Source organism: Lissotriton vulgaris, chromosome 7 (assembly GCF_964263255.1).
Source record: "Lissotriton vulgaris chromosome 7, aLisVul1.2, whole genome shotgun sequence".
Lineage (NCBI taxonomy): Eukaryota > Metazoa > Chordata > Amphibia > Caudata > Salamandridae > Lissotriton > Lissotriton vulgaris.
Window position 1 is genome coordinate 90,541,138 of NC_141695.1, and position 72,089 is coordinate 90,613,226.

The 72,089-nt window shown below is 46.4% G+C and overlaps 1 protein-coding gene across 1 annotated transcript; it reads left to right on the forward strand.

Annotated features, from left to right (window-relative positions):
* The first annotated feature begins 4,369 nt into the window (after positions 1–4,369).
* On the forward strand, positions 4,370–60,230 carry LOC147700871 (uncharacterized). The gene is made up of 4 exons (XM_086929259.1): positions 4,370–4,451; positions 45,741–45,809; positions 47,993–48,046; positions 59,713–60,230. Exons 1-4 carry the CDS (start codon positions 4,370–4,372, stop codon positions 60,228–60,230), a joined length of 723 nt encoding a protein of 240 aa, XP_086785385.1.
* Positions 60,231–72,089: the final 11,859 nt, after the last annotated feature.

Here is a 72,089-nt window from a genome sequence, read left to right on the forward strand (position 1 = left end):
TTTTGACCAGTTATTTTCTAATATGTCTCAGATGGTAGAGGATCCACTTTCTCAAGTATGGTCAGATCACTTTCTTATCAAATACTTTTCATCGGCCCCCATGAAAGCCCCTACCCACCCTGCGGACCCCTTGTACACAACCACATCCTTTCATAAAATATGGACGACTGTGCTCCTTTTTGGGTTGATCAGGTGAAAATGATGTTCTAACAGTAGATAACTAGATCAAGAAGGCTATGGAAAAATATCTATCTAGCTGGAAAGCTTCCTGACAGTGTTAGGTACTCTAAAATCAGGCTCTTCATCTGACCCTTATCTGCCCAATGTGTGTGCGCTATGTGCATCTGTAATTAACCCTCTAGTAAATAAGGTATTACATTCTGCTTCAGAGGCAACTAGAGTTCCGAATTCTTGTAAGTACAGTTTTTGCCTTTACTAAAGAAACCCTCAACACATCTTGAGACTTTTTCAAATTACAGACCAATATCTTTTCTCCCAGCATTTTTCAAGATACTGGAGAATCATGTTAATCTTCAACTCTCCTGGTACTTTTAATCCAACAATTTGCTCAACCCCAGCCAGTTAGGATACCCCACTATAATATGGACACTGCTCTCTTGCAGGTTAGCAAATACATCAAAAGCACATTGGATGGAGTAGGAAAGGCGGTGCTGAAAATTATAGACTTATTAGCGCCTCTGGCGCTGTTCCCCCTTTCAGCCTCATTGAGCGCTTGCAGTCAGTTAGAACAGTGGGTCAGGCCCTGAACTGGGTTTCCTCATTTTTAGAGGGACGCTAGCAGCAGATCTGGATTCCATCCCAATAATCAGAGCCTGGTGAGTTGACAGTGGGAGTGCCCCAGGGTTCCCCTCTGAGACCTACATTATTTAATTAATATCTTGCCCCTCTTTCACACTTAGTGGTAGCCCTGGGGGCCAAGGTTATATCATATGATGCTGACACCAAGCTACTGTTCTCATATGGCAAGGGTGAAGAGCTCCCTGGCAACCTGAGTAAAACCTATCTAAAGGCAGTCTTTCATTGGATGGCAATACATCTACCTAAGTGTAACGCTGAGAACACAGCAATTCTCTTTTTTCAAGACTTTCCTCTAAACAGCTGGCAGGCCTCTTGCCCCGCAAATGCCTCTCATCCTGGCTCTCAGGATGGCAAAGTGAGGAACCTGGGGGTGGAGTTTGATGACCATCTGTCATTTAAGCTACAAATAAAATCTGTGGTGGGTACATAGTTCAGGGTTTTTTGCACACTGAAAACATTCTTACACTCACTGTCTCTCTAAGCAAAAAAACAGCCATTCAGGCTCTCATTACATCAAGACTAGATTATGCTAATTTGCTTTTCCTGGGCCTGCCAGAATACCTCCTAGAGTGATTACAGATGGTGCAGAATGCGGCAGCCTGCCTCCTTTTGAAACTGCCCATGAGATGCATATGCATTGCCATGAGGAAAACGGCCGCCCAGAACTTCAGTCCCCAGCAGTCAGTGGGGTTGCAACGCTTCTTCCTGAGCATGGAGCCGCAATAAAGCTGCCGGCAGGCTTCCGCAAAGTTCGATAACACTGGGAAGAACACCGAGCATTGCCATGAGGGGAACGGCCACTCAAAACTTCAGTCCCAATGCAGCCAGTGGTGCTGCGACGATTCTTCCTGCGCCTGGTATCGCGATAAAGCTGCCGGTGGGCTCCCGGGGTGCAGGACTCACACAGGCGAAGCCCGGCCCGTCTACGCCCGTATGTGGCCGGACGAGGCTGTGCTGGGCCCCCTCTCTTGGCTTTGCCTTATTTTATATTACTCTCAAGCTCCCTGGATGGTTTGTTCCAACGTGGCCGCATCTTGATAAAGCACAGGAAAAATCAAGGTTGGACTTTCCGCTGCCATAGCGATGGTACCCTGGGGACCAAATTGTAAGTGATTACAGTCTCTCTTTTTTTGTGCTGTTTCTGCTTTTATTCATGCCTGTCTGATTCCCCTCAAGTATTGTCTTGGGATATAAAGTTCGGTGGGCTCTCATCTGCATTTAGAGTGAACTAGGGTTCCCCTCTATGCAAATAGCAAAGACAGTTGGCATTGGGGAAGCAGACAACCACCACTCTATGCCATGCTGCCCGCTGCTTGTATCCCCCTCTCTACCGCAGACATTAATTGATAGAATGCTCCAAAGGGCAAAAGGTGTTGTGGCCACTGAGATCGAACTTACTGAACGTAGACTGTCTCTAACCCCGGATCTCCCACAGATCAGCACTATCATGGTCTCTCCTATCACACTAAATGGCCTAGCCCGCTCGTAACAATGTGTGATATCTGCATGTTCCAGGAAACCTGGGCAGTGGAGAATTCAACTTGTAAGGGTTTTGCTTCATTTCATATTCTGGCTGTGACCAAGGGACAAGCCAAACCCTTTGGTGGGCTCTGCTCATGGGTTGTAAGTCATCTAGGATGTAGGATTATCCTAGTGATGCACATTTACCCTGACATACTGTGCCTTGTACTGACATTCAATGCAGAGTTGGTAAACAACACCCTACTTAACATATACTCAAGGCCGATCAAGATTGGCCAAGAGTCACCAACCATCGATCATCTTGACAATGCCTTAGTGGTGGTGGGAGGCAATCTAAACTGCCAATTTCAACCACTGAAAGATCTAACAGGTGTACCCGTATTAGAGGAGGACTAATTGTGGGCCTTCCCTGAGACCAATATGCCCCCAATTAGGGCCTGGACACCACTGGCACTCCACATTATGGCACTTACCCTGAAGTATTACCTGCGATCCTGCAATGGTCACTTTGGATCAAATTCCCTAGGGAACCATACCTTCAACAAAGTGGGACACTCCTCTATTCTGGACTATATTCTTCTACAAACTAGGCTTTGGCCTCGCACTAATGATTTCACTGTTGTCCGCGACATGATAGTGACTACAACGCCGTAATACTTGTACTTAATCTCCCATCCACTGGTAAAAAATCTGCAAATTTATCTGCTGCTGATCATAGACTAACCCTAACAAACAACAGGCAGAAAGTTAGGTGGACCTGGGTAGACAAATAACACAGGAAAATGGCTCTCCTATTTGATGCCATTATTCCCAATATTGAGGCCCTATTAGAGATAGTGAAGCTTGGAAATCTCGCCGCCTCTCTTGATGAGGTTGCAATGATTAATGAATTCACAGTCATTAAGCTGGAGGAGATGTTTTGGACCACGTGCACCAGGGGCCGTGGGAGGAAGCAAAGGCAATCTTGGTTTAACAAGGATTGCTGGGCTGCCAAAAAGGCATTAATAGAGGCTATAAAAACAAAATGCAATCTCACAGTGAAAACATCCAGGTATCACTATAAATCCACTATTGCAGTTGCTAAATACACTTGGGAAAAAAACCAGTGGGACAGCCTAAAACTGGCTCTGGAAACCAAAGACATGAAATCATTCTGGAGCATTGTATCTACTGGTAGTAAAAATGGCCATGCAGCCCTTGGGCCAAATATCGCGACTGAGTGTTGGAGAGAGCATTTCTTAGCCCTCTATGCCCCACAAGATGAACCAGAGAGAAACCAGACCCTAGTATCTCTGACTCCCTCGGTATCGGAAATAGTCATTCATGAGATAGTCGTGTCAGAAGTCTGTAAAGCCTTAAACAAAATAGCACCTGGTAAGGCTGCCGGCCTGGATAAGATCCTGGGGGACCTGTATCGGGCTGAACCTAAGATCTGGTGCCCTTTCTTTTGGGGGATCTTCAACACCATCCTGCAGGGAATGGCCTTTTCTGCAACCTGGTTATGTGCTGAGATCATCCCGGTGTACAAAAAGGGACCTCCATTATCACTGGCAAATTACAGACCGATCAGCTTGATCGATGACTCACAGAAAGTTTTCACCAGGATTCTCCTAGATCATCTGCAATCCTGGCTGGAGGAACATAAGTCTTTGACTCCTCTGTAGGCAGATTTTAGGGAGAAAGCATCAACAATAGACCAGATTTTCAGGCTCCAGCTCCTCTATTGGAAAACCATCTGGAGGGGGGCAGCCTGTACCTGGCTTTTGTTGACCTGGAGAGTGCATTCAACTTGGTACCCAGAGATGCTCTATGGAGGGTTCTAAGTGAGCTGGGACTTCCCCCCTACCTTTTAGACATATTGAGAAGGCTACACAATGGAAACTATGCCCAAATTAGATATGGGACAAATCGGGAACTGACGCAGCCCATCCCTGTAAACAGGGGATTTAGACAGGGATGTGTGCTTGCCCCAACCCTGTTCTGTATTCACATCAAAGGTTTTGTAGATGCGCTGAGAGTCTGTAAAGATATAGACGCTCCTAAAATCGTGCAAAAGCAATTTCCTGCCATGACGTTTGCGGACGATACCCTTCTCTTTTCAAAGTCTCCAATGGGCATCCAAAGAATTTTAGATGGGTTTTATGAGTTTTGTAGGATTAGGGGATTAGAGATCAACATAAAAAAACAAATACATGATCTTCAACCCTAGCAAATCTACATGACCCAACCCGAGTATGAACGGCACGCCTCTGGAGCAGGTCTCTGTATTCGACTATTTGGGTTTAACTTTTACCGAAAACATGAGCTGGGGGGCCCAAATCAATAAATCTAATCTCAAACTGACACAAACTACAGGTGGTTTGGCCAAGTCCTTCAGAAAGTCCTTCCAGAAACCTGTGAGCCTGGTCATGGAGATCTATAAAACCCAGGCCAGGAGCGCCACCCTATACGGGACAGAACTATGGGGGCACTCTAACCATAGGCTTATGGTCACTACTGAGAACAAATTCCTCAGACAATTATTCAGACTACTGATAATTTCTCCTTTGGCTCCACTGCGCATGGACCTTGGGGTAGGAATTATTATTATTATTAACTGAGCTTATAAAGCGCCTGGTTACACTAGTCAGTGTGTCCCCGCGCTAATAGTGGCCTAAAAGATCCCTAACACAGCCAGAAAAGAGCGCTTCAATATTTGGGGAACAGATGTGTCTTGAGTTCCTTGCGGAAAACTCTTTCAGACGGCTCCATCCGGAGTCTGAGAGGAAGAGTGTTCCAACTCTGTGCTGCCAGAAGGCGGAAGGATCTGCCGCCCATCCTGGCCCTGCAAATCTTCGGGATACACATTAGCCCAGTGCCCTCCGACCGGAGGGGCCTAGTTGGTTTATACAATGTGAGCAGATTCCTCAAGAAACTCGGGCACTTACCGTGAGCGATCCGATGGCCTATACACAGGATTTTAAACTGGACACGCTCTTTAATTGGGAGCCAGTGGAGCGTCCCCAATGCCTTTTTGGTGGAAGATCTTTTTGGCAGTGATAACACTAGGCGTGCAGCAGCATTTTGGATACCTTGCAAGCATTGAAGACATCTCACGTTAGCTCCCAGATATAAGGCATTCCCGTAGTCCAGCCTGGAAGTCACCAGGGCATGGACCAGGGCCCTTCTAGCTGACACTGGGAGCAGGTCGAGTGTCTTTCTCAGACAACGGAGAATGCCAAAGCAAGTACCAGCTACACGTCTAGTGTGATACTCAAAAGATAGTTTTGAGTCCATCCAAATACCCAGATTCTTGACCTGTTCTTTAGGTTGAGGTAAGGGGCCCAGGGTCTGGGGCCACCATGCGGATGTCCAAACAGACGGAGTCTTGCCTACAATAAGCACCTCCGTCTTGTCCCCATTTAATCTGAGACAATTGTTTGACATCCAATTAGCCAGGTCTTGCAGGCAGGATGTAAACTGACTGGCTGCCTGCTCAGCTGGCTGAGAAAGAGCTACAACCAGCTGAGTATCATCCGCGTAAGTCACCACAACAACCCCATGTTTCTCCGCAATAGATGCCACTGGGGCAACATAGAGGTTGAATAAAGTGGGACTGAGGCTTGAGCCTTGGGGAACTCCTTGGCTCAGGGCGATAGCTCTGGACCTATGGGGCCCCTGCTCCACACAAAAGCTGCGGCCAAGGAGAAAGGACTTCAGCCAGTGCCACGCTTTGACAGCAACTCCTCCCTCTCTCAGGCGCTGTAGCAGTGTGTGATGGGCCACAGTGTCAAACGCGGCACTGAGATCTAAAAGAATCAGTGCCGCAGTTTGACCCTCATCCGCATGCTTCCTAAGCATCTCCGTGGAATAGAGGAGAGCCGACTCCGTGGAGTGGAGAGCACGGAAGCCAGCCTGGGTGGGGTGATAGAGTTGTTGGGTTTCAATGTGAGCCGTAAGTTGTTGGTTCGCCAATTTTTCTGCTATTTTGGCGATGTAAGGGAGAAGTGAAATAGGCCGTAAATTGCTCATTTGAGCGATGTTAATCTGTGGCTTCTTCTTAAGTGGAAGTACCACAGCCTGTTTCCATGTCGTTGGAACCGTGCCAGAGTCAAATGACAGTGTCAGGAGATGTCTGACATACGGCGCTAGTGTCTCCATATTGCTTCTCAGAATTTTGGCGGGTGCCGGATCTCTAGGAGAGCCTGATTTTATACTTTCAGCCACCTTTTTCAGTTCAACAATATCAGGAGTCAGAAAAGCACACAGCTTATCTGTGGCTGAAAGTCCCTCATCCAGCAGGGTTTGGTCACTGGAACCGGCCCTGGCTGTGTTGGAGAAGGCAGCATATATATCCTGTACCTTTTTATTAAAGTAATCAGCTATCTGATTGCAAGATTGCACCGAGGTAGCTGCTCTTTCTTCCAGACAGGCAGGAGAGGATAATTCCTTATATACTGTGAAGAGTTCTTTGGCGGAGCAATCGGCCTTAGTAATCCTTTCAGTATAATAATCTGCCCGTGTTTTCCTTATCAGAGCATGATACTTTTTAAGGTTCAGCTTATATTCCCTCTCCTGGTCTGGTGCGTAATCCTGTCTCCAGATTCTTTCGAACCGCTTACATACGGTCTTGGCCCTTTTTAAGTCCTCATTAAACCAAGCCGCGGATTTAGTACGCCACATAGGTCCCCTATTAGACCATGGTGCTGTAGCGTCCAAATCAGCATGGATGCGTCGATCAAGTGTTTTGCACGCCCCATCAATTGTTAGGCCCAGACCTTCCGGTGGTCCTCCCTGTTCCAAACCAGTCTTGAAGTCTGCGGGGGAAAACCTAGCCCACCGCCTCTGTAGCTTGCGAGTACCATCCCTTTTCCCTTGGAGAATTCCAGGGGATTGATTAATCTGAAATGGTACCAAAAAGTGATCCGTCCATACCATTGGTTTTGGAGGATCAACTATGAGGGAGTCCCAGTTACAGAAAATAGGGTCTAACGTATGCCCTAGTCGGTGAGTGGGCAGTTCCGATTTAAGAACTAATTGCAGAGTTAGTAAGTCATTACGGACCTCTTGGGCCGAGATGCTCAAAGCATCGTTAAAATGAAGATTAAGGTCACCCAACAACAGAAATTTCTCATAGCGCAAAGCTGGGGATAATATGTTCTGTATCAGACTGGCAGCAAACTGACTGCTACCTCCAGGGGGCCTGTATACTAGGAGGCCTTTTATTATATAGTTTTTAGAGACAGATATAGAAAAGGTTCCAGCCTCGCTATCTGATATTGAAATGGCCTCCAGAGTACATTCAATCCCGTGCTTATGAATAATCGCAATCCCTCCGCCTCTGACACACGGTCTATCTAACCTACAAATGCCATAACCTGGGGGGAGTGCGTCTAGCACCTCGGGGGATGACTCCTCGTCCAGCCAAGTTTCGGTAGTGAACAGGATATCTAGTTTACTATCCTCAAGTAAATCCCGCATTTCCATGCGGTGCTTCCTGAGGGACCTGCAGTTGATCAATGCGCATCCAAGCTTTCTGGCGGATCCATTACAGGCCTTCCAGTGGCTGAATGAGTAGCCACAGTGACTGCACGTATTCCCAAGTCCATCAGGAATCTATTGCTGAGGAAATTGGCTGAAGGCCACTACTTTTTTGACGGCGCCTCTGGGTAACACCGGAACTGGTGGAGTACAAATTGGAGCTACTGGAAATCCCGAGACTCCCCGGCTCAGGAAAGTTGTCTTGGCTCCTATTTATTAGGGAATGTGTTTATGCAATAGGAGTAAAATATCTATGGGACAACCCTGACATTGCATGCTTGAGAATATCACGGAAACTCTCAAGTTCTAGCTTTGGAGCGGTATAACCGCTAAACTTTGCTCCCGATCCACCCACGGTTCCCTTACACTACACTTTTTGGATGTGAAAGACACATGCAAGTTGGAGGCATGCCTTGACGAAATCCGCCTGGTTTAAGGCAGGAAAATGTATGTGCTGTTTTGTCACAGCTGTCTCTCACTGCGTGCTCTGACGTGCAAATGGTTGGGTGGCAATCCAGGTGGGTGCCCATCCTGCAACATGTGTCTGAACTCCATGTGTTCTTTTTCTGCCCGGGTTATCGCATAATTAGAACAAGATGGTTGGTACAGTTATGTAAAAACCTAGGCACAACCCATTGCTAGGAAGCATTTAGAATTTTAAAATATAATACTGATTCCCATATAGTTTATGCGGTCTCACATTTTTTAAATTCCATGTGGTGGGCCAGAAGGAACTTCCTCGATGTGCAAAACCAAGGACTGGATTATGACTGACTCTCCTACCCTCTTCTTATTCCAAACGCAATTTCCTAGATGAATTGTTTTATCTCTTTTTAAATTTTTATCTGTTTTAATTTGCTTGTATAACTGTGATTGCTCTTTTATGGTGAAAAATCGAAACAAAGAAATATTGGTATGGTCTGGTATCTATCCCCACATTTGCAGGCTCTGCACTGTCTTCTGATTAGGAATATTACTGTGTACAAGGTGCTGGTGATGTCAAATGGGGCCTTATAGCAATCTGGGGCTGTGTGCCTCAGAGCCAGGTTCTGGCTTCATTCTCCTACCCGAAATCTGAGATCTGCCAATAAAGTATTGACAGTAATTCCTAAAATGTGGAAGACTAGAACAGGAGGTATATCCTTGACTTTTCTGGGTGTCACTGCATGGACCAAGCTCCAAGTAGAAGTGTGTGCCATCTCCAATCAACCAGCCGTTATAAAAAGGCTGAAAACCTGTTTTTTAACCGGGTTTGAACAATGGTTATGTAACTTCTGACCTTTGGTTACTTCACCGGGACACTCTGTTGAGTAGCTGTGTGCATTATAAGTTTAATTTCATTCATTCTGTCTTAGATGAGGGTGGTTTAAAAGTAGTCCCCAGAGGAAGCAATTGAGGCTAGGATGTGGCCAACCTGAGCATCTAGGACAGGTGCACTTGTCTTCTTAGCGTACTAACCCACAGGGCGCTTTACCTATAATGACTGCAGTGTACCATCAGAAAATCAGAAGACAGTCCATCAAATTTGAGTTTATATCCCCATCCAAAATAAATCTATTGGAAGAACATTTTTGGGATATCTACCACTTATGATTTTATGTATGTTTCACACATATAACTTTGGAACATATACATTGTGCAAGTAGTCTGTTTACAGTCAGTACTGTTTATTTAAGGAAGTCTCATTTACCCTATCAGAAGGATGTATTTTGACTTCTATAAAAAGTGAAATGATTTCCTTGGAACTGTGTAAGTTGCACATTAAAAAAAGTTGACTGAAGCTCTGCCTTTAGGTATTCTAAAGATAAAAGGATATGTAACAATTGCATCACATGCACCCATTGTATTTTTTTGTCAAAAATATTTTTATTAGAATGTGAAAGAGCCTACAAGTGCAGAGGCATTCAGTATAAAGCAAATGGTCCCACGCAGGGGAGCGTACAAACAAAATGAGAGCTTGGTATACATTGAAGATAAAAGCCAAAGGAGACAGACGGAAAGGCAGGGGGGAGAGCTCCACATCAAACACCATTATCTAGTGAAGAGTCACAGATTCTAATAGGGCGGAGCGAGTCCCCCTGACCGTTGACCAAGCCAAGTAGAGCCAGATAGAAGTCCTCATTAACATGTTATCCAAAATACGCTCCCCTAGTGCAGCCGAATAGCAAAGAAGGCAGCTGTAGCTCAACCAGCATGCCCCAACAGGGGGCAAGATATATAACAAATATGAAAAGAACAAGCCCCTAGCCCCCACCCTAACCCCACCCACACCCCTGTGGTGGCGGCAAAAATCCCCAAAAGAAAAGAGGGAGAAACAAACAGCAGACTTTGACAGTAGTACAGTGATCAGAATTGAAAGAGGTGTAAAGCCCTAGCAGTAGAAGGACAAACAGCAGAGGGGAGGCCTCGAGAGAGTAGAGCAACCAGCGGACCCCATCTGAATTCAAAGTTCTTGTAGTCGTCTCTGAAGATGTACGCCATCCGTTCAAGACTCAGTAACCTCCAGAGGCGGGCATGCCATAGGGATATAGCCGGAGCATCCGTCTTTTTCCAGGCCGCAGCCAGAGTGACCTTCGCCGCCCCAATGCACAACCACATAATCGCCTTGTCCGCATGGGTCTGATGTTCTAGAGAAGGGTCACGCAGCCCCAAGAGAACCCCCGCTATAGTAGTAGGGATAGGGTAGCCCAGCATCCTCTTTATGTGTGCTAAAATTTCCTCCCAAAATGGCCGGATGGACGGGCAATACCACCCGATATGCTGAAAGTCGCCCAGGAGCCCACACCCTCTCCATCATCTGTCTGAAGTAGTCGGAAATATACGCTGGAGATTGGAGGGATGCAGGTACCAGTCCATCATAGTTTTAAGGTGCGCCTCTCTAAGATCAAGGGAGAGATTGAAGCGGGTAATATCGGACCAGAGATGGGCTCATTCCTCATCTAAGATTGGGCATTGGGGCACATGCTCATGCTCAGATACCTGGGTCGAGGTGAGGGGGTGGTCGTAAGTAGAAGTGCGTAAAGTAAAGAGATCATTGAGGACGATTTGACCAGGAAAGCTTCGAATTTCTTGAGGGGGCGCGTAGCAGCTTCCCTAACCCGAGGTGTGAGGACCCAGTGCATGAGCTGCGCGTAATGATAATGTTCCGTACCCTCCAGCTAGTACTCCCGCCTACACTCCTTAAAGGTGAGTGGGTCATCGTCTCGAAATAGATGAGTCAACGCTAAGCAGCCTCCTCGCTTCCAAGACTCAAAGGGCCCTTCATGATACTCTGAAGGGAAGAGGGAGGTGTTGTGAATCGGGGTAGATGAAGATGGAAAGGAGGTCCATCTGTCGTCACCCGAAACTGTGTCTCATACCTTAAGAGTGGTGTGTGTAGGTGTGCTCAGGTATGCGTTTGGGGGACTGTTTCTACGAGGGCGCCATATCAGGTCCCATATGGTCCACCCTTTTACACTGCGGTCCATATGATGCCAATGTTTATCAGAGTATTTCTGGGACCATTCGACCAAAACACGCAACTAAGCAGCCTTGTGGTACAGCTGGATGTCCGGCAAACCTACACCCCCCTCAATGCGGGTCCGACGAAGCAGGGTGAAGGAGAAGCGTGCATGGCCTCCCTGCCAGATAAAGCGTAGGATCATGGATTTGAGTTTACGAAAGAAATCAGGGTCCAAACTGATAGGCAGAGCTTGAAATAAATAGAGAAATTTAGGTAAAACGGTCATTTTAATTGCATGGATGCGGCCCAGCCAGGAGAGGAAAATAGGTTTCCACTTCACAAGATCAGCTTGAACCTCTGTGAGAAGGGGAGGAAAGTTGGCCCAATAGAGCCCCCGATGTTGGGTGTCAGGGAGACTCCTAGATAGTGGATTGATTTAGTGGCCCAAGCCAGTAGTGTGATGGCTTAAAGGTGGGCAACCCTCTCTGGCGCGAGAGAAAGATTAAGGATAAAGGACTTCCAAGAGTTGATTTTAAAGCCTGATACTCTCTCGTAATGTTCAAGCATGGAGCGTAAGCTGGGTAGTGAGCTCTCGGGCTCCGTGAGGGATAGAAGCACATTGTCAAGTTCAAGTTGAAGTTCAGAAATTTGTATAGCGCACTAATCACCCAGAGGGTCTCAAGGTGCTTTAGGGAGGGTGGTGATTTATTTATCGAATATCCAGGTTTTTAGTTGCTTTCTGAAAGAGAGGTGGTTCTGAGTGAGGCGGAGGTGGGTGGGGAGAGAATTCCAGGTTTTAGCCGCTAAGTAGGAGAAGAATCTTCCCCCTATGGTGGATCTGTGGATGCGAGGAATTGCGGAAAGGGCTTGATTGGACGATCGTAGTTGGCGGGAGGGGGTGTAGAAGGATAGACGCGTGTTGAGGCATTCGGGTCCCAGGTCGTAGAGGGCTTTGTGTGCGTGGGTGAGGAGACAGGACCTAGTCTAGGACACCCCCGCGCCGCACGGCCACCAGCTGCTGCGTGTGCCTCCTCGCTGCCCCTGCTGCTGCCGTGTGACCACGCCCCCTGCCACCGAGCGGCGTGGTCTCCTGCGTGATAGCGCTGTGCTCCTGTACCCTGTTCTCCTGTTGTATGCCTCCAGACTGCTGAGTGTATTTTTGTTCAATTGTATGTATGTATGTATGTATAAACCATTTTATAGCGCGCTCCGTTTCTTGAGAGTATCCTGGCGCGGGTACAGGAGAGGCAGACAGCAGAACAAAAAGAAGGCATCTTAGCTTACACTCTTGAACAAATGTGTTTTCAGGTGTTTTTGAATTCAGCCACTGAAGGCATAGAGCGCAGAAGGAGAGGGTGGTCTGGATTGTGGTCTTTATTGTGTTCATTTGTACTGTACTCGTTAGTTCGCCGGTCCCCCTGTCTCTCGCTGTCCTCCCTGCCTGCTTCCCACCACCGCCGCTAACCACGCCCCTTTTTCTTCTGTAACCTCCCCGCTCCCGCCTCCCAGCTGCTCCGCCCTCCCTCGCACTTCGCCATATATGGCGACCAGAGCGAACGCGCAGCGGACGCGCCGATTGTGCGCCGAAGGCGCGCTAAAGGTAAGCCCGTCTGCGCCCGTCCGCGACTGGATCGCGCCCAGCGCCAGGACCCCTGGCCCCCACCGACGGATGACGACCCGACTCTCCTACAACGCCACCGAACTCATCGCTCTCAACACCGGCGGGATCCCTGGATGCTACCGAGCCACCCCGAGGCGCACCCACGGACCCTTCAGCTGCCACGCTTGCAAGTTCACCTGCATCCGGACTTGCCCCACACCATCACCCGCCAAGCCGAACACCAGCAGCAACCACCTCAAGTGCATCCTGCTCAACACCCGCTCTGTCCACAGGCACGCCGTCGAACTTTGGAACCTCCTCGACACCACATCTCCTGACGTCGCCTTCCTCACGGAAACCTGGATGAACGACTCCTCAGCGCCCGACATCGCCATAGCCATCCCAGAGGGCTACAAGATCATCCGGAGGGACCGCTCCGCCAACCAGATGGGAGGAGGCATCGCCATCATCCACAGGGACACCATCCACATCGACGACACCCTGAAAACTGCCGAACACCTACACTTCCAGATCCGTACCGACCCGAAGACCACCCTCAGAGGCACCCTGATCTACCGACCCCCGGGACCACGCACACAATTCAGCGAGGACATCGCCGACTTCGTCAGCCCGCACGCCCTCCCCTCCGCTGACTACATCCTCCTGGGGGACCTCAACTTCCACCTGGAGAACAACAACGACCGCAACACCATCACCCTGCTCGACAACCTCGCCAACCTCGGACTCAAGCAGCTGGTGTCCACCCCCACCCACCTCGCCGGACACACACTCGACGCCGTCTTCTCATCCAGCAAAGACATCGCCTTCAGCCACGCCACTAGACTCCACTGGACGGACCACAGCTGCATCCACTTCACCTTCAGAAGAACGACGATCCACCACCACCAGCAACCGGTTGCTCGAAGAAGCTGGAACAAGATCACAGCTGACCAGCTCGCCACTTCCCTGAGTCAGCACCCTCCCACCAGCTCAGCGAACCCCAGCCAGGCCGCCGACAACCTCACGAAGTGGATCAGCAACTGCGCGGACAAACTCGCCCCTCTGAGGACCCCGCCTAGCAGACCCGGCAGCAAGAAGGCCCCATGGTTCACCGACGAACTCAAGAGCTCCAAGAAGAACTGCCGAGCCCTCGAGAAAGCCTGGAGAAGGGAACCAACACCGGACAACATGACCGCCCTCAAGCTTGCCACCCGGAAGCACCACCAACTGATCCGCGCCACTAAGAAAACTGCATTCAAGGACCGGCTGGACAACAACGCACACAACTGCAAGGAACTCTTCAACATCGTCAAAGAGCTCTCCAACCCCAATGCCGGAAACAACGAATCACCCCATCGCAAGACCTCTGCAACTCCCTCGCCTCATACTTCCACAACAAGATCGCGGACATACACAACAGCTTCAGCAGTCAACCGACGCACGCCACAACCGAACCACCGCCCCCCACCACCACCCTCCGTGCCTGGACTCTGACCAGCACCGAAGACACCATCCGCTTGATGAACTCCATCCATTCCAGATCTCCAAACGACCCCTGCCCTCACCACGTCTTCAACAGGGCCGACGCGGTCATCGCACCCCACCTGCGGGACATCATCAACACCTCCTTCGACACCGCCACCTTCCCGGAGAGCTGGAAGCACGCCGAACTCAGCGCTCTACTCAAGAAACCTACAGCGGACCCCACCGAACTCAAGAATTACCTCCCCATCTCGCTCCTCCCGTTCCCAGACAAAGTCATCGAGAAGACCGTCAACAAGCAGCTGGCCGCCTTCCTCGAGACAAATGGATCCCTCGACCCCTCACAGTCAGGCTTCCGAGCCAACCACAGCACCGAGACCGCACTCATCGCTGCTACCGATGACATCCGAGCCCTGATGGAGAACGGAGAAACAGCGGCCCTCATCCTCCTAGACCTCTCCGCGGCAGTCGACACTGTCTGCCACCGCACCCTAGTGCAGCGCCTCAGCAACGTCGGAATCCAGGAGAAGGCACTGGATTGGATCATCTCCTTCCTCAACGGAAGAACACAGAGAGTCCGCCTACCACCGTACAAGTCAGAGGCCACCAAAGTCATCTGCGGCGTCCCTCAAGGATCCTCGCTGAGCCCCACCCTCTTCAACGTCTACATGAGCCCCCTCGCAGCCATCGCACGCCAACACAACCTGAACATCATCTCCTACGCTGACGACACCCAGCTGATCCTCTCCCTGACCAACGACCCCGCCGCCGCCAGAGCCAACCTTCACGAAGGAATGAAAGACGTAGCCGAGTGGATGACGACCAGCCGCCTGAAACTGAACTCAGACAAGACGGAGGTCCTCATCCTGGGCTCCTCACCCTCCGCCTGGGACGACTCCTGGTGGCCCCCCGCCCTGGGCAGCGCACCCAAACCGACAGACCACGCACGCAACCTGGGCTTCATCTTGGACTCCTCCCTCACCATGACCAGACAAGTCAACGCCGTCTCCTCGTCATGCTTCAACATCCTGCGCATGCTACGGAAGATCTTCCGGTGGATCCCCACCGAGACCAGGAAGACGGTCACCCAGGCCCTCGTCACCAGCCGACTGGACTACGGCAACGCCCTCTACGCCGGAACCACCGCCAAGCTCCAGAAGAGACTCCAGCGGATCCAGAACGCATCAGCCAGACTCATCCTCGACATCCCACGACATAGCCACATCTCCGGACATCTGAGAGACCTGCATTGGCTTCCCGTCAACAAAAGAATCACCTTCCGCCTAGTGAAGTAGTGTGGCTCACTGGTTAGAGGCGGCAGACCCGAGAGCAGAGGGCGGCCCGGGACCAGGGTTCGATTCCCGGTGCGGCAGGTTTCTGGACCAGGGTCAGCGGACTCGATAATTCTCTCGCCTCGGTGCCCACTCTGATCAGCGATCACACTCGGCAACTCTGGGCATTAGCTTGCCTCATCTTCACTAACGGCCCCACCAGACCGCCGGGGATGCCTGGTCTCACCCTGGAGATACCCATTAAGGGACCATCTCTCAGGGAAGCCAGGAAGGGTTTCGCAGCGGTCGAAGCGCCTTGGGACCCTACGGGTAAGTAGTGCGCTATATAAATGCCAATACATTTACATTTACATTTACACACCCACGCACACAAAGCCCTACACGATCGAGGCCCCAGCTACCTCAACAACCGCATCAACTTCTACGCTCCCAAACGACATCTCCGATCAGCCAGCCACGCCCTTGCCGCCGTCCCCCGCATCCGAAGCATGACAACGGGAGGAAGGTCCTTCTCCTACCTGACCGCCAAGACCTGGAACTCCCTACCGACCGACCTGCGTCTGAACCAAGACCACCTCTCCTTCAGGAAGAAGCTCAAGACCTGGCTATTCGAGCAGTAGCAGCACTCCCCCCCCCCCCCTAGCCCCTTGAGACCCTCCGGGTAAGTAGTGCGCTATATAAATGCCTATGATTGATTGATTGATTGAACGTTATTTTCTTGTTGACAGGGAGCCAATGGAGGTCTTTCAGGTGGTCGGAATTGTGAGCTTGCCGAGGGATGTCTAAAATGAGTCTGGCAGAGGCGTTTTGGATGCGTTGGAGTTTTTTCTGTAGTTTGGCTGTGGTTCCGGCGTAAAGGGTGTTGCCGTAATTCAATCGGCTTGTGACCAGTGCATGGGTGACTGTCTTTCTTGTTTCGGTGGGGATCCAGCGGAAGATTTTTTTGAGCATTCGTAGGATGTTGAAGCAGGATGATGAGAGGGCGTTGACTTGTCTAGTCAAGAGTGAGATTTTGTTGGGGTCACCGTAAACGGGATGCCCTGAATGCTGGAATTATTACGAATTTCCATAGCTAGAGGCTCGATGCGGAGGGCAAAGAGTAGGGGTTAAAGGGGGCACCCCTGTTGAGTACCCCAAGAGTGCGGTAAGAAATCTGAGCGCACTCCATTGACCACCACTCTGGATTTAGGAGCGCGATAATTCGCCCTTATCATGTCAAGAAATTTGTGGGAAAAACCAAAGGCAGCAAGCGTGTGCAAAAGGAACGAGCAGTCGACCCGGTCAAAGGCCTTCTCCGCGTCGAGGCCCACAAGGATCGCCAGGATATGACACCTATTGGCTTTTTCTATAAGGTGTATGATTCTGCGGGTGTTGTTGTGTATTTGCCGCCCTTTAATAAAGCCTGACTGGTCTGGATGGATGAGGAGTGACATAAGATCATTCAGCCTTTTAGCAATGATGGAGGAAAAGAGTTTAGCATCTAAATTGAGCAGCGCAATTGGCCTGTAGGAAGCGCAATGTTGAGGGTCCTTCTCTGGTTTAGGGATAACCAAGATCACTGCCTCAGACATGGTGCCAGATGTCCTTCCCTCAGCCATCCTATTGAAGAGAGAGACTAGGTGGGGAGAAAGCTCGGGCGAATGTTTTATAAAAAAGAGTGGTGTAGCCGTCAGGACCTGGGGCTTTATTGGGTTTTAAAGAGTCAATTGCTAGAGTAACGTCCGCAGAGGTAATGGGGCGGTAAGTTGATCGTTCTCTGCCTCAGAGACCTGTGGTAGTGGCAGTGCGTGGAGGAATGCCCGCTGTGCGCCGTCGTGAAGTGTGTCTCCCGTGTAGAGGTTCCTATAGAAAGACCCGAATGTAGCCGTCTTCTCTTCATCTTTGTGGGTGATCCTACCCGCTGGGTCTTGAAAACCCACTATGTATTCTCTCTCCCGTTTATCCCGCAACTGGCGAGCAAAGTGTTTGCCTATCTTATTGCCTTGGGAGAAGAAAAGATGTTGTAGTTTAAGAAGGGTGTATAAGGCTCTGTTAGAGTAAATGGCCTGGAGTTTACCCCTGATGGCAGTGAGCTGACATTGTGTTTGTCTCGTGGGAGTCGTTTTATGGGAGAGCTCGAGAGTAGCCAACTCAGCCTCAAGAGCATCGCGCTCTCGGCGCGTTGTTTGTTCAGGGCTGCATTAAGGGCTATGCATTCCCCTCGAAGAACAGCCTTCAGGACATCCCAGTTAGTAGTAAACTTAGAGGTATCCTCTGAGGGATTAGATTCGTAGTAGTTTGCAATAGCAGTACGAAGCTGAGTGCAGGATTCTTTATCGTGCACATAAGAAAAGGTGGGAAGTACCATTTAGGGGTCGCCGGAGCTGGCCCGCGCCACTGTAGCCATATGGAGTATAGGCTATGATCAGAGACCGAAATGGGAAAAATGTTAGCATCCTGAAGGATGCCCTGTAGTGCCTGGCTGATAAAGATGTAGTCCAAGCCGGAGTACGTTCTATGGACATCGGTGAAGAACCTGTAGTTGCGGGTCTGCGGATAGAGCGTGCACCAGGTGTCTAAGAGGCCGAGATCCCAAATGTGTTGTTGTGTCTCATCTGTAAAGGTCCCCGCACCAGATCTCTGTGAATGTGTACTATCTAAGTCCTTCTGCCAAATAAGATTAAAGTAACCCTGGGCGAAGAACTACGCTCCGTTCGCGGAGTTTGCGGAGTTTTGGCAACTCCGCGTTCCGCGGAGTACGCGTAGCTGTCGATTACTCCGCTATCCGGTGCGTAGCGTAGTTGTCGCGCGCTGAATAACATTATCACGTGCGCGGCAATGGCTTACCTTGGTTCTGCGTTCGCTTTTTCCCGGTCGCGTCTGCCACCATGTTTGTAAACCCTCCCGTGCGACTGTGCGAACGCGATAACGTCATTGGATGGGCCATAAAGCCATAAGGACGCGCAAGGATGTTTATTGGTAAGATCGAGTTGCCGAACACGCAGAGCCTGCAATCTTGCACAGAATAACTCGCGAGCATGTTAAAAGTTAAACCATAATAATAAATTACCATTTTGGTTAGCAAAAAAGTGAGAAACCCCTCAAAGTTGTACCTTTGGCTGTATTTTTTGGGGGGAAGGAGTCCTCTTTCTGTTTCTACTCTATTTTTGAATATTAAGGAGGAAGGGCTCTGGAGTTTACAACTTCCTGTTCCTGTCCACCAGGCTCCTCCCAGTGCTTTGCCCATGAGGTGGTCACTTTCATTTGGATTTTGAGCTGGCAGGATCACTTTCTGTGTGTGTTGGCTGCATTACTGCTTTTCTTTGGATTTTACTGAGGACTTTTGGATTTTGAATTCTCTTTTTCAAGTAAGTTTCAGTAATGTATGAGTGAGTATGATGTTGTAGACTTGTGTTTGTTTGATTTTAAATTTTTTAACTACAGTATTCATTCCTTGATTTAAATTATTGATGGGTGCCTGTACTTTTATGAGGTCCCAACTTGTATTTCTTTTTAAATTTCATCCAGGCTACATAGAGAGGTACCCATGGGTAAAATCATAATTCTGTGTTTAAATTTTTATTCAAGTTTGTAAACAAACATCTTGGCTGGCATTGGATTATGGTCATCATTATGCAATAGCAATGTCTGCTGTGGAATTTCTGTTTGTGTAATTTAAATGTTTTTTATTTTTTTTAAGCCAATAGCTGACCCTAGTACTCCATGTAGTTAGTGTGTAGGCATGTTTGAGTTCATTGTAATAACTTTCTGTGGTTGGCCTGGCCATGTGTTGTTGGCGGACATTTTATGTTTCCCAGCCACTTTGCTCTTGCCATAGGCCTCCAAACTTGTGGCCTACTCTGCCAGTAGGCCAGAGGTACTAGTCATAGGGTCATGAAAGTTAATCAACTGTTTTTCTGGTGTACCTCTAATTAGAAAATCATGGATGGACTGGTTTGATTTAGAAAATCTTATGTTTATGTGTGGGGTATGTCAGGTTTTGGGTGTCTGTCAATTTCTGCCATTAGGTAACCCTAGGAATACAGCTCGGGTAGTTTTGGTAACGTCGCACTGTGTGAGAACGCGACCTTACCTTTTTTGTCTTTTTCGCGCGCTCAATGTACTGGCTCGGGAACTCGATAACGACGTTTCATTCGATTCGGGTTGCCGAACACGCCGATTTTGCAATCTCGCGAACAATATGTCCCGAGTTGCATAAAAGTTCCTCGAAAATGTTTAATGTGTTCCCTGTGCTACAAAAAGTCCTCATTTATGTGTTATTTGGTTGTAGTTTTGTCTTCCTGGAGCATGGACCACTTCCAGTTCCTTTCTGTCCTCTATGTAATGATTTCTTGTTTATGGTTGGGGTGACCAATTTGGGCGGTGCTGTGTCCATTTTGTGAAGCTAAGCATTGTCCCTTTGGCATAGGCATTTATTGTCTGTCTTCTCTTTCTTTTCATGTAGTGGTGAGGGCCATTTTGTGTGTACTTACTTCCTTTGTGATGATTCTGCTATGTTGTTGTTGGTGGACAGGCCATGTGGTGGCGGCCATTTTGTGTATGCTTCCTTTGTGACTGATTTTGCCATGTTGTTGGTGGCCATGCCATGTGGTGGAGGCCATTTTGGGTGCATCCTTTTTCCATGTTGTTTTTGGGTGTCCCTGTCCTCCTGGCCCTATGGAGGCGGCCATTTTCTGTGTCCTTCCCTGGTTCTCTTCTTTTGCCATAGCCATCCAAGGCTTTTGTAGGTACTACTACTCACAGCCATAGGTGCATTCAAGTTAATCAACTATTTTTGGGGTGTACCTTTAATTACACCATGTATGGCTTTGGATTGCTTCACATTTTTTTAATGGTGGTACTTTCAGCTTTTGGTTGCTTGTGTGTAACTAATATGGCACTCCCTGCCAGTAGGTAACCCTAGGAATACTGCTCGCGTACTTTTGGTAACGTCGCACTGTGTGAGAACGCGACCTTACCTTTTTTGTCTTTTTCGCGCGCTCAATGTACTGGCTCGGGAACGCGATAACGACGTTTCATTCGATTCGCGTTGCCGAACACGCCGATTTTGCAATCTCGCGAACAATGTCCCGAGTTGCATAAAAGTTCCTCGAAAATGTTTAATGTGTTCCCTGTGCGACAAAAAGTCCTCATTTATGTGTTATTTGGTTGTAGTTTTGTCTTCCTGGAGCATGGACCACTTCCAGTTCCTTTCTGTCCTCTATGTAATGATTTCTTGTTTATGGTTGGGGTGACCAATTTGGGCGGTGGTGTGTCCATTTTGTGAAGCTAAGCATTGTCCCTTTGGCATAGGCATTTATTGTCTGTCTTCTCTTTCTTTTCATGTAGTGGTGAGGGCCATTTTGTGTGTACTTACTTCCTTTGTGATGATTCTGCTATGTTGTTGTTGGTGGACAGGCCATGTGGTGGCGGCCATTTTGTGTATGCTTCCTTTGTGACTGATTTTGCCATGTTGTTGGTGGCCATGCCATGTGGTGGAGGCCATTTTGGGTGCATCCTTTTTCCATGTTGTTTTTGGGTGTCCCTGTCCTCCTGGCCCTATGGAGGCGGCTATTTTCTGTGTCCTTCCCTGGTTCTCTTCTTTTGCCATAGCCATCCAAGGCTTTTGTAGGTACTACTACTCACAGCCATAGGTGCATTCAAGTTAATCAACTATTTTTGGGGTGTACCTTTAATTACACCATGTATGGCTTTGGATTGCTTCACATTTTTTTAATGGTGGTACTTTCAGCTTTTGGTTGCTTGTGTGTAACTAATATGGCACTCCCTGCCAGTAGGTAACCCTAGGAATACTGCTCGCGTACTTTTGGTAACGTCGCACTGTGTGAGAACGCGACCTTACCTTTTTTGTCTTTTTCGCGCGCTCAATGTACTGGCTCAGGAACGCGATAACGACGTTTCATTCGATTCGCGTTGCCGAACACGCCGATTTTGCAATCTCGCGAACAATATGTCCCGAGTTGCATAAAAGTTCCTCGAAAATGTTTAATGTGTTCCCTGTCCGACAAAAAGTCTTCATTCATGTGTTATTTGGTTGTAGTTTTGTCTTCCTGGAGCATGGACCACTTCCAGTTCCTTTCTGTCCTCTATGTAATGATTTCTTGTTTATGGTTGGGGTGACCAATTTGGGCGGTGGTGTGTCCATTTTGTGAAGCTAAGCATTGTCCCTTTGGCAAAGGCATTTATTGTCTGTCTTCTCTTTCTTTTCATGTAGTGGTGAGGGCCATTTTGTGTGTACTTACTTCCTTTGTGATGATTCTGCTATGTTGTTGTTGGTGGACAGGCCATGTGGTGGCGGCCATTTTGTGTATGCTTCCTTTGTGACTGATTTTGCCATGTTGTTGGTGGCCATGCCATGTGGTGGAGGCCATTTTGGGTGCATCCTTTTTCCATGTTGTTTTTGGGTGTCCCTGTCCTCCTGGCCCTATGGAGGCGGCCATTTTCTGTGTCCTTCCCTTGTTCTCTTCTTTTGCCATAGCCATCCAAGGCTTTTGTAGGTACTACTACTCACAGCCATAGGTGCATTCAAGTTAATCAACTATTTTTGGGGTGTACCTTTAATTACACCGTGTATGGCTTTGGATTGCTTCACATTTTTTTAATGGTGGTACTTTCAGCTTTTGGTTGCTTGTGTGTAACTAATATGGCACTCCCTGCCAGTAAGTAACCCTAGGAATACTGCTCGCGTACTTTTGGTAACGTCGCACTGTGTGAGAACGCGACCTTACCTTTTTTGTCTTGTTCGCGCGCTCAATGTACTGGCACGGGAACGCGATAACGACGTTTCATTCGATTCGCGTTGCCGAACACGCCGATTTTGCAATCTCGCGAACAATATGTCCCGAGTTGCATAAAAGTTCCTCGAAAATGTTTAATGTGTTCCCTGTGCTACAAAAAGTCCTCATTTATGTGTTATTTGGTTGTAGTTTTGTCTTCCTGGACAGGCCATGTGGTGGCGGCCATTTTGTAGGTACTTCCTTTGTGCATTTATCATTGGCCTCCCTGCTTTTGGTCTGATCTGATTGTAGGCCAGAGTCCCAGAGGTGGTAGTTAGTTAGCGGGGCTGCTTTATGTAGCTGTTTCTATTTGGTCTCTTTAATTACCATCATTAGGGCATGTGTGTATGCCATTGCATTTCCAAGTTTGTTGTCTGGGCAGGGGGGTAGGTAACTTTTTTGTGTGTGTAATAATTTTATGGCTTGTATGTCTTTTTGCACTGACGTTTTCCAAACTCTTAGCCATGGGGTATTTTGATTTTCCTCCTTTTTCTGTCCATATTGGTATGGGATAGGCCTGCTTGACTTTATTATTGGTTCTTTCTGGACTTCATGTGGCTGGGAGCTGTGGTGCTGGTAGTATTAGTCTTCTTTTTTGTGTTTTATACATTGGCCTGTGTGTCTTTCAATTGTTCATCTGTTGGCTTACTGCTTGTTTGACTGACGTGTTCTGTCTTCTTTGCTTGTAGGTGCACAGAAAAAGACTGAGGAGGTGCTGGTTGTTTTCATCCATCACCCGTTCAACTGCCAGACGGACGTCCTTCAGTTGTACGCCACGTGTGGTGTGTGACTCATCTGACCACACATCTCTGCAATTTGTGCTACTGAGTGCTGCTGTGTGCTGACATCAGAAGAAGATGGGCCCTAAGAGAGCAGGTACCAGGTCCTCCACCACCAAGAAAGTTGCTGAGAAGAAGGTACAGAAGAAGGAAGTTTCACTTAAGGCTGGTATGGACCACCAAACCTTTTTTGGGCCCCCAAAACGTACGCCTGCAGCAGCGGTGTCCGTGGTGCAAGCTGGGGCCAGCACATCCGCATTAGCGGGGGCAAGCCACCAACCCAGGGCCAAGCACATGAGGGTCGAAGAGGTAGCCAGCCTAGTGTTACAAAGCAGTGATACTGAGCCTGAACTTAACTTATCGCTGTCTCAAAGTAGCACACAATCCACGCAAGATGAAAGTGCTCAACAACCGCCGCCAGCAGTAGATGTTTAACAACCACAACCACTTCCCGCAATAGTTGTTGAAAAACCACAACCACCGCCCGCAATAGTTGTTCAACAACAACAACCAAATCCCACAATAGTAGTTGTTGAAGAACCACAGCACGCTATAGTACTTCCTCAAGAACAACAACCACCGTCTCTGCACGCAATAGTAGAAGTTGTTCCTCCCGATGTTGGGGCAGTTCAGGAAGTAGAGCCTCATTCCGAGCAAGAAGAAGAGGAAGCCACTTCTGGAGGTGATCTACTGTCTTTAAATTTACGAAAGGAAAGGAGGGTTAGTGGCAGTGCATCGAGTTCTTCGCATAGCATCCCTTCAGATGAACTTGATAAGGAATGGCATCCACCACGAGTAACTGAGCATTCAAAGGAGAGACATCCTAAGACCAGGCTGGGAAAAAGGAAGGATCCGTCAAGGCTAGAACTTCTGGAGTTCGATGTAGGTGAGCAGGATACTGATGGTGATAAAGACGGGTCTGACACTGACAATGTCCTCATCACAAGCGTTATTCCTGGTGCAGAGGATGTAGAGACCAGCATTTTCACCCTATCCAGAAGGGCTGCGATTAGTGATGAGCAGGTAGCACGTGTAACTCCTACACACTCAGCACCCAAAGTAACACCAGCTCCCATTTTTGCATCAGCGAAGGCCCGGCAGCGTGTGACATCCAGTGCAAGCGCCACCTCAACAGAAGGAGGTAGTGGCAGTACTAGTACTGAACTGTCACATAGGGAATTCAACAAAAAGCCTCCAGTTCATCCGGCATTGGAAGTGGGTCCTCCTCTTCCTATGGCAGGAGACAAAAGTTTAGCTCCCAGTCTGGGATTTTTTTACGGTTAACCCACATCAGGAGAACATTGCTATATGCACCATTTGTCATACCAATGTTAGTCGTGGTAAGATGGGTACAAACTATGGTACTGGAGGCCCAATGACCCATAGGAAAAAAACACACACAATTCAATGGGAGGACCACCTTGCAAGCTTAAAAAATGTAAGCACTAGTGTTGGTGGGGAGGATACAGTACTACAAGGTCCACTCATGGAAGAAGAGGGAGACGATGACCTTCTATCTGGGAGTGGTACACAAATGAGCCCTGTCGCCAGCACTGGAGTGGTGCAGTCCAAATCCTCAGCATCAGCAACTTCTCAGTGGCACCAGAGTCAGCCGGAGACACCAAGGAGTGAAAAGTCTGCGTTGAAAGGTGGTCCGTCTAGCAGAACAGAAAGAATTACCAAGCAGCTTACCATTACTGGCATGTTTAGGCAGGAGGGAAAGTACGAGCGGAACCACCCAATAGCACGTTTGTACAATGCGAAACTTGCAAAAATGTTGGCACTCGACCTTCTCCCATTTTCATTTGTTGAGGCAGTGTGATTTCGGCAATTAGTGGCAACACTCGCCCCAAAATGGGACGTTCCCAGTCGCTACTATTTTGCAAGAGTTGCTATTCCAGCACTACACCACGACGTGCTGGGATTGATTGGGAAAGCCTTACAACAGAGTGTTGTCCATTCTATCCACCTGACAACAGACATGTGGAGCAGTCGCGAAGCCACAGCAGATTACATGTGCATCACCGCACACTGGATCTCTTTTGCAGGTGTGAAAGACAAGTTAACTTCAGGCCTTCTTGACGTTGCTGGGATTTTCAATGATACTCGCAAACATGCAACTGTAGCCATGTTTGGTATGGAGAAAAATCATACTGCTGACAACATTTTGTCTGACTTTAACAGCAAGGTCTTTGAATGGCTGAAACCAAGAGGCCTTAAGATTGGTTTTGTTGCCACCGACAATGGCAGTAATGTAGTGAAGGCAATGAGAGTTGGACAGTATTTCAGGGTACCCTGTTTGGCACACTGCATTAACTTATTCGTGCAAGACTTTCTGAAAAATGAAGACCAAGTCAGCAACATACTGACCATCTGCAGAAGAATATGCATGCATTTTAACCATTCTTTTAAAGCGCGGAAGCTGCTACGCGTCATTCAGCGGGAGCATAATTTGCCAGTCAAAGCACTGATCCAGGAGGTCCCAACACGTTGGAACTCTACTTATTTCATGCTTGAGCGTCTCTTTGAGCAGTACATACCACTGAATGCTTATGTAATGTCAAGAAGATTAGTGGATCCTACTGTTAATCTTAAAACCCTGACCGTTGAGATGTGGCAGTGGGACATCATTAAATGCTTGACAGAGATGCTACAACCTTTTGAGGTCTTCACACGTGCAGTTAGCAGGGAGGACTGTACTATGGGCCAAGCCATCCCATTGTTGTACATGCTCGAGCAACAGCTGAAGGAGGTCTGTGAAAGATACGAAGGTGACGAAGAAAAAGTTGATGCATATACCTTGGCCAAGGCCTTAGCCAACCGCTTATCTGGAAATGCAAGGCTTCAAATGATTGTGTCAGAACCAAATTACATAACTGCAACAATCTTGGATCCATGGTACAAATTGTTTGTCAGCAGTAGCGCAGTCATTCCTTTTTCAGATGGGGATGTTGCCAATTACAAAAGTTCCATAGCTGTGGAAGCTAATGATTTTGAAACTGAACGGCTGTTACTTAAAGGCCTGCCAGTGCCAGCCCAGAGTCAAAGTACTCCAGGCCATCCTCCTGAGGCAAGTTCATCAGAGCATGAGAGCAGTGCGTCCGCTTCCCAGCAGGCACCAACAGTACCAAAAGCAGCACCTACACGATCTGATTCAGCAGACACAACCAAAAGCATAACTGCTTTTTTTCTACAGAAGGGGATGGGTAAGTCCGTTGCTGTTGCAAAGGGGAAAGAGGAGCAGCAAAGCCGAGCACCAATGAACACTGAGCGGATGGTTCAGGCCTATCTGGATGACACAACAGAGGTGTTCATGGAGCAAAGCCCATTGGTCTATTGGTATGAAAGAAGGAGACAGTGGCCAGTGCTGAGCAGGCTGGCGATAAAGTATTTGGCTTGTCCTGTAGCCAGTGTCGCCTCTGAGCGGGTTTTCAGTGCTGCTGGTGCCATTGTGACATCGAAAAGGACCAGTCTCTCCCCCAAAAGCGTCGAGAGGCTGACAATGATAAAAATGAATCAACACTTCATACCACCAGACTATACTGTACGTGAATCAGAGCAGGATGAAGAAAGCGAGCCCGAAGAAAGCATCACTGCTGGGTTACATGACCTACTGCTGTCCGGACCCACAGAGTTTGAGGACGAGCACCTCTTCCCTGACCAATAGGCTTTTAAATTGTTACTTTTTCCCTTCTTTTATTTGTGTTATTTATTTTCTTATTAAAAATGACTTTCTGGTGCAAAACTGCTAATCTTAAAATAAAAAGCTCAACCAAATCCATCCCCACTACTCCTTCTTTTAATGTACCTACTGGAGTTGCACACCTGTGCATTTATTTTCGCTGTATCTTTTTTATTTACCTCCTGGAGTTGCACACCTGTGCATTTATGTTCCATGTTGACTGCACTCCTCAGAGTCTTGCTCCATCTTCTTGACTCCCACTCAAGTCAATACAATTCCATCTTGGCAGCCATACATTTGATGTTGTAGATGGAGTATAGTACAATAACAATAATGTAGCCTCTAACAGTCCCTCCATAACAAGTGAACCGTACATGACTACAGCCATCCTCTATTTCATTTGAAATCTGCAACTCATAATAACTGCCTTGCTGAGTCTTACTCTTAAGTCTTAAGGCTACCACCTCTGTCTGCAGGCATTCAGAGACGACTCTTCTGTTTTAAAAGAAACTTGAGCAGACATCCACAACTGAAGTCAACTTGTTGTGACTCGCATTACAAAGGCTCGGCAGCATCTGTGATCAATCATCTGACAGTGAAAGAGAAGAGCAAAACAGGTATATTAAAAAATGAATGATGCCATGCATTGCATTGGATGTATTTTTTTGCTGACTCTGAGCAAATGTGCATGGAGGTGAAGTATACTAGTAACTTCAGTTCAGACTCACGTGATAGCCAATTTTTCCATGTTATTATTTACTAATAATAGAAATTATTTACGCACTTGTGTTCCTACTACTACAGATGCAGTCAGGACTTAATTTATCATAGTCACTCACTACAGACTGAGTTGCTGATAATGATGGTGACCACCATATCTTTGCTGTCAGGCAGTTGGATCTGAGCTGATTGATGCACGATGTTTCTTGGAGTGGAATACAAGGTAATAAATAAATACAAATAAGAGGCACAGCACAGTAGACCCAGGCTACTACATGTTTGTGCACTGTGCTGTGGTAGAGTACAATAGTGGTATGATTGATGACTGAGAATGACGCATTGATTTTGTTGATTAATTTTTTAAATGCTAGGTTGCTTTTTCAATTTCATTCACCTTTCTGTGTCTCTGTGAAATTTTTAGGGAAATGCAGTTTGTATAACGGGCAAACCTGTGTCGTCGTGGGCCTGTTGTTGTGTGCTGGCTCCTGTCTTTTTTTGTACTTCTAGATTAATAATGATATGCAACTAGTAGACTTAAACAAATGGAATCCAAGCCGCCTCAGTCTGAAAGTCCTCTCATACGACTACTCCTCTTGTATTACTTTTTTTTATCTTCACTGTATTACAATTTGTTTAGGTCATTCACATTCTTTTGTATTTGCCTTTTCTTTTTCAGGCTGGACGTCTTTCACCCACTGCTTTATAGTATGAGCATCAACTCTCACCCTTACCACAAATCCTCATCATCAAGCAATTGGATTGCGGGAAACCAAGAATGATATTCAGCGTGTCCTTTTCTTACGTTCATTGCTTACATTCATTGGCTAGCGGATCAACTTCATAAATCAACGTCTTCATTGTTTTGCTTTTGTTGTCTCCAATCTCCATGCGTACTGTTTTTCTTTCTCAAACCTTTCCCAAAACCCCCGTACCCATCCATTCAACAAACCCTAACCCTCTTCCCCCGGGCTGCATGGTTACATTGAGGTGTGATGTTTCTTACATTAAATATACACCAACAATTTGATCACGCGCTTGCTGGGGCAGATGTGGTGAAAGCAACAACAGTGAAATGTCAACAAGGCATGGCCAGGATCTTCTGCGGCTTCCCAACTCAAGCTCTGTGTATAACGCCAAATAATTTTACCATTAACATCAAACAACGAATGCATCTAATGAATTGGCGTAATTTTTTTGGGTTTAAAGTTTAAAGCATTATGATGATTTAGAAAAGTTTGACGTTGCCGTGAGTACTACAAGTACAGTTGAACTTCTTATCTTCTCTTGCACTTAGTTTCCAGTCCCCAAAACCATTGTTTTGTTTCAGTTTAGCAGTTGCAATATTGGGTCACCCATGCAATGTACTGTACTTACTTATACTACCCCCACATTGTCTGTCACGCAAATGACTGCCTCTTTCTTTTTGTCTCTAAATGCGACTGGCAGGATCTGTCTACTACTACTATCACAGAAGTTCTGATTCTGAACCACAGATTCTTCGCCATTGTCTTGGAAATCAAATGCAGCCCTTGCAGTGCCACACTTCATCATAAATCATCATCATCTCATCATCAGCAATCACAGGTAAGATAAGTTTGCAGTGAGGTATAACGCAAGACAGACTGGTCGTTCTTCTAATACTACAAATATAACTCGGTGAGGGTTTACTGCATCTATCTGTTTGCATGTTAAAGATGTGGGCAATATATTTTTTTATTAAAAAGCACTGTCCGCCGACCTGCATGGCCAAATTAAACCTTGCGAGGTTGCACAACGTACATTATTCGGTGAAACACTCCCCCCTCAAACCCCCCAAGAAACGCAAATGAACTTCAAATGTTTTCTTTTCAACATAACTTTGTGGCTCGTTTATTTTTAACATAATATAATATATAACTAAAGATCATACAAAAATAAAATATATATAAATCTTACACCACAGCTGTCCCTACCCGCCGCCCCTAACCCCAACCAAATTCCCACGTTCAATGTAATGTAAAAAAAAAGGAAAAACCCAAGACCCAATTCCCACCCACCAACAAAAGGGTTGAAAAAGGGGCAAACAGGGTCCATCTCATAGCCGGCGGGCTTTTAAGTGTTGATCCACCAGGATCTTTACACGCTCCTCTATTTGTCTTTTTGTCTGACTACTTTGAGCCTCAAGCCTGGCTACCCGGAGGAGAATTTTTCTCTGGAACTGGCGGCACCTACATTGGCAGCCATGTTGTTGTGGGGGGGGGTGGACGATGCTGGGAAAATCTGGCGGCGGGCGGCTGCCTGACCACGCCGACGTACTCCTGCAGGCTTGGGGGCCGGGGCATTGGAAGAGGCAGCAGCTGCTGCCGCCTCCTCCTCCTCCTCGGCCTGAGCCACCAGCCGGCGGTAGGCCTCCACGATGGCCTGCAGTTTCCGCTGACGGGCCCGGACTGCCAGCTCCTTCCTCGTTGGTTTAGAAGGAGTAACTATAAAGAAAGAGACAGAATTGTTGTAATCCAAAATCCCAGCAAATCAAGAACACAAAATGTATCCAACACATAGTGGGCGGCACAGTACAGTAGCAATAGCAAGCAAGCTGAGTACCAAAAATGTTGTTTTATCTATCTTGAACATTCTACGCCTTATATACTTCATTTGTCTGAGTTTTTGGCACGGCATTATGCCTGGCCTAGTAACATAGCATGGGTGTACTTCAACGGTCACATACGAACACCTGTCTTTTTCATATCTCGTTTTTTTATATCATCTACTCTGTGCTTCCGGGAAAAGTGACAGTCTCAAACTAACATTAATTAATAGGGGCCAGCTAGTACTAGTAAATGTCTACTCTAGAGACTATCATTCTTTATATCGCGCAACAAACGTTAGGTGGTTTGTGTTTCGCCAGCAACGACCCGGAATCCATCCAGTCGTCCCCTCCTTCCCTTGCCTTTGGGTTTAACCAAAACACCGCTGCCGACACTAGTATCCACTATCCACTAACAACCGATATTGGATGTGTCTCCCACCCACGCAGGCAGCTGTGCTGTTTTCCCCTTTCTATGCTTCCACAACAACCCACGCATCCAACTGCTCTCAAACACCTGCATTGCTGATTCCAAAGTATCCTTCTATATTATATGATTGGTGCTTTTTCCTTGCTCCTTTCATCATACTTAAAATCAATCTCCTGTTAATCCATCGCGGTCATGTAATGTTGTGGATAAGACTTTTTTAGTCTGCCACCAACCTTTCACAGCTGAGTTGTAGTCACATAGAAGAGGCCTGTATAACTTATTTTATCAATTCTCGCCGGTGGTAATGCTTTTGCTAAGCTTGGTAATGACAAAGGTGGCGTCATATATTGTCCAGTAGAACTTCAAGTTCATTATAAATATCTGAGTACAGTGAGGAAGTTTTCCCCACCCACCAAGTAATGCGGATCACTATTGAATGTAACTTACCATCGCCCAACGTTGTTGTCTCCTCCCCCGCTGCTGCCGGTGCTGCTGTAGGTGCCTCTGGTCCTCCATTCCCCTCCGGGATCGCCTCTGCTGACGCCGTCGCAGCCCGCTGCCCCCGTCGGCACTGGTGGATTGTACCGGTTCTGCACAAATAAAAATAAGTAATTAAGTACACCTTTTTAGATGGATGCACAGCCCCCATTGTACTTGTTCACCAAGAACGGAGTTCTGCAAAACAGTTAAGTACAACGTAATCAGTAGTAGTCCACATTGCCTAGTACAGCAGAGTAAGTAACACACTACACATATTAGCATTTATTTGGTATGGTATGGTACCCAAGCTCATCTCATCTATACTGCTACTGTAGTCCTTGGAAAGTTAGACTGAACCATGTAACCTAACCAGTTTGTACATCAATGACATGTCTACAGTTTTGCGCATGCTACCTCACAGCTTGTTGCGCAGTACGAGAAGACGCCTTTGAGGCCACATGATAGTTCAAAGCATACACCTGAAGAGTTTGGAAAATAGAAAGGCCCGTATTTACTTTTTGAATGTGGATTGTGGAATCGAGTTTCCTTACAGCCTCAGGTTACACCTTTTTTTTAGCATTACAGCTAAAAAGTTGAATAAATGTATGTAATGTTTTCATACTGTCTAACGTGCACCACTTTTGTCATTATCTTTCTGCAGATGAGAAGATTTCCTTCTACGAAGCAAAGATTTCCAGAGCTTACCAAAAAGAGGCATATGCAACCAGTATACGTTCAATGGTGAGGGGTCTCCGACATTTCCCATATTTCCCTATCATGCACTGGTAGCTGTACAAATGTAGATTACTTTTTATTCAGCCTTTTTTAACTCTGGATTTTTTCTGGTGGCCCTGGCCTTGACGTATTTCACGGAACAACTTAAAAACATTGATGTTACTTACTTAGTTACTTCTAACAAAATAAAGGTTTTGAAGTACCACATTGACTCGGAAGTATATTTTCAGTGTCTGTTGTCTTGTAGACTTACACGAGAGAGTGAGCAAAAGGGGGTTACTTGGGTTATGGATTGTGTAATAAAAGCATTTGGCATCTTCATATTGGGGTTCAGGAAAGGGGTAATTGAATAATTGACCAATGACTGAGCCCATATAGGTTGTCGTTCATTGAATTGTGGGTTCCTCTGAGTTCTGTGACTGAGGTGTAAGACTGTAAGTAAGTAAGGTCCAACCTGCCTATCAACAACAACATCCAATTTTGGGGTGCATACATAGTTATGTATGTGACTGCATAGAAGAATACCCGCAAGAGTAGTAGTGGTATTCATTACTAACGCTTACAAAATAGTAGACCAACATCTGGATGCATACTTGGTTGGTGTCAATTGGCAAAGAAGAGACATTACAGAGGAAAAAGCATAAGACAGGAGTGGACCCTGTGCCTTCCGCTATTCGATCACAGATTTTTTGAAAAGATTAATACCTTAACTAAAGAGTGGGCAACAGGGCAAGCTTACCTACAGACAGTCTAGTAGTAGCACAGAGAGTCATAAGAGAGGCTCTTTCAAGGAACAGAAAGGCAGGGACAGATAGTAATACCCAAAATTTTGAAAACATAAAACAAAAACAAGCATTTGTCAAAATTTAGTTAGGTGAAATGTCATTAATCGGTTGGAAAAAAAGCTCCGTTAGAAAGTTAGGGAAATATCATTGTTCCAAAAGAAAACACTGTTGGACTTACTGGGGACAGCAGCAGGATCCTCAGTAGAGGAGCTCTGTGCCTGTGGTTCTTCGCGTTCACCCGCCGACTCGGTCCCAGTCTTCTGCTTGCCCCTGGGTTCTGTGGTTCATGTAAGAAATAATAATAAAGAAAGAGGAAAACATTGAGTGCTGTGAAACATAGACAGCATTTCAAAAACCACTGCTACAACATTAAAAGAAACAAACATTGGTCTACCAAATGACTACTGCCTTGCATGATTCACTGACTAGTGTACTTGGAGAAAACAAATCAAATGTTCCATAAACATTCTGATTGCAGATTACTAAGTAACACAGAGGCAGTAAGACCTGAACAACACCACAGATTCAAGAATGGGGTAATCAATCAATTATCTGTAAGTAGCCATTTCTTTTTCATTTTTTGCCAGCAAAATGCATAGATCACAAGGAGGAGACATGCTTAACTTTGTGCATACTAACTAACACGAAATTGTACGTTCATGGCATCATATTTTGTTTTGCTACTGACTGAATGCTACTGCTGCCCTACCCACTCAATAAACAAACTACATCAGTTCTATGGAGGGCTGAGGCAGGGGCGGCTCTAGGCTCATGGTGGTCCTGGACTCCTGGCCAGGGAGCGTAGGTGGGGGGCCCGGAAGAGGAGGTCGGGCGGAGCACGGAGGCCAGTGAAGAGGGGGGAGTCAGGGTGTTTGGAAGTGGAACAGAGCCGGAGGCACCAAATCCCTGCCAGGGGCCGCCACGCAAATATGTATCCATCCTCTGAGGATTATTAAATTAAGGATATATATTGGTGGGGTGGCCCCTGGCGTTTGGTGGCCCTGTGCAGTTGCACAGCTTGAACATGCCTAAATCCGGCCCTGGCTGAGGTAAGAAGAACAAAGTAACTTTTGCATTCATTGCCAGAGGAGTATTCATGCAGAAGAGAAGGCCGTGAAAAAAAAATGATACAATATGCATTGCAAACACGTACAATTATCCATCAACGGCTATTTCACTGACGGACAAAGGAAGGACAAGACTCTATTAATAGCATTAACTAACTTCAGTTCTCTACAATAAAGAAAATCTCACACCAATAAACAGCAAAAGCTAGCGCCAAATTGAACACGCAAGAGTCAGTGAAGATGAAGAAGCGCAGCATAGACCAGTGTCATACAATTACAGTAGATATAATAACGGAATACATCGGAAATGTAACTAGGAGCACCAGTCATCGCGTTACTTATTCAGCCAAGATTTACAAAGATACAATAACAATACTTATACTACTATAGAGATATATATTATACACACACTTTTTTTTTTTGGGTAGCCACTCACCAAGACCCACGACCTCGACGCCAAGCAGGTCCAACAGGTCCTGCTCCCGGTCCAAAATGTCTGCCCAACGGTGGGTCAGCTGATGGTGGGTACGCCGGATACCGGAGCAGCGGAAGACTGCCCGGCGCACCTTCACCCACCGCCGGAGACGCTCCTCAATATGGTGGTAGCCGGAGCCGGGCCTGCCACCTGCTGCCAACATCAAGGGGAGGTAGCGCTGGATAAAAAACACCAGGGCAGCCACCTCCTCCTCCCCAAAAAGTTGGCGGGGCCTCACCCCTAGGGGGCGCATTCTGCCGCAAGGCAGCCTAGTTTTTTGGGGCACTGGCGCCTTGCCCTTTGAGCCGCCGCTGCTGCTGGCGCCCTTGACCATGGTTCTGGGTGGAGGGTAGAAGAAAACTAAAAGTTCAAGACAAAAAGGTAGGGGAAAGAAGAAGCAAGGTAAAAGAACAAGAAGGAAGTAAAATAAAGCAATAGAAAAGTTGTAAAAGTAGAAATAAAATGAAAAATATAAACCTAGGCACAGAGAGAAATAGGTAATAACTAAAGAAAGTTAGAAAAAGTGGGTAAAAAGACAAGGATTAAAGAGATTTCAACAGGATGCAAAAGTAGTCCCAAAACCATAGCCAGAGTGTGTGATCCAAGATGGCTGCGCCCATCGCGACCGCATGGGTAGGTTCGCGTGATATTTAGCGCGATCACGCACTTTTGTAGTGCGAACGAGAAGATGAGTTCCCGAACATGTCTTGCACAACGCGACCACGTTAATTGTGACCCGGAACAGGAAATAAGGGAACGCAAGCAGGCGGGACAAACCTCTGGGGTAATTTAGCGCGCTAGCCATCCCGAGCATTCAGGCAACGCCCCGAACACGCGCACCGCGCTCCCGAAGACGAAAAACGGCGCGCGAACGGGCCCAGCAAGCAACTCCGCATGGTTACGGAGCTACGCGTAGTTCGAGGAGTGCAACTACGTCTTCGCGTAGCTCCGCGGAGTCCGACTCTGCGAACTACGCCCAGGGTTAGATTAAAGTCACCCAGGAGAATGAGGGGATCCTCTGCAAAGTCTATGAATTTCCCCAATAGTGTGTGTAAAAAAGGTGATTGGCCCGTGTTGGGAGCATACAGAACAACGAAGGTGCAGACCATCCCCCTCAGGAGCCCTTTGACCATGATCCAGCGACCATCTCTATCTCCCTGAATCCCCAGTGGTTGGAACTGAATCGCAGCCCGAAAGAGCAAGGCAACCCCTCTGTGTTTTGTAATAGCTGAGAACCTGTAAATAAGTGGGAATTGTTTATGCTTCAGTCGTGCCTCATCTGCTCTGGCCAAGTGGATCTCCTGAAGAGCCACCAAATCAAGCTGATGATCTATGATATACTTCCACACTTTGAGGCGCTTCTGCGGTGAGTTCAGGCCCTTAACATTCCACGTAGCTATAGAAATGGGAGCCATATCACTGATAGGGGAACAGTACTCTCTTCATAGCAGAAGGGACCCAACATAACCACTTCTGTGACCACCCAACCGCAGAAACGGAATGATTCAGGTCATGACATAGATCCATCTTGGAGTCCAGGAAAGAAAAGAGAACTAGGTTAAGAAGCCGCCACCACCCTCTCCCCCACCCAACCCAAAAAAAAACCTGCAAGCCCCAACCAAACCAGAATCAAAGGAAAATACAAAAAAAAGACTAACTAAAATCATGGTCTCCACAAAGGACCGGGGAAGTCCAGGTACGACCATGGAGGACTTCGGGTCCCGCCCGCCCCCGCAGGCCAGTGAAGCAGGGAGTCGGGAGACATGTAGCAAACCCAACCAAGAGGCACTAAAAGGGAGCAATAAGCTAGCGCATCCAAAGCTACAGCCGGGGGGGGGGGGGAATACAAACAGCCCAGCACTGTGGTATGGTGCAGAAGCCGGGGGTTGCCCCCGTCACCCAAGGTTCACATAGTCCCCAGAGGATCGCAGTGATAAGTCAGATAGCAGAGGTGGCTGCCTCGGATCCACCCAGAAGGATCAGGCTTCATGGAGGACCACCGCAATAAGGAGGGGGGTCTGCAGTCACCAATGCGGGGGCCGCAGCGGGGCTAGGGGAAAAACGTTCCTGGCTCACCCGGTAGATGCAGGCCCCCACCGCAGATCAGCAGAGCAGTTCACAAGTGTCAGGGACATCTCCCTGGGTGAAGAGGTTCCCACATCGCAGAGGCAGGGGCCGCAGCGGGGCTCAGGTAAAGATAGACCCGGCTCACCCGGTAGAGGCAGGTCCCTACCACAACACAGCATGAAGAACCAAAGTGGGCTGATGACAGTGCAGGCCCGTAGCAGGGCGGGAGTGTCACCTGGTGCACCAGCTGAGGTCGATCATCATCTGGCCCTCTGTGACCATGCCGAGGGTGAGGAAGGGCCTCCGATAGTACCTTCATTTTATCTGACTCCGGGGTCCCCTCGGATGTGGCGATGCCTAGTAAGTTCAGTCCTTCCTGAAGGTCGGTGACATTGCGTTGTTTATTTCGGTATTCGAAGCTCAGCCCGAAAGAATACGTCCAACGATATCTGATTTTTTCGCCTCTGAGTTTTGTGGTAATGGGTCTGAGAGACTGCCTCCGGGCCAATGTTGAAGGTGCCACTTCTTGGTAGATACTACAGGAACAATTTTGGAAGGAGATGGAGTCCTTGGAACGTGCTGCCTGCAAAACCGCTGCCTTAGTCTTATAGGAGTGGAATTTGACCAGTACGTCTCGTGGCAATTTCTTCTCTCCCTACTGCAATGACCCCACTCGCTGGACCCTATCCAATGTTAGCCTAAGAGATTGTGGGGACAGAATCTCGGAGAAGAGCCCCACCATGAATGCCTCTAGGTAAGGTCCCTCGACGCCTCCCTCCAGATCACGATTGCGTAGGTTCTCCCTCCGAGATCTATTCTCGAGATCCTCTGCTTTAAGTTGCGATTAAAGGAGTTGCTCTTTAAATGACCGCACATCTTCACGAAGTTCTGTCGAGATGTGTTCATGTTCTCGGTGTTGCGCTTCAAGGTCAAGGACTCTGGTACCCGCAGAGTCGACATCTTGTTGCAGGTAAGACAGATGATATGTCAGGTCCAAACGCAGCTGATCAATGGAGGACTTAATGTCGTGACCTATGTCCTTTGCGGAGGTCAGTTTTGAAGTCCTGGAACATGGACAAGAGCTCCGATTTTGTGAGGGCCATCGTCTCAGTGCCAGTCATGCCCGAAGCGATTCAGAAAAGGGGGTGGTGATGGACAGAGTCTCTGAATAAAGCAGAATACTCCTACCCAGTCAACAGATCAGGGCTTGATCCATTACCGTTTTTTAGCTCACTGCACCATCCCAGCTCAGAACCTGGCTACATGCAAATTAGTCTGTCCCTGGCCCAGTGCATCATGGGAACAGGGCAGACCAAACTACCAAGCCAATTATTTTACTGGAAAGGAAACAAGCTTCCGGGGACCGGTTTCTGGCATTACAGCGGTCTTCGGCCCGGCTTGCTTGAATCCTGATGGTGCAGTGAGCAAGGGATGGAGCAAGGGGGGTGGTGATGGACAGAGTCTCTGAATAAAGCAGAATACTCCTACCCAGTCAACAGATCAGGGCTTGATCCAGAAACCGGTCCCCGGAAGCTTGTTTCCTTCCCAGTAAAAGAATTGGCTTGGTAGTTTGGTTTGCCCTGTTCCCATGATGCACTGGGACAGGGACAGACTAATTTGCATGTAGCCAGGTTCTGAGCTGGGATGGTGCAGTGAGCTAAAAAACGGTGATGGATCAAGCCCTGATCTGTTGACTGGGTAGGAGTATTCTGCTTAATTCAGAAACTCTGTCCATCACCACCCCCTTTTCTGAATCGTTTTGTCCACCACAAGCGTGGAAGGGTATGCTCAGATGTGAGTCCCTTGCTCATTGCACCATCAGGATTCAAGCAAGCCGGGCCGATGACGGCTGTAATGCCAGAAACTGGTCCCCGGAAGCTTGTTTCCTTCCCAGTAAAAGAATTGGCTTGGTAGTTTGGTTTGCCCTGTTCCCATGATGCACTGGGACAGGGACAGACTAATTTGCATGTAGCCAGGTTCTGAGCTGGGATGGTGCAGTGAGCTAAAAAACGGTGATGGATCAAGCCCTGATCTGTTGACTGGGTAGGAGTATTCTGCTTAATTCAGAAACTCTGTCCATCACCACTCCCTTTTCTGAATCGTTTTGTCCACCACAAGCGTGGAAGGGTATGCTCAGATGTGAGTCCCTTGATCATTGCACCATCAGGATTCAAGCAACCCGGGCCGATGACGGCTGTAATGCCAAAAACCGGTCCCCGGAAGCTTGTTTCCTTCCCAGTAAAAGAATTGGCTTGGTAGTTTGGTTTACCCTGTTCCCATGATGCACTGGGACAGGGACAGACTAATTTGCATGTAGCCAGGTTCTGAGATGGGATGGTGCAGTGAGCTAAAAAATGGTGATGGATCAAGCCCTGATCTGTTGACTGGGTAGGAGTATTCTGCTTAATTCAGAAACTCTGTCCATCACCACCCGCTTTTCTGAATCGTTATGCCCCGAAGCGAAGCATGTTTTTCTGTAGTTGAGAAAAAGTCTGAGTCCTTAAACGGAGCCTTGGTCATCTTTTTCTTTGACGGCATAGGGTGGGACCTCCCGGCAGACCGTGGTGAGAGAAATCTGGAAGAGATCCTATGGAGGAGAGAACAGCTCACGCAGGCAAGCACAAGTCCAGCCTCATACACGGGAGAAGCACCAAGGAAAAAGAGCCCATTTGGAGTCCTCCCACAACAGCCCAGAACACCAAGCCCCAAGGCCACAGGATCAGATCATCATCACAGGGGCCAGAAAGGACGAGCTCCATTCAAAACCGCAGGCCGGATCACATGGTGCTCCGACATCGCTTGCCAGTCATCTGTCAAGGCGCAAGGTGGAATGAGGCCCCGGGTACAAAGCTGGAGGCCCGCCAACACCCGAGGATGGGGCCAGCAAGCAGGGGGCGCAGGCCCGGCCTCCAGCTCCCAATCCAGGGAGGTGTAGTACCAGGGAGAGGCAGGCAGGTGAGGGCCCCCACACGGCTGTCTCTCACTGGATATAGGCCGGAGTTCCTTCACTCAATTGACGTCCACGAGCCAATCACTGAGAGTGAGCTCCAGGCTGTGGGGAGGGTCGAGGAGGGCCAAGAATACTGGAACCGAGTGGGATAGAGCGCCGGGCGGCCACCCCTCGGAGTGCCTCAAGGCTACAGTAGATCCATCCACAAAGAAGGGCAAGTGGGCGTCTCCACGGGCCAGAGTGCAGCTGAGCTCTAACAATCACTTCAGAGACAGCGCGGCCCCCATCTTAGGGTCAGGCTCGTGCAAGTTTCGGGTGCTGGTCCGGCGATAAAGATGCGCCGCAAACTCGCGAACCGATGCCCATTACCTTGTGGCTGAGACGTCAGAGGGAGGTAAGGCGCCCAGATCCAAGTCGGTGGAACGAGGTCTGCATGAGTTCCGCAATCTCTGGACCCGCGCCGCCATCTTGGCTGTTAGGATCGGTGCGCTCCACTAGGGCCGCGGGGCCCAACCAGCCGCCTCCCGAACCACTCAGCCATGGTGATCACTCCATTCAGTTCAGGACATCGTCCGGTGATGGCACACACCGTTTGCAGATCACCGACGTGGCCGAAACACCCTAGGAGCAGCGCGTGGACCGGGAGCCGACACAGTCTGCGTCTCTTCGGCCATCTTGCCCGGCCACGCCCCCCCATTGTATTTTTACATGCATCCAAACTGGTAGGTCACTGCTTGAATAATCAAAATAGATCTGCAGGATTAAAGCCTTATCTACTTTAATTTCTAGGTCTTTATCCGGGAAACACAATGTGTAATTCTTAACATTATTACCTTGTACTGTACATCCTTGGACTACTGCCACATACACAAAGGTTACACACACAACTTGGAAATAAAGAGACAGTCACTCTGTACAACTTAATGTATTGAACTGGAATAATCCCCTAATCCCTTGCTGGATCTTTTCCCTATTGCTTATCTTGATGTGCAGTTTTGTCCTATAAGTACCAGGCTGTCTGTCCTGGTCTCCAGTGGAAGGCATCAGCTCCTCCCGCTCCAAGCTGCTATTCCTGAGACAGTGCTAGCTGTTTAACCAACATGAGTATCCTACTCTTTTCAGCGCTGCTGGTCCTGGCCTCAGCCAAGGCATCCCCTGGTGGTAGGTACTCTGTCCCCAAGTATGTCCAGAGACTATTTCTTGGAGGACAACATTTGATGAGCAAAAAGGACCCTCGCTATGAAAAATTTATAGAGTTTAGGTGATCAGTGGTGAAACCAGAAACTCCCTCCCTTGAGCGGCCATTCCAAACCCCACCTCCCACATATTTATGCTGTCTACTCTTTTTCATGAATGCCTCTGTAGTTATGAATCAATATGAAGCGCAGGTGCAACTCTTAAGGGCGTACAAAGTTCACAGTGAAATCAATTCTTAAAAATCTGGTCACCTTCTTAAGTTTTGATTGGTAACTGATAATACCTCATTGACACTCACCATGCTGAAAATGGCAGACCTTGACACAAAGAATAGGTGTGGCTCAATAGTCATACAGTGACTGTAGTTATAGATATGTAGATGTTCTTGTTCGAGATTAGTGTTGGAAGGTAGAGGGTAGGCAGCTGTTTCTCTATAGACAAGAACACATTCTGCATGTGTGAAATGGCATTTGTTTGATGGCTGTGAGTTTTGGTGCTGTAGATTAGGAGCATTACTGTCTCCCATGATGTATCTCCTGGTGTGTCTGTATTAAAGAATGATGGTTTTGAAACAAAGGCTCCAGTGTAAGAGGAAGCATAACTAGTATTCCCTGGCAGCCCCATTGCTTTCTAAGCATTGCTGAAGGCTAATCAAGACTTTCCACTTACATCCACATCTTTAACACATTAATGATACATGTGTACACTGCCTAAATGTTAACTGCAGCCACAAATTAGTCATCATTTATAACACTACAGGTACATGTGCAACAGCCACCAATCCACCCTCTCCCTCAGTACCCTCACCTTCTCATTATAAAAGGTGTACCTGCATTTACTACTCACATCCGATCAGGCTTCCTCACTGCTGTTAGCCTTTTGAGCATGCAGCCTGAAATCCATTCTATCTGTGTCCCAAATACAGTCTGCAGGCAAGCTGACCCACACATCCCATGCAACTAGTGTTATTCAGTGGTGTATTGGTGGATTTTTAGGATTCTGAAGATGCAAGGTCTTTCAGCATTTGTTTTATACAACATCTAACATTCACCCCTTACATGGTTGGCTTCCACATTGTTCTCTTGGTCTCAGCAATGGTTGTGTTTGAGGAGGCATCAACCTACACTTTGCCCATTACCCCTTCCATCAGTTTTTCCAATTAATTACACTTAAACAAATTCTGCCTAAATCCATGTCCGCTTTCAATGCTGTACCTGAATCCCTGTGCCTCCCAGCCACCACTTATTTCTTTATTTATCTAGCCAGTGCTGAAGCTTTTCTCTAACCAGTCTCCTTTCCACCGCCTCCGCAGCCTCCATCTGGTGGCCCCAGTATGTCGCCAGTCTTTTATGCGCAGCTGCTACAGCATCCCAAACCCTTCCAACCAGTGTCTCGACCAGTCTCCCACTAGCCACTACATCAGCCTCCTACCCAGTGCCATCCAGTATCTCTCACCAGTTTCCTACCCATCCTCTCTCAACCTCCCACCCAGTCTCTCAATATTCACAATGCTTCCTTAGCCTCCCTCCAGTACCCCAAACCTAGTGCTTCCTCTGCCTCCCTCAGTGGCACCTAATGTCTCACTAGTATCCTACCCACTACACCCTTACACTTGCAGAGAATGTAGTGTACCTCCTATGTCTCATACAGCTGCCACTCAGAGATTGGCTTTCCAGCCTCCTTGGCACTGCCTGCTTCACCAGAGTGACCGGTGCAAAATTGTGTGTGTGTGAAAAACTATTTGAAAAAGGCATTCTCACCCATCACAGCTGGCATGCAGCTGTCATTAGGCTATACATTAGCTTGATTTACCTCATTAGCACATTTCATTCACCATTTCACTATTAGGAGCATAATTACTGTTAACTGCTGTGGGTGTTTTAGGGTGCACAACACAGTCTCTTATGCCTCAAACTCCTCTGTGTTGGATTTATGTGGTCTGTTCCCACCTGCCATTGGATGGTTTGTTAGAAACAAACATTCAAAGCTACTAGAGCAACCTAATGGGACTGGAGTTCAAGAGGGGCAGAGGGTGCTTTGTTTTCTTTATTACTGTTACAATTGCAGTATGGACACCAAGAAGACTCTTCTACAACTCTTATTGGCATAAATACGTAGACTAATAGTGTGTGAACAGCTATATTTGTGTCCCATTTTTAGTTGTGATTCTACAGCGCCATATTCAGATGGTGCTTACCAGTCTTGGGTTCAGGAAAGGGCAGTATTAATGAGTAGTGAGAGGTGTAGGGTCCAGGGATGAGTAGAGCTAATGTATATATTTGTAATATATATATGTCTGTTACAATAGTTTTTAATTTGATGTGTAGTTGTGGTGTGCGTTGGTATGGAAACTGATTGTTGTGAATGAGAGTGCATTGTAAGTGTAGTTGTGGTACATACATGGAAAATGTATTGTGTGGTGTTGGTGTTCTTTATAGTAATCCATATTCTAAATGGTAATATACAACTGCATTGCATCCAAAACAAAGGATCTGCAGTACAACAATGTAATATACAGTATATAGAATGAGCTAAGCTCCAATAAGGTAAATTATAAAGCATTATTATATCAACACATTAAAACAGTAGTGGATAGCGATGGTAAAGGGTGTTAAGGGTCTGGTGTGGGTAGCGTTTTTTGGATAGTAAAGGATTTCTCTGGTTCAGGGATGGGCAGAGTGAAGGAGTAGTAAGAAGTTTTAAGCCTCTCGGACAGGTTTGGCTAAGTGGGATAAAGGGGTAGTTCAGAGTTTGTAGGGTCCAAGGATGAGTGGTAATAATGTGTGACCAGTACTTTTTAGGTTTAATGGATGGGTAGTGTATTAGAGTAGCAAGGGTTTTTAGAATTCAGGGATGGTAGTGCTAGGGGGTATTAAAGAGTTTCAGGTGTTGGTAGCATTAAAGTGTTTATTGGGTTTATTGAAGCAACATGCTAAGGAGTAGTAAGGTTTTTTCTGTTCTTGGTAGGGTAGAGTTTTTGGGTAGTAAGGTTATGTGACAGTTAAGAGATTTATAGTGTTCACGAGTAGTGAACGTTTATTTAATAATTTTATATATATGTGTATATATATATATATATTTATTTATTTATTTATCAAAACAATACCCTTTCAGGCATAGAGTGACGTATAAGTATGCAAAAAAGGAGCAGAGAACTCTGGGTAGTTCTCAAGTTTAGGTGGAAAGCATCTCCTGTATAGAGCACCCTCAACACCAGCGACACTCCAGATCAGCTCATCTCAAATGTCTGCTTTTCTATCAACGTATTTAAGCATAGGATTAGTACAGTGCCATCCACGCCGAGATAGAAAGGGACAAAGTATTTAGACATTTCTAAAGCAAAGTCTTTAAGCATAGCACTAACACAGTGCTGTCCTTGCCGAGCTGTAAAATGACAATAGCCATTTACCATTTCAGGCAAAGTATTACAGCTTTGAATTGCTAAAACACAAACCAAGCCAATGTATAGTTGTATGTATATTTAGATGTTTATATATACATTTATATGTATATGTGATATAATGTGATGTAGCACATGGTTGTGGTTTGTTGTATATTGGTAAATGTGATTGTGGTGAAGGGGAATAAATTGTAGGTATAGTTGTTGTGCCAGTGTGGTAAGTGTAATACAAGATGTTGGTGTTTGTCGTTTTATCCTTTACTCAAATATCAAAGGATTTGTAAAACTATTATCTGCAGCCTCCTGGCATTTGCTTTTTGTTTGTCTCTTCTCTAAGCTCATGTAAAGTGATCTTTATATCCCACAGAGCTTTGATATTAGCACAGCATAATTGAAAATGCTCCACCCTCCCATCCTTGCCCTCTTCTTCCCTTGATGACCATCTCAGTTGCAAGGGTAGAGCCAAATTCTGAAGACCTAGGCCCTAATTAGGATGTTGGTCGGAAAGCCTCCGACCTTCCAAACAACATCCTTTGTTCAAATTACAACTGCTGTATAAAAATTAAGGCAGTCTGAATTCAAACTGCAAACACACCATGTGTGGTCGCATCGTAATTGCGGTTTGGGACCACCATCCTTTGATCGGTTGCTCTAGAAACCACAGCACCCATGGTGTCTAATAGGACATAAGTTCAATCATTATCCTGAAGTTGACCAGTGAGCAGAAGCTCCATGTTTTGAGGCTAAACAAAGAAGTTTGGAATGTAGTGCTCACCATGACGTACTGTGTGGAAAACAACTACGGGAGGGCTCTAATCAGCAAGGCTGAGCCAAAATATCAATGAACAAAAGAAATTGCCAGTGCTGATGTGAATACTATTTGAGACGCATGCGCCAGAGACTAGTACTCCTCACAACGCCAGTTGACCGGCGGCTGCCGGCTAACCGTACGAGTCGGACTAAAGTTATATTCTCCCGAACGTGTCAGAATTAACGTCATTAGAAGCCCTAATTGAGATACTAGGCGATATAGGCACTACTATATCCTTCAGAAATTCTGAGCGTCTCTTCTTGCCCCGCGAAGAATTAAGAAAATCTCTTTAAACGATCCGCGCTGGATCAGTCAAGAACGGCTAGATAAAGTACCAAACTGCGGGTTGAACTTTGAAACACCAAGGCCAGCTTATGCTATTGAAAGAATTTGGTCCCCTGTTTGATCTTTTCGTCTCCGCCGGTTCCTTAAGCAAGGACATCAGACACTAAGACAACTGTACTGCCCCCCGTCCCAATTCAAAATTGGCTTCGTTTCCACTGATACTACAGAAGGCCCTGAGGAGAATCCCATATAAACCAGCGGGATTCGAAACGCATAGGCCCCAGCCACACCGTGTCTGCGAGAGCGACAAGAGTTTATTTGTTTTCCCTTGGTCGCTAGTACAATACCAATTTCTACCATTAAGGAGTTATTTGGTTGTAAACTAGTATAGGATTGTACAACATATAGCGATTTGCTTTGTTATTTGTCCCGTAAAAGCATTCCGCAGACAGTGGCCTATTGCTTGATTTTGTAGTATATCCCAGTGTACAGATTTTTAACCGTGCTTTATACCGCCCCTGTCCCCGAATGGTGTGATTGTGTTTTGAATGGATGTGACATGTATGAAATATTGTATGACTGATGGTTTCCAAATCTCTTCCTTAGTTTCTTGTGTACTTTTGTAAATATGTCCCTTTGTATATGTAAATATTGAAAATCTTTGCTTGCTTTAAATTTTGTTTAAAATAAAAAAAACTATTAAATAGTTAACCCTGTTCTTGATTACTTTGAGTTCAGGTTTGGACACCATGACGTACGGCTCACCATGACTCCGGTCTATCAGTTTTCTTTTTTACTAATATGAATACATTTACATATTTACAAAAAAATTCCTCACTAGTAGCCAGTGACACTTTGAAGCTAAGGCTCAACTACTAATACCGTTTTTTTTTTTCATTAGGTTGGATGGAAAAAAAGATGATGAAGATGGAGCATCATGGAGAGAAAGTTGAGGCGCACCTTTCTACCGGTGAGTCACCATCTGTGTTAATGTTTATCTATGTAGGGCGAATGGTGACAACTAGGTCAATGCTGGGGCCAAGGTCAATGGTAATAACCTTGTCAAGAATGTGCAGGGTGTAGAAGGAAAAGATGTTCAGAGGTTTGCAATTTTTGAAGCAAAGCAGGAGTTCAAAAAAGAGTAGCATTCAGTATTAGTGATGTTTTTTATGGTTGAAGGAAGGGTAGCAGTAAGGAGTAGTTCAGGGATTAAAGGTTCTGGGATAGCAAGTGTTAATGGGCTGAGAGATTATTAGGGTACAATTAGACAAATTAAAGAATGCATGCAACATAAACAACTTACAAAATTCTATATTTATAGAATTGTTATTGGTAATAAATAAAGGCACAACCCAACTCAACCTTAGTGTAGTCAACATTTTAAAAGTAATATTTATTACATAGAATCTGAATGTGTTGGGATGAGTAGATGATGGAAGGCACAATGCTTGATTTGGAGAAAGGAGATAGAAAAGACTTCAGAAAGGTGCTTACTGGATACAGTTGAGACCAGATCTAGTGGTGCTACATTGCATTGGTCATGCATGGTTGAATGGTGAAGGTGTAGGGATAGTTTGCACAAACACAAAATAAGACCATGTGAAATGCCAAAAATTGAGAAAATTATCAGGGGGTGGAGTGGACTGTACCAGGAAAGAGGAAATGACAGAGATAGAATAGTATGTAAAGGTCAAGCCAAGACTACCATCAAGTGTGTATGTAGGAGGTGAGGAAGGGAGAGATAGAAGATCAGAAGTAGGTTTCATGAATGCAATAACCTGAAATTGATGCAATCACAGGACAATTGAAGTAATTACAGGACAATTATTAGCTGCTTTGACCTTTGAGGGTGATACAGTAGTCCAACTCTGCCTCTCTTGCAAGAGCGGCCTTGAGAATGAATGAAGCAAGACCATTTAATGCTGCACACCTCACCATGTCATTCTGTCATTCTGGCAGACCCAGATTTGGGTTGTATCTGGGGTGGCGTGGTGAGCAAAATAACGATAAATTAACCCCAAATCTGTGACTGGGGGTGAATGTTTTGCCATTGTGCAACATTCCATCCATCATTTTGTGTGTTTTGCTGTTCACCCTATGTGGGAAGGGTATGCCCAGACGTGGGTTCTGTGCTCACTAAGCCACTGGAGTCAAGCTATCCTGTCTGATGAAGGCTGATAGCCAGAAACTGGTCCCAGGATGCTTGATTCCGGTGCAGGAAAGACATGATTTGGCAGTTAGGTCTGGACTGTTCCCATGAGGCACAGGGTCAAGACTGATTTGCATATGTCCATGTCTGAACTGGGGTGGCTTGGTGAGCAAAATAACGATGGATTAACCTCAGATCTGTGACTGGGGGTGAATGTTTTGCCATTGTGCAACATTCCGTCCATCATCTTGTGTGTTTTGCTGCGATGAGACATGTCTGGTCTACATGCAGTCCGACTCTGGGATGTATTCGTAAGCTTCACACGTACCATGAAAAGGGGGCAGGCTGGACTCAGGAGATTTGGTTTCTGCACTGGGGAATTTTCAGACCTTCATTCTGCAGGGTCCAGCATGGAACAGAGTCCCTCCCCAATGTAGCAAACAGCCACCAGGTCCTCTGGGTGTGGCAAGAGTCATAGCATTGTGAAGTACCTGCACTACGCACTCTTGCTGGGAGCGCTTGGCTGCTCAGTGTCAGAGGCATTGTTCATTCTAAGAGGTGGGAAAGGGTTTGGTTTTTTAAGTCTACCCACCTGTATTTAGCATGAAATTGAAACAAAAGTGAATAGCATGGATGGGAAAGCAAAGGCAATCGGAAAACAGAAAATAAATATTATGTTTTTGTGAGATGCAGATCACGTTGGACAAGCTGTACTTCTTCTATGAGTGCAACAATGGGATCTGCTCTTGCAAGAGCATCAACAGGCTGTAAGATCACAGAGAGATTTGATGTTGACCAATGACCAGATACTCCATTTCCCATTTAGAACAGGCATTCTTACATTTGGTGTTACATTAGACATAAGGCTAGCATTTAAGTAAGCTATTCCAATAACAATGTAACAACTGCTAATTGAAGAGATTAAATAATCTGGTTGGTCGTCAGCATAGCATTAATCAATAATTGAAGCCAAAGTCGCTCTAAATCAGTATCATTTTTGTTAGGTTGGAACCACGAAGACAAGAAGGATATGGACCATTGGCATCACATCAAAGATGGTGAGTAACTTTGCTTCAGATTTAAATTTTTATGAGAAAGGCAAGCCACATGTCTGTTTCCAGTGGCATAAGAAACTGTAAGGGGCTCATCAACAAGATATGCTGGCCCCCACCACCACACCTATCTCCACTGCAAGACGTCCACAGTAGCACAAGTGTTGGTAGAATGCACATGGAGGAAACAACATTGCTGGATATAAGGGGGCAAGGGGACAATCCGTTGATCACATGAGAGGTGGAACCAAGGGTGTTTTGTGTGCTATGGGCTCAGCAGACCCAATTATAAAAGAAAAGGAAAGGGTGTGAGGAATGTAACCTGAACCCATGTAATGTGGAAAGATCAAGAAAAACAAAATACTCCCTGAAAAAAAAAAAAATCACAACTGGGACAGATTCATGTAGACCAGCAACAAATGCTACCAGCAGGGTGTGCCTGCTTGCCGCCACAGGAATACAGTATCAAAATTTCATACACAGAAAGAACTGTAAAGGGCAAAAAGAAAAGGTATTCTTAATACATTTATTGTCCAAGCTTCAATCGGCCAGCAGCTGTTTCACAATACAAATTACTTCATCAGGGCCCACTTAACAATTCGCCTTTTCCAAGAAGGTTTCTCTGATAGCAGGGATGTACTCAAGTGTCAAAGTAAAGGCAGTTCTAGTATAAAGAGAAGAGCAACTGGCATAAGGCCATTCCCTGATCAGTGTATCAGCTCAAAAGAAATTGAGATCAAGAAAAACAACTTCCCCCATAAAAGAAGAAAATTAAGCCCAGAATGCAAAACGTAGCACCTCATCTTCCATATGTCTGTTTGATTAAGTGGATTTTGAGATCCAAAGCACTATTTTGGATGCACAGATCTGACGTATGAACCACTGATTTAAAAAATCGGGTACCTCATAGGGTAAGAATAAGCCCTACATTCTGAGAACCAGAGCATGAAAGGAAACCATCCACACTTGGATCTGTGAATTTACCTATGGGGGATTGGCACAGTATTTGGCCAAAAGTCCCAGACTATGCCATTTCACCACTATGCATGGCAACAGCGTGTGTGCAGTGAGCCATTGGCACCTGGGGTCTGAATATGAGACCGCTGTGAATGTACAGAGTCAATGCCCATCGGTTCCTGTGGGAACAGGACTTGAGAGAAGGACTCAGAGTTATTTACTTGGTCACTGCCCCTAGGTATATCATTTTAAAACATAGGACATCACTGTCACACTTTTTGAAAGGAGAGTGATGATAGTGTATTAGTTAAAATAGCATAGAAATTCCTCAAGGAAGGTAAATATCCTTTATGATATAAAACCTAAAATTACTTAAATGTACCTACTATAATAAGCAGTGAAACCATACCTCCAACAATCACTTCTCATGACATAACTTATATTAGCAGATGTAGGGCATGGCCAGTCACCACACCAACTGGATGCTGAGAATATTGTGTTCAAATGCAGCACAGGCCCACAGGGTCAAAGTGCCAGGCCCAACCATAAGCCAGATCCTGCACCCTCAGTGCACAGTCACCCTCTGGAGCAGCAGCACCAACGAAACACATGGCCTACAGCCACAGACCAAGGCTTACTTACCTCTGCAATATTTCACCCTCCATGTGATGTCAAGACAGCGCCTTGGGAGAGGGGGGAGTTGTACTTCTGCCTCTTACCTTTGACCACAAATTCCAATGTTCTTCAGGTTTTGTGTTGTAAACAGATTTCCCCTACAATTGGCCTTTCCAAGTGGTATTTCAATGTTTTCTCAGTAGTTCTTTTGTGGTTTGTAATGAGTTAAATGTATATGTATTTTAATGGAAACATTAATGTTATACTTGCCTGTGAAACTCCTAACTCCTATTTCTCAATTTCCAAGTCACAATTTAAAAACCTATTTAGTTTCCAAGTGCACAAAATGAATGAATTGTTTCATACATCGTTTAAAAAAAAAGTAGCAATTTAAAACTTATTACATCTTTATTCACCATATTCCATTTGCACACAACTTTATTCCCTTTGACCAAAGTCTTCTATCACAGATTAGAGGCATAAGGTTATCTGGCCTTTTCATTTCATATTTAAAACAATCCAGTAAAATATGTATATTATCATGGATTCCTCTGTAGATCAGAAGGCAGGTCTAAACCTCTGCATAAGACTGAACCTCACTTGATTCATACTTGAGGTAATCTCCAGAGTCTGCCACACTTAGATCAAATGTGTGTCTCTAGATATAACTCTACAGGCACAGGGTAATGCGTTTGCAAGCACAGTCCCTGCTCAGGAGGCTATCCACTGAGAAACATTAACTCCTAGAAGTGTGAGGCTCTGACCGACTCATGATCACATTCAGCATTTTCACTGAACTGATCTTTTTCAAGTGGAAGGCGTCTCCTATTACTGTAGAGGGTGGCAATCATCCCTTGTCTATCACCAATGCCACTGAGGGTGGGCTCCTAACTTTGTTGGTCTTGAGGGCTGGTCTTTAGCTCCAATGAACATCCCGTGAAGCAAGACCCACTTTACCACAAGCAACAGCACTTAAGCACAGAGACTTCACCGTTGTTGTGTTATCAACACTCATGCACCATGAAAACATTGGATGGGCAGGGGGATCAGCAGGCCAAATCCTCTGCGAGGGTAGGCCATCGGAAACATCCAGGTCAGTTCTGCTCACCAGGGTCGTAGAAGGGACTGTGCAGTTGTGCAGTTGAATTCTGACTCCAGATGTGAAGGAAGCATTTATCACATTGAAACTAAACCAAACCAATTCCTTGATGAAAGGGTCAATCAGATCACAAGGGGGGCAGAGCAGGAACAGTTCCCTCTTGGATCCCCCAAGACGGCTTTTAATGACTTTGCAGAACACCTTTTGAAATACATCATATCCTACAGTTCTGATTCCTATTGAGATTCTACTTTCCCCACCAAAAGAGTTTGACTCAGCCTCCACTCCGATCTGTTTCTTGGACCAGGTCTCCTTTGCCTTTGTTCTCTTGAGAAGAGAAGAAGGCAGCACTCAGGCTCCCTTATAACATTCCAGACCCATTCTCAAGGATCTCCTGTGCTACTCCTGTGTTTCCATTTTCCTATACCCCAAACAGTTGCCTGAAGAAAGGAAACGGCAGCAGCCCTGATGCTTTGTGAATCTCCAAATCGATTCTGCTACTTTCTATCTGCACTGCTTTTATGAAGGGCATGGAAATGGGCATGGGCATCCGCAGACATTTTTCCGGGGGGGGGGAGCAAAATGTTAACGTCATCACCATCCTCCAACATGATGTGTGCCAGGTGGGGCACAAGAAACACTGGGGCGCAGAACTGAGATTCACTCAATTAAATGCCAGGAATCCAGGACATGTGACTGACCCTGCCACAGGCCAACAAACACCGCCTGTTGGGAAAACACTAAACTTTCTGACAAGGTGCTTTATCTCTGTCTGCTAGGTGTGCAGACTTCGGGGTCCTCGATCCAACACCAATCAAGGCTGTCTTCAGCACGATTCGATTTTTATCAGAATACTTTAAAACAGCCTATGGTTAAAGCACCAGATTAAATATACTGCATGCCCAGTGTATGTTAGGGATTATTTGTAGCACACATATTTACCAATATTGGCTTCTTGGTGCTAGAATTCATGATAACCTTTATCCAAAGTTAAAGCACAACGTCAAAGTTAGTAATAAATAATGCAGCAATCACACACGCTAATGATTCGCCAATGGGTGCTCCCTTTACTAGAATTCTCCGGGCATTGCTAAATTTTACACACATTCAATTAATTTATACAAAATAAAATGTATAGGTCCAAATGTTAGCTATGTTTTTGAAAAGAAACGTAGAGTCCCTCTACGTGTAGTCAATGTCAAACTGACAACGTGCGCAAGTTTAGGGATACAGTAATGGCCAGCTCCCTTATGCTGAAGCCCGGCACCGTAAATGTGTGGCACATGCGGCGCCCGCAGCGGCGGCACATCACAGGTCCAGGGATGCAGAGTCTTATACAGTGGTCGAAGTGGGGGAAAAAATGTAGGGGAACAGTGGGGGGAGAATCAGAGGGCAGGAATAACCCAAGGATTGGATCTGTGGGTGGAGCCAGAGGTGTGGCCAGAATGCGCAGACATCCCAATTTTTAGTATTTGTTTGGCATTTCACTGCCCATTTTAATCAACCAATGGATACACATGATTATTTAAGGTTATACTGAGTTATTGACATTAAAATATATTCACAAAGTGGGATATGCTTCTAATCACAGAATGTACCTAATACGATAAAATGTGGAAACACAAGCTATTTGTCTCCGAGCAATGGAGTTTCTGTCATCAGCGCTTCTGCCTTTTTCCACAACAGCAGTTCAAACATGAATGGCAAAATATCCTAGTTTGCAAATGTTTTCTCTAAAATTATGGCTCTGCCATATTTGCCTCATAATGCAAGATCTGCTGCATGATCTGAGGGTACATTAACCCTCTGAGCTACCTTTCCATGAGTCAAAACTTCCAGTAGACAAAATTCGGATCTCTCTCTAGGAAGAGCATTAAACACCAGAGTCATCATGACATGTTTATTGTTGCCGAAAATTGCTGGAGGCCAGGAAGGAGGCAGCAAGCGTTTTTAAAATCATAACATACTTGCAAACATGATGCCTCCACCTAAAGTCAGCACCCGGTGCGGTCACACTTCTTGCTTCCTTTCTTACCAAACGGTTGCAAACCATTAGATTGGGTGACATTTACTCAGAGTCCCGCCCCCTGGTCTGCGGAGTGCTTCAGGGGTCGTCTCTGAGTCCTACCCTTTTTAATATCTATGTGGTCCCGCTGGCCAGGGTGGTGCAATCCTTTGGACTTGAGGTGTTGTCCTATGCGGACGACACACAGATCATGGTATCCATCACCCAAAATCCCAGTGATGCAGCGCTCAATTTTAAGAACTGTATGACCGCTGTTTCTACTTGGATGGTTTCAAATTATTTGAAACTTAATGGTGGGAAGGCGGAAATTCTGGTCTTTGGGGACAGGTTGGAAATTTGTGCCACATCCTCTACCCCACCGAACACCGTACTGTCCCACTGAGAAAAACTCCCACTGTCTTCAACTGCAACCCAATTGTTACCCACTATAAACACCTGGATGCGGCTCAATTTAAATTACGCACTAGACAAGAGCAATATTCGGCCTAAGAAAAAAAAAATAGCAGCATCCTGGAAAAAGCAAACACTTATAGGGAATGCAACATTTTGCAAACCATGGGAAATGTAAGCAGGAACAACATGGTTACCTTAATGCTTTTACACTCACTATTCAGAAATCAGTGAGTGCTTTTGCCTGAAAGGTTAAGGACATGACTACAGGGCCCTGAATGGGCCCATTTCAATGGCCATTGCTTAGATCCTTACAAAACGTAAGCAGTATGGTAAAAAGACCACATCCCTGGACGCAGAGCCGCAGCACTTAATTTGTTTTCCAATCCACATATTGCAGTACCTCCAGGGTTGGTGCACTAGTTCCAAGTCCAGGGAAAACAAAGACAAGAAAACAAAAATAGCGCTTCACTGGCAAACTCTGTAAAAGTGGCGCTAATGTGTTTCAGTGTGAATAAAATCAGTTTGGCCAGTTTGCTACCACTCTGTCTTACTTTATTTAGTTATTTTTCCATTTTCCATATTTTTAGCCTTTTATTCACAATGCTGCACTTAAAATGTCAGAAAAATACGACATTTCCAGCAAAAGCGTCTTTCTTTTTTTGGATCCATAACACAGGGAAGCAAATAAAAGAAGGGGAGAAAAGAGAGTGAGAACCCCGTCTTGAAGTCACGGTTTTCATGGGCGTCCGTAGGGTGGGTAAGGAGGGTCGCTCCAGGGGGGGGCAAGCGCCCCTCCTTGCCCCCCCTGCGGACGCCATGGGTGCATTTTGCTCTTGCTTTTTGATTGAAATCTGATGGTTTGGCCATAGTATGTGTGGATGATGCTCTTAACCTATTGGCACTGATTTCTGTCCATCTTTTTTTAAGGCAGAGCATTTTATGTAGGAAGTTCTGCCTATGGTTCTCCAAGAACAATAGTGTGAATCTCTCCTTCTTCTTGGGTCTTCTGCAGAATCTCTATGGGTGGTCTAGTGGTAAGAAGGGAAGTTTGAGTTCCTCACATTCAGGAGCACCATTAACCCTACTGCGGGTTAGCTGGACACGGACAGGACTGTGACCTTATTTTTTGGACAGGATATTCTCAGCTGGTCAAATATATGGTGGCCTGAAGCAGTACTGGTAAACTTTCCTTCACCGGTTAGGTCTGCCTGTAACCCACTATACCAGTTGATGAGAACCTTTCCTTTGCAGTTCCAACTAGTAAAAAAACTACTCCATTAATAAAAAACTGGGAAGAGTATTACATTTTCTACCTAAGGAGATACACTTTACAGTTAGCTCCAGACTAGGCTATTGCAACTTTTGAGAACTCAGATTAACACACTTATTGCCATGAGCTGGACCAAACTGTGCAGTCCCCTTCTTTTGAATAAGTGATCCAGAAAATCATTTGGCTGCACGTTCTAAAAGGAGTGGCAAATATTTATGCCATCTTGCTGGCTTCCCTTATCCGGTTCTCTTGGACTGATAGTTCCTAAAATCAATCATGTTTCCCAAGGCAAGCAATCCCTTTGTAATCAAAGTAAATTGTTCAGGAATTCTCTTCCATTTCACATTTGCTCAATGAGCAATCATAGCCATTTTCAGAAGGCCCCTAACATGTGGCTTTCAATATGTGAGCTCTTACTTCCTCCCACATCCCAGATGTAGAAAACAACAGGGCTCAGAATGTCGTACTTTTTCAGATTCTACTTAATACTCATGATTCAGGTACTGTTCTGTGGGGTATTGTGGGGTAATCCTAGATTAGGTAAAGGAAAATGATAATATAATATTTACATTACACATATTTACAATATAACTCACATACCGCTGATTAATAATATGATGATGCCCCTGCCAAGTGGCAGTGTGTGAACTATACAGACCCACACCACACATGGACTATATGAGTGCGTGGCGCAGACCAGTCAAGGACCAGCACTAGAAGTGTGGCATATGTGTTTTTGTAGCTGATCCATACCATTCTTACAATGTAAATAAACTTAGTCATTGGCAACTTGCCCATTCAAGAGGTAATCATTTGTCATTGTTGGCTTCTCCACGTGCTTTTAATTGAGATTCCCATATTAACATGACTAGAGAATCTGGATTTCATTAAAGACTCGGAGGCTGACATTATGCATACACCAGATCCCAGCAGCCCCATCACAATACAAAGTTCCAAATGGAACAAAGGCAACAGCTAAATGCCGTGAGCCAACAACACACAGCCTCTTTTAAATGTGGCTGCCAAGCAGATAAGTCTAACTTTATCTTGTCTCTGTTTTATCTGTTTCATGGTATTTAGAACTTTTATTTATCATTATTGTTCTATAATTCTCTATTCTGTCATATTTTAAGTTGTTACATTTTGATATGGGTGTGTTCTTATGGTGTGGCAGTTTCCTTCGCCCGTAATACTTCACATCCTTTCCCACCAATCTCCAATTTACGGAGATTCCCTCATCGCTACCCCGCCCCCCCCCTTCCCCCTCATTTGAGCGTGGTGTAATGTTTCTTATGCCTATCTTTCACGATTGAGTTTTATGGAAATGACTCACTCTAAACGTGCCTCGCACGTCTCCTTTGGCGATATACATCGTTTTTTTCTGTTTTTGGCGGTAAGTATCAGCGTTATTTATTAGATTTTGTTTTGTCGGCTTTTCTCTCATGCTCACCGCGAGAGACTCAGAGGCTTTAAAGGAATGTCCCTAGGCAACGACGACGACGCGTCGTCACTTTGCTAAGGGCATTTCCTCGACGCTTCGCATCTCCGCTGGTTAGACAGGAGTTCCCCTGACAACGCCTCAGCCTCTGCGCGCTCGTAATCCAAAAACCGAGTGGCAGTTTGCTCTTACTACAAGAGTGTGATTTTAAAGCTATTTCCATAGCACGACTTTGTTCTCCTTTGGCCCCGATTGCGCAAAATTGTCAATTAAGTATATTTTGGTTATAATTAATACTTGAGCCCATGTAAAAGGTCGGGTTTGAATGAATTGCTCTACTTATTGGGATAAGAGATTTTAGATATATCCCTGAGTGTTTAATTAACCTCATTATCCCTGAGTGACCTAATTTCAATACTGACACCATGTCAAGCTCGGGCTCAGAGGAGGCTTCCCCCCCACACTAGATATGGGGAATGATAAATTAAAAAAAATGCTCCAGATGTAGATGAAATCCTGTTTGAAGGAAGGGCTTTCTCTCATCACCAGTTCTAAATGCCCCCCTCAGGAGGATGACTCTATCCGAGGTAAGAGGCGCAAGAAGAGCAATTATATTGATTTGGGCATGGGAGGTCTTGGCACCTCAATGGATAAAGGAGGTCCTAGCATCTCGAGGAGTGAGGGAGGTCTTCGCACCTCGAATCGATGGGGTGCCCTTGGCGGCACAAATAATTCAGGTGTCCTAAGCGACACGGCACTCAAGGAATTCTCATTACGAGTATGAAGATCATGAATCAGATGACTCTGAGTTTTTAGACGAGTATGTCCTCGATCTTAATGAGGAAAACCATGATTTTATGGAGCTAAATCCTCCTCTAAGGACGTAATTTGTAACCCTTTGGGTGAAGAGATGCTTTCGCCTCAAAATCTGAAACACCCCCGGAGCTCCGAATGGTGTCCTCAGGATCATGTTGTGAAATGGATTAGATATCCCCTGGAAAGAGAGACTCGCAACATTTTGAGGGCGGAATGCACAAGGCCTTCTGTAGGGGATAGGACCTGTTACACCCCTAATCTTGATCCTGATCTAATTAAATTCCTTTTTAAGTTGGGGGGTGACCCCAGGAAGGGTATGAAGAAGTCCTTTAAGGGCTGTCAGGATCGTCTACTCGACGTCCTTGGACCACTCACAAGAATCCTTGACTCTGCAGAGGACAGCCACTTAGAGGGAACTCACCTCGATGCTGAAATGATAAGAGGGTGGAGTCAGAGGGCCATTATCCTTTTGGGGAATGTCAATGCAAGCATCAATGCTGAAAGGCGTAGAGTGGTTCTCACTTGTATCAACCCTAAGCTCAGCTATCTCGCTGATAAGGAACCCGCAAAAAATCAAAAGGGCTCCTCTTTGTTGAGGATTTAATTAAGTCCCTTGGCAAGTATGTTTAGACTTTTACCGTCCTTGATAGGGCTCAACAAAACATGCAAAAAGTTTTTAATACCGGTAATAATCTTTTCGGGAGGGCCGGAAGACGAGGCCAATCTTCCGGCCGCTACTTCCAGAGGTCCAACTATAGAGCACGTGGAGGTGGCAGAGGCTACCAGCAATACCAACAATATCCAGGGTCGCAGTTCTACCCTCAGAGGGGTAGAGGACAGCGTGGCCGGGGATTCAGATCACGTGGATCAAACGTTCAGAGTAATCCCTCAGGTGAGTGTTCCCCCTCTACCTTCCTTTTCTTCCCCCTTAAAGGTAGGCGACAGACTGAAGCATTTCCTAAAAAATTGGGAATGTGTTACTCAAGACACTTGGGTACTGAACACCGTAAAGGGTTTTACAATAGATTTCGATCACGAACCTGTGCATATTTCGCTCCTGAAGAGTATTCCCATGTGCCCAGAACAACAAGCCATAATAGAAGAGGAAATCTCTTCAATGATTCAAAAAGGCGCAATTTTGGAGGTTCCCATGGAACTGATGGGTTTCGTGAGCAACCTTTTTTTTGGTCGAAAAGAAAGACAAGGGTTGGAGACCGGTTATAAACCTTCGACAGGTCAACAGACACTTCAAAATGGAAAGAATTCACCTTCTGAGAGATCTACTTCTAGAAGGGGATTGGTTGGCCAAACTGGACCTCAAAGATGCGTATTTTACTATTCCCATGGCAAAGATTCATCAATGCTTCCTCCAGTTACTATAGAAGGATTGCTTGTACCAGTTCCAAGCACTTCCATTTGGTCTCTCTTCCACACCCTCTAGTCATGTTAATATGCCTGAAATGTACTCAAGTCAACTCCAGCTAGGTTCATTGCGGACTTAATACATCTTGCAATAGAGGAGGAACTAATACCTTTATTAGGTGTAATGAAATTTAGTCTATTTTAGCTCATGAGTTCTCAAAATACCCACATTATCGTCTCGAATATATGCTTTTTAATTTTAATAATTCAACCAAGCAGAAGTTTGTATTGTAGGAGGCTGGGCTGCACTCAGGAGGACTACTCACATGGAGCTGGAGAGCTACTGGTAGCTCACAAGTTACTCGTTGGAGGTGCCTGGTTTAGAAGAACCCACTTGATTTACTGTTACCTTTAACCCCTTCGATGCTCATGACGGAACGGTTCCGTCATGAGCATCGGTTGAGCTGTGCTCTTGACGGAACCGTTCCGTCATGACCACGCCCGTATTCGTTAGGGCTCAGCACCCGGCGGTAAATCTTACCCGCACGGATGTGGTTAAAAAACACTAAGGTTGGGAATCAGTGATGGAAACAACCCTTTATTCAACAATTGCTGCTCTAACAAGGATCCCACATTGCTTTTACAGTAACTCTCACATGTGTGTATGGCACGAGCCTCCCCATAGAGCATAGGAAACATTGTTGGGCTAATAAAAGAACCATAATAAGGATAGACTAGCCCGACGGCAATGGAGTGTTACATGCAGTCCACAAAGACAGGCAAATGTTCTGAAACCTCCAGTGGCTGCACTGAGCCCGCAGAGCCTTTACACTTACTAGAAGCTTACCTGCTCTAAGTTAGCAGCTTTGTAATTTGAGTTTAGGGTGAAGTAATTCTGCTTGCCCATAAACCCTAACTCTTTTTGTGGTGATCCAAACATCCCACCTACAGTTAAAACAGGTCAAAAGAATGTTACTGTGTTTGTGGTCTAGACTATTCCTGAAACCTGAAGTAGAATCATTTAATTGACTTAGCATATCATTTCTGATATGCGCACAGGCTTGTAGAGTTTTAACATATGACACCTCCCCTCCTATTGTTTTTTCGGTATCCCGCTTCCTACATGGTATCTGGCGCAGAAGGACTACCTTTGGTATAAGGAATTAACTGGGGCGATAGCCCTCTTTTTGATAACTTACTGTTTAATAACTTTTTAAACTGCTTTTATTAATGGATTTTATTACTGTGCTTGTATGTATTTTATTTGCACTTTTATGGTCAATGACCGAAATAAAGTTATCAAATGAATGAATTTTTGATTTTTTGACTGGACCTAGTTTGCCCGGTGTTATGGATGGGCCGGGCCTATTTGCTGGAAGCAATACACCTTTCAAGAACACTTCAAAGTTGTCTCCTCTGGTTGGATCTGGAGGTTTAATCTCAAGATTCTTGAGTTCTTTGACTTGCTGTGTTTAATGTTTTAACTGTGGTTGCCCTGTAACTGACTAGCACACATACCAGGAGGGAAAGAGCAGAGTCAACATTACTCATGACAGTGGCAGATGGTGGTTGCAGGGTGGAAAGAGGGTGTGTAGTCCACACAGTCTCAGGGCTGACCCTTTTGTTAAAGTAAACTCACATTTACCTCCCACTCTTTTATTTACATGCCTTTCTCTTCTTTTACTTTATACAATAGGAGACCCAGAGGATAAATATAAACCAGAGGATCCAGAAGATGACGACAATGAAAGAAATGAGGTTGAAAGTACTAGAGAAAAAAGACAAACCAGCGATGATGGAGAAACAAATGAAAAACCTGGAGGAGGGAGTGGAAAGGACCATATGGGTCGAAAAGGGAAGGGGTGTGGCAAAGGGAAAGGTGGAGGGAAAGGCAGAGGGGATGGTAAAGAACATTATGGAGGGGGTAATGAAGAAAATGAAAAAGACAAACCCATGCCAGAACCCAAAGAGGGGAATGAAGTAACAAGGAAAAAACGACAGGCCCCTGAAGATGAGGAAAAGAAATATGAAGTGCCGGTTGATGAAGTATCAGGGAAAGGAAAAGGAGGAGGGAAAGGAAAAAAGGACAAGGAAAAAGGAGGAAAGGGGAAAGGTAAAGGTGGTGAGAAAGGAAAAGGTAAAGAGAAAGGGGGAGAGAAAGGAAAAGGAAAAGAGAAGTCTAAAGAAAAAAAGGGAGGGAAAAGTAAGGAATGAGGACATGGACATGCAGAACAGAGAGGGGTGGATGCCAAGACATGGAGGAGAGGAACAAGGGGAAATAACTGAAGGAAAATAAGTGTATTTCTGTAATAATCCTGGGATTGGAATTTTAAAAACACTCCTTTTTATGATGGCTTTGGGAAAGAAATAACCTTCTCTTCTTTGTCAAACTTAGGATTAGAATAAAAAGCTTTAAAAACTGCATCTCCTTGTGCGTGCATTCTTGTGGTGGGTGATTTGTGGGAGATTAAGGATGAGATCACATCTCCGCACCGCCATCTTGTTATAGGAATAGCTAAACATAAAATATAACAAACTGCAGACACTGAAATAGTCAAGGTCTGCAGAGAGTCCTGACTGATCACTTTTCACCTCTCCCTCCTATGCCTTTCACTCTTTTTAATCTACTCACTGAGCGCCATCTCTCATAGTCCACCATATGCTTTTGAAGGGATTCTAAAACTCCTTAAGTTCTTCTGTAGACCAGTGTTGGCAGACAAAGTGCCACCAAATGGCACATCAAAATACTTCACCATTGCAAGAGCCCATAAAGGTTGGGAAGCCACAACTGTGAAGGCTCACCACCCATGCCAATAGAGGCACATTTAATCATTTACAATTTGCCAGGAGGAATGATGCGACAATGGTGGATAACAACCAAATATTCTTCTCTTCTAACTACAGGCATGGTCCAAGCCAATCAATCAATCAATCAATCAGTGACACTTATAGAGCGCGCTACATACCCGTAGGGTCTCAAGGCGCTGGGGGAGGGGGGGTGCCGCTACTGCTCGAACAGCCAGGTCTTCAGCTTCTTCCTGAAGGAGAGGTGGTCTTGGGTCAGGCGCAGGTCGGACGGGAGGGAGTTCCAGGTCTTGGCGGCCAGGTAGGAGAAGGACCTTCCTCCTGTAGTCGCTCTTCGGATGCGGGGGACGGCGGCGAGGGCGTGGTTGGCTGATCGGAGGTGGCGTTTGGGAGCGTAGAAGTTGATCCGGCTGTTGAGGTAGCTCGGGCCTTGGTTGTGTAGGGCTTTGTGTGCGTGGGTGAGGAGGCGGAAGGTGATTCTTTTGTTGACGGGGAGCCAGTGAAGGTCTCTCAGATGTCCGGAGATGTGGCTGGTTCGTGGGATGTCGAGGATGAGTCTGGCTGAGGCGTTCTGGATCCGCTGGAGTCTCTTCTGGAGCTTGGCGGTGGTACCGGCGTAGAGGGCGTTGCCGTAGTCCAGTCGGCTGGTGATGAGGGCCTGGGTGACGGTCTTCCTGGTCTCGGTGGGGATTCACCAGAAGATCTTCCGTAGCATGCGTAGGATGTTGAAGCACGCCGAGGAGACGTTGTTGACTTGCCTGGTCATGGAGAGGGAGGAGTCCAGGATGAAGCCCAGGTTGCGTGCATGGTCTGTTGGTTTGGGTGCGGTGCCCAGGGCGGGAGGCCACCAGGAGTCGTCCCAGGCGGAGGGTGAAGAGCCCAGGATGAGGACCTCCGTCTTGTCAGAGTTCAATTTCAGGCGGCTGGTCGTCATCCACTCGGCTACCTCTTTCATCCCTTCGTGTAGGTTGGCTCTGGCGGTGGCGGGGTCGTTGGTCAGGGAGAGGATCAGCTGGGTGTCGTCGGCGTAGGAGATTATGCTGAGGTTGTGTTGGCGTGCGATGGCTGCGAGGGGGCTCATGTAGACGTTGAAGAGGGTGGGGCTCAGAGAGGATCCTTGAGGGACGCCGCAGATGACTTCGGAGGCCTCTGACTTGTACGGTGGTAGGCGGACTCTCTGAGTTCTTCCGTCGAGGAAGGAGATGATCCATTCCAGCGCCTTGTCCTGGATTCCGACGTTGCTGAGGCGCTGTACTAGGGTGCGGTGGCAGACAGTGTCGAATGCCGCGGAGAGGTCTAGGAGGATGAGGGCCGCTGTTTCTCCGTTGTCCATCAGGGCTCGGATGTTATCGGTGGCGGCGATGAGGGCGGTCTCGGTGCTGTGATTGGCTCGGAAGCCGGACTGTGAGGGGTCGAGGGATCCATTCGTCTCGAGGAAGGCGGCCATCTGCTTGTTGACGGTCTTCTCGATGACTTTGGCTGGAAACGGGAGGAGCGAGATGGGGCGGTAGTTCTTGAGTTCGGTGGGGTCTGCTGTCGGTTTTTTGAGTAGAGCGCTGAGTTCGGCGTGCTTCCAGCTCTCAGGGAAGGTGGCGGTTTTGAAGGATGTGTTGATGATGTCTCGCAGGTGGGGTGCAATTACAGCGTCGGCCTTGTTGAAGACGTGGTGAGGGCAGGGGTCGGTCGGTGATCCGGAGTGGATGGAGTTCATCGTGCGGATGGTGTCTTCGGTGCTGATCGGGGTCCAGGCGTGGAGGGTGGTGGTGGGGGGTGGTTGTTCGGTCATGGTGTACGTTGGTTGGTTGTTGAAGCTGTTGTGTATGTCCGCGATCTTGTTGTGGAAGTATGAGGCGAGGGAGTTGCAGAGGTCTTGCGATGGGGTGATGTCGTTGTTTCCTGCGCTGGGGTTGGATAGCTCTTTCACGATGTTGAAGAGTTCCTTGCTGTTGTGTGCGTTGTTGTCCATCCGGTCCTTGAATGCAGTTTTCTTGGCGGCGCGGATCAGCTGGTGGTGCTTCCGAGTGGCCCGCTTGAGGGTGGTCCTGTTGTCCGGTGTAGGTTCCCTTCTCCAGACTTTCTCGAGGGCTCGGCAGTTCTTCTTGGAGCTCTTGAGTTCGTCGGTGAACCACGGGGCTTTCTTGCTGCCGGGTCTGCTGGGCGGGGTCCTCAGCGGGGCGAGCTCATCCGCGCAGTTGCTGATCCACTTCGTGAGGTTGTCGGCGGCCTGGCTGGGGTTCGCTGAGCTGGCAGGAGGGTGCTGGCTCAGGGAGGTGGCGAGCTGGTCTGCTGTGATCTTGTTCCAGCTTCTGCGGGCGGCCTGTTGCTGGTGGTGGTGGGTCGTCGTTCTCTTGAAGGTGAAGTGGACGCAGCTGTGGTCCGTCCATTGAAGCTCTGTGGCGTGGCTGAAGTTGATGTCTGTGCTGGAGGAGAAGACTGCGTCGAGTGTGTGTCCGGTGAGGTGGGTGGGGGTGGACACCAGCTGCTTGAGTCCAAGATTGGCGAGGTTGTCGAGCAGGGTGCTGGTGTTGCGGTCGTTATTGTTCTCCAGATGGAAGTTGAGGTCTCCCAGGAGGATGTAGTCAGCGGAGGGGAGGGCATGCGGGCTGACGAAGTCGGCGATGTCCTCGCTGAATGGGGTGCGTGGTCCCGGGGGTCGGTAGATCAGGGTGCCTCTGAGGGTGGTGTTCGGGTTGGTGTGGATCTGGAAATGCAGGTGTTCGGCGCTGGTCAGGGTGTTGTCGGTGCTGGTCGTGAGACGGATGGTGTTCCTGTGGATGATGGCGATGCCTCCTCCCATCTGGTTGGCGTTGCGGTCCCTCCGGACGATCTTGTAGCCCTCTGGGATGGCGATGGCGATGTCGGGAGCTGAAGAGGTGTTCATCCAGGTCTCCGTGAGGAAGGCATCGTCAGGGGCTGTGGCATCTAGGAGGTTCCAGAGTTCGATGGCGTGTCTGTGGACGGAGCGGGTGTTGAGCAGGATGCACTTGAGGTGGGTGCTGCTGGTGTTAGACTTGGCGGTGCTGGTGCGAGGCAGGTCCGGATGCAGGTGAATTTGCAGGCGTGGCAGCTGAAAGGTCCGTGGGTGCGTCGTGGTGTGGCTTGGTGGCATTCTGGGAGTCGGCCGGTGTTGAGTGCGATGAGGGTGGCGGCGGAGTACTTCAGGCGGGTAGCTCGGGGTCTACGTGGGCCAGGGGTCCTGGCGCTGGTCGCGATCCGGTCGCAGACGGGCTTACCTTTGGCGCGCCTTCGGCGCACAATCGGCGCGCCCGCTGCGCGTGACCGCTGCGCGTGACCGCTGCGCTTTCGCACGGTCGCCATTTAAGGCGAAGTGCGCGGGTGGGCGGAGCAGCTGGGAGGCGGGAGCGGGGAGGGAACAGAAGAGAAAAGGGGCGGGGCAAATGGCGGTGGCGGGAAGCGGGAAGCGGGGAGGGAGAGCGGAGGGCGGTGAGGTAGTCCAAGAGGTAGTCCTTCCTGGAAGTGAAACAAAAACTCAGATATTTGGGCATAAAATACACACTCATGTTTCCTACAAACCTAAAAACATTTGAAGACGGCAATGCATATTTTTTCATGGATCCCAATGAAGCGTGGGAATGGATAGCAAAATGGGCAGCAGGCAGCGGCAAAACTATCCAAGGACTTACCCTGAAATGAGGAAGGAGAAATAGGAACTGAGTAAAATTGCCTGAAGTCACCTAACCAATGAAGTCCCAAAGAGCAGCAGCAAATGAGGGTGCAGGCTGATGGAAGGTCACCAGTGAAAGACTCACACACTCATTCAGAAACCCTGAACACAGGCTTCAAAGTAGATCTAGCTGAAGATAGTGATCACCAAGCACCAGTTTCAACCAAGTAATTATAGCAGAAAGACCCAACCAAGCAGAACTATTGAATTTAGGAAGGACTATAAGGTCTCATTATGTATAATATCATTCAAACCAATCAGACACCTCAGATTATAAAGTGAAACCTGAAACACACGAGAGTCCTTCAACATCCATGCAACATTTATGAATTGTTGAGACCAAAAAAATGTATAAGGGGCAAACACACGGCATTCAACACATGGGTGACCATACTCAAAGTTGTGTAGGCAGGCAGAATAATAAACCATGCCACACCTCTCACCTCAACCATCCATCATGCACCTAGGCTGGGGGTGGTGATATGTGAAAGATCAGTTGAGAGAATTGAGTCCCTTATAAATGACAGTATGAGTTGCTGGAACTAAGGCGACGTTTGTATCCTTTGGCCTCATTTGGTCAGACAGACTGTTGAGCCATGAGATGGATGAGAAGTTGATGAAAGTTGATCTCTGGTGGCAGCAAAGCATACATTACATCAACCCACACACGTCAATCGATGATGGGAAGTGCTACCTCTGCTGACATGGAACATGATGGACCTGGGAGACTTAACTTAGCGACACAGAATCCATGCATTTGTTAAGAGAAGAGATGCTAACTTTACTTTCCTACATTATTAGTGTAAATGCAAAGGACCTATTTGTGGTACTGTGAGAGTATTGCACAATGAAGCCTAACCAATATCACTACACAATCGATAGGCTGAAAAAACACATTTTAAGTGATGTTTTAAATTACTGTGGGACATTGACAAACCCCAGAGTCATTTGGCCAGACACTACTGGAAAATATACCATACTCATAGCAAAATTGTCAAGGCACACTCTCCAGTGTGCCCCTTGTGATTCCATCCCAAACTACATAGGCTATAAATGGTAACTAGTATAGTGATTTGGCTGAGAGCTGCCATATCTAGACTAGACAACCTATTCTTTAAACACACAGTAGAGACTTTTGACGAAATGCAACTGTATAATAATCTTCCAGAGGTCATGTTTTTAACTTATGGAGCCCTGTCCTGACAAATTATACTAGCATGGAAAAGCAGGGACACAAGATACAGCCCAGATTGGGACTCAGGCTTTAGTCAGGGCAACACAGGAATGCGCCTGAGTGAAGCGGAGAGAGAGAGAAACTAAATTAAATATAGAGGGGACTATTATATGATGCTTACACAAGGATCACATTAATATGGGGTAATCGGAGAAGCCCAAGTGACAACAGTGGAAGATAGTTTTTAATATTTGAAGGCAAATTGCAAGGGGAATTGTTACAAATAGCCCTGGCAGCGTCACAGATCATTCACACATCAACAGTGTGTGTGAGTGATTCTAATTGTGTGCTGGATGTAGATTGGGATAGATCATTCCCACCACTTTCTAAAACTCCAGCCAATCAAATGTCAAAACTATTCACGAATTGACTTCTTAACTATGGGGTGGTTGATGTATGATGTAACTGAACGCAAAAGGCCCTACATTCCTGCACATATATGGTCCTTTGCAACTCCAAATACAGAGTGAGATGCTGGCCACAGAATGGTTTAGGCAAAACACCTACAGATTTCTACCACCTTCTCTTGACTATACACTGGACAGACACACAACTTACCTATTGAGGTGGTGCCTGCAGCCTTACCAGATACACCCTAGAGGGAAGCTTCTAAAATGTGATGAAAAAGCATTTCATCGATAATGCAGCTAGAGCAGCCAGTCTATTGATAGACTGAGAGTTGTTTAAGGCCACTGTGAGTGGTACATGCATGATACAGGGTGTAAAGGTTATGCTAGAATAAGAAGGTAGTAAATTAAAAAACAAAATGCAGTCGATTGCTTTTTAAAAAACTTTATTTGGGTCATAGATCATAAAAGTCACAACTACAAGTTAAAAGTGCAGTGTATAAGCCCAATTAAGGATACAGTTAATAATGAGACACAACGTTTAAAATAGAATGTGGGCTCACGTGAGTGACAACATGACAAATAAAATAGGGCCATATGAATCATCAAAATTGCATTCGCAAATGCCGAAATTTGGCATTTGCGAATGCAATTTTGCCAAATGGTATGTATTAAGGCAAAATAAGGAATCGCAAAATTTGCGATTCCTTATTTTGTGATTGCATTTAAGGAATCACAAATTTTGCAATTCCTTAAATGCAATGTAAGAAGCACCAAAAAGTGCAATTTGTCCTTAAGGAATCGCAAATTACCACGTACTTCAAAATAGTGGTAATTGGCAATTTCTTTGAAAAATGCACTTTTTTGCATTTTTCAAAGTGCAATGTGAATTTACATTTACATTTACATTTACACCCCTGCACCCTTGAAATTATTCTCAATTTGTGATTCTAAAATTACGAATCGCAAATTGAGAATAACTTCCCATTCATTCCTATGGGCCTCCTGGCCCATAGAAATGAATGGGAAAGTATTTCCTAATTGCGATTCGCAATTTGCTAATCGCAATTAAGGAATATTAAGAAATCGCTAAAAAATTGCGATTTTTTACATACATCCCTATTTGCAATTCTCAAATAGCGATTTCTAAAAAATCGCTATTTGAGAATCGCAATTCAGGATGTTGATACATATGGCCCATAAACTCTTTCAAAACCATAAGTTAAAAGAATAATTAGAATAATCGTACATTAAATGAGAAAATATTCTCAACGTTAAAAATGGCACATTGGATTTAGATAATTACTGACATCCCGTCCCAAGACGGAGGTCCTCATCCTGGGCTCTTCACCCTCCGCCTGGGACGACTCCTGGTGGCCTCCCGCCCTGGGCACCGCACCCAAACCGACAGACCATGCACGAAACCTGGGCTTCATCCTGGACTCCTCCCTCTCCATGACCAGGCAAGTCAACAGCGTCTCCTCGGCGTGCTTCAACATCCTACGCATGCTACGGAAGATCTTCTGGTGGATCCCCTCAGAGACCAGGAAGACCGTCACCCAGGCCCTCGTCACCAGCCGACTGGACTACGGCAACGCCCTCTACGCCGGGACCACCGCCAAGCTCCAGAAGAGACTCCAGCGGATCCAAAACGCCTCAGCCAGACTCATCCTCGACATCCCACGATCCAGCCACATCTCCGGACATCTGAGAGACCTTCACTGGCTCCCCATCAACAAGAGAATAACCTTCCGCCTCCTCACCCACGCACACAAAGCCCTACACGACCAAGGCCCGAGCTACCTCAACAGCCGAGTCAACTTCTACGCGCCCAAACGCCACCTCCGATCAGCCAACCACGCCCTCGCCGCCGTCCCCCGCATCCGAAGAGCGACTACAGGAGGAAGGTCCTTCTCCTACCTGGCCGCCAAGACCTGGAACTCCCTCCCGTCCGACCTGCGCCTGACCCAAGACCACCTCTCCTTCAGGAAGAAGCTGAAGACCTGGCTGTTCGAGCAGTAGCGGCACCCCCCCTCCCCAGCGCCTTGAGACCCTACGGGTATGTAGCGCGCTTTATAAGTGTCACTGATTGATTGATTGATTGATTGACATTTAGGTACTATGCATAATGCAAGGAAAAATTCCCAGTTCGACAAGATTGTACAACAAAGAATTAATCTAAGCCAGTAAGGGGTGAGAGTGAGATAACTTCGAGCTGAATTGGCCAAAATGCAGTAAAGACTGTAAAAGCAGGAGCTCAAAAAAATGCAAACCAGAAAATACAGGCCTAGACTACACAATTGTAAAAAATGCCTAGCCAAAGAGTAAAAGTGGTCATCTGATTGGTCAGGACAGACGGAACACATGTCCCTATCACAGCAGAATGAAAACCGAAAGGCACCTTAGCATCCACACAAGCAACTAGCAGACATTAACACAGTCCACCAAGATTATTCCAGAATATTATGTAGTCAGATCAATGAGCATGTAGCTGATAAAGGGGTCACGTGGGACGTGCACTTCTTGAAAATGACCCAGAAGACAGTGCTCTCTTATGGACCCCCTTTTGAGAGATGAGATTAGAACCACCACGAAAACCCCGACGAAGGGGAATACACTGGAAAGCGAGTGCCTCCTGTGGAATTTGATGCAATTTACCAAGGCTTACTGGCACCATGCCTGCTAGGAACGTCCCAAGCAGTCAAAGAGGAAGAATCGCCCCTCCCACTTCTAAAGAGGCAATTATACCTTTGCTTCTGACACACGAGGACAGTGAACAGCCTTTGCAACAAAACTTTTGCAACGCACTACCATTACAACGCGGTCATTACAACGCAAACCATTACAACGCATTGCGCTGGGGGGCGCTCTAGGATAGGGAATACGTTTAATTTACTATCCAACACCTTTCCCAGTGTCCACGGGGACTGGTGTTGGAATAGTAAATAAAACTTTTCACTATCCAGCACCCCAAAGCGCTATGCGTTGTAATGGATTGCGATGTAAAAACCGCGTTGTAAAGGCAGGCGTTGTAATAGCCTGCGTTGTAACGTCATACATCCCACGAGGACCCAATGGAGGTGGCCTCTTGTTGTCCATTACCCATGTTAAACTTAGACTATAAACTCCTAACGAAAACGCTAGTACTATAATACTCCCCATGCTACCTGAGCTCTATGGATACACCCATGGGAGCTCGCTGTATGCAGATGACTTATTACATTATCTGAAAAATGCCCATATCGACTTAAATCCACTTCTTACCCAATTAGAATGAGTTTGGAGAGTTGTGAGGCCTACAAATCAATACAAACACGTTGTGCCTGTTCTCTCAAAATCACAAACCTCACCAGAAGACATGCTGTTTCCTGAGCTACCTCTGAAGTGGGCACAATGATCCTTCTGGTGTCTGGATCCACATATTTTATGGAAATGCACACACCATAGTGGGAAATCGAAGCAGAACACCAACATCCACAAATGACTCCATTCAGCATTGCAAAAAGTTACCATAATGCACAATGGGGACAGGCACTTTGAATTCCGAATTCTATGCCTCTTTGCAAAATCACCAATGAAAATCCATAATCAGATATTTAAAAGACTGACAGTGATACTCTGGGACATACCCTGTTTAAGGGGCAGAAACAAGGTTTCTTTACGCAAATGGGAATGGCCTATTTCGGAAGGAGCTACAGACTGCAAAAACTACTGGATAGATGCAAACCTACAGTGGGTGGCCAGATGGTTCATGTAGGAAAGCGCCCTTTTGAATGGTCACCCCCACACTTTTTCCTCAATGCTGCTGGTTATTATTCTGGAAGCACACTGGAGCCTGCTGTCCAGGCCCCAGTGCTAGTGCTCTCTCCCTAAATATTATGAATGTGAATTGATAACCCCAATTGGCAAGGACATTAGCCCCCTTATAAGTCCCTGGTAAGGGGTACCAGTGGTACCAAGGGCATGGGATTTAAAGGGGTCACTAGGGCATGAAGCACTGATTGTGCCATCCTGAGTGACCCAAGTAACCAGATGAAAGCTGTCCTGCCATTGCAGACTGCATGAGCAGCACAAACTGTTCAAACTCGACTTTGCCCTCCTCCCTAAGGAAGGCCTCCATAACCCAGGAGGCAGGGTGCATTGTATTAAAGATGTGGACATATAAGTGCAAGGATATATGTCCCTATAGTAGCCTCTTTCCATTAAGGGCTCCTACAAGTATTCAGGCGGCCATAGGTTGACATGGGCTGGCACCCGAGGTTCTCAGCTCCAGTGTGGTCCAACTGAAAAGTGTCATTTTTTATATAAAACATCAAATCTGGCTTTTTCCTGTGACATGCACCGAGGTGGCTAGCTTAGAGGTTGCTCACATAGATGCCCCTGCCTTTCCTGTGCCCCGGCTAACAGCCTGCAACTGCTGCCACTAACAGAGTAATCTGACCTCCTGCCAAGAGGTGTAAACACTCCCAGGAGTAATAAACAAAGGCCTGCCAGGGAAGGAGGTAACACCTTCCCTCCCTGACAGGATGACTATGAAGTGGCACATCAAGCTGTGAGCTTCAAAGCTTCCACCACCTCAGATATGCAACCACACTGCCTCCAAAGGAGGAAATAGCCAACCCCCGCCCCTGGCACATTTGCTCCTGGTCAGGTAGGAAAATTAAGTAGTCATGAGGGGTACACCTCCAGAAGGCTACCTGGTCAATGCATCCAAGGAAGGTTTCTACCATATTTTAAAGCAGCAGAAAAGAGAGTTCTTGGTAGAAAAGGTAGCACACACTCCCAGATGTGGTCACCTCCCTCAGGGACTGGATTAGCTGCTGGGGCTAGTAGCCCATTGGATACTTGCACCCACACTCCTAACACATCTAAATCTAGGATTAAAGGGACACCAGAACCTCAGATCAAAGACCAACACAGTGTAAGTAAATTCATAGCTCCTTCTTCAGCACCAGGGACAGTCAGGACAACTCTGCATCTGGGTCCTGCGAGCCAGGTAAATACCGTGGCCTGGTCCTAGGACCCGCATCATCTTATTCTCCTAGTGCTTTCCACTGGACTCGACCTACAAGTGAATGATTTTCACTAATGTTTTTCTCCATTGACTGCAACATTAAAGTTTTGAGTAATGAAATGCACTGATTTATTTTTCCTTTTAAAATATATAATCTAGTTATACTTATACTGTTTGTTCGTTTTGGTGTCTAATATTTATTTACAAATCGGCGGTTTCTAAATAAATTGGTATTGGATTTCTTTCAAGTTGTGTCAATTACTTATCGCCCATATCGATACTCTAAAATGCTTAACACATGTTCCTCTAGTGAGGCCTGACTACTTTGTGCCACGCTACCAGGACTGATCTAGGGATTTATTAGTGTAAATGCAAAGGACCTAATTGTGATACTGTGAGGGTATTGCACTTTGAAGCCTAACCAATATCTCTACACAATCTATAGGCTGAAAAACAAATCTTTAATGATGTTCTGAATTACTGTGGGACACTGACAAACCCAAGAGTCATTTGGCCAGACACTACTGGAAAATATACCATTCTCATAGCAAAATTGTCAAAGCACACTCTCCAGTGCACCTCTTGTGATTCCATCCCAACCTACTTAAAATATAAATGGTAACTAGTATAGAGATGCCATAACTGGACTAGGCAACCTATTCTTGTAACATACAGTACAGACTTTTGACGAAATGCAACTTTACAATAAACATCCAGTGGGCATGTTTTTAATTTATGGAGCCCTGTCCTGACAAATTAAACTAGCATGGAAAAGCAGGGACACAGAACCTAGAACCCATACAATACTACAGCCATATTAACTCATGGGCAGAGCTAAAGAGACAGTTTCAGCACTCTATCGCAGTATCATAGTGCATCTAAAGACAGTTCTTCCAACATAATGTTGTATCACACGTACATGAGGTGGAGGTTTGTTATACTGCACATACGCCTCCTCACACATACCTGGTACACAGAAAAGGTACGC

What these genes read in the sequence shown, in the direction of transcription:
- LOC147700871 (XM_086929259.1), top strand. Translation starts at nt 4,370, where the DNA reads ATGACGTTTGCGGACGATACCCTTCTCTTTTCAAAGTCTCCAATGGGC. An exon ending in TGAGGCGCACCTTTCTACCG is followed by an intron (nt 45,810 to 47,992) that starts GTGAGTCACCAT and finishes CATTTTTGTTAG; the next exon opens with GTTGGAACCACGAAGACAAG. An exon ending in TTGGCATCACATCAAAGATG is followed by an intron (nt 48,047 to 59,712) that starts GTGAGTAACTTT and finishes TTTATACAATAG; the next exon opens with GAGACCCAGAGGATAAATAT.